Raw genomic sequence first — 72,089 nt, forward strand, 5'->3', positions numbered from 1 at the left:
TGATGGAAGTAATATTTGGTGGCTTCTTTTGATGATGACTTAAGAGTAAAATGTGAAATGAGAGAAATGAATTAAAGGTGAAACTTATAAAAAGAAGGAAAATAGAACTAAAAAATTTGGAAATTTTTCATTCTGGCCAGATCGTGCAGAATAAAAAAGAATGTTTGGGAGAGACTACCCAGGGTATTTTAAAATTACTCTTTGATAAAGAGGTTAGTACAGAAGCAAGATGCTATTTATCAAAATAATGACCTGGAAGGAATTTCAGAGATTACCAGTACTGCCCCTACCATCATGGACCCAGAGTACCGGGGCTTTTAGGGAAGAATGTTTACAGAGGAGGGGCCCAAGGTGCTCTTGAGACTTTGCAGGGCTTATTACCCAGCACTACCACAAGTCTCTGTTCCCTACATTTGGGCACAGCACTCTTTGGTCACCCCAGTATGGTGCAAGCAGGTCACAAGCAACAAAGGCAATGGTTTCAGAGGGCACAAGTGATAAATTTTGGTGGTGTTACCATGGCACCTACTCTATGGGATTACAGAGTATTGAGCTATGGAGGTGTTACTGCCTCCAACTAAATTTCAAATCAGCAAGCCTCAGGGCCCAGGCAGAGAACTGCCACAGTGATGGGACCATGCAGATCCCTACTAGGGTAAGGCCCTGGAACTGAAAAGACTGGTCCTAAACTCCAGGCTGGTAGAACTATGGCATGGGCTATATCCAGCATGGCGGAGGGGCCTGCTGGAGCTTTGGGAACCCAACTCCTGCCATGGCATGTATGGAAGGCAGGACATAGAGTCGAAGGTTAGCCTCAAGCCTCAAGATTCAGTCTTATTTTCCTCGTTTGGTTTTGGACCTAATTAGGAACCATTACCCCTTTCCTCATGTCTATTTCCCCCATTGAAATGAGGGTGTCTATTCTATGCCTGACCCATCATTGCATTTTGGGTAGCATAACTTGATTTTGTAGGTTCATGACTGGAAAACAATTTCCCTCAGTATGCACCAATCCTTGAGTCTTGCCTATATTTTATTTTTTGAGTCCCTGGATTTTAGACTTCCCGGTTGATACTGGAATGAGTTAAGACTTTGAGGATGTTGGGATGTAATGAATGTTATTTGCATTTGAAACGAAACTCCAAAGAATTTGGGGACCCAGGGGTAAAATGCTATGGTTTGAATGTTTGCATTCCCCTAAAATTCAGGTTGAAACTTAATTCCCAGTGCAACAGAGGAGGGGACTTTCAGAGGTGATTCAGACACAAAGGCTCTACCTCACAGATGGGATTAGCAATCTTATCAAAGGGCATTAGGAAGTGAGTTCAGTCCCTATTTATTAATTTTCTGCCCTCTGTTCCTTTGACTGTGTGAGGATACACTGCCTATCCCTTCTGGGAGCTGCAGAAATAAGGCGCCATCTTGGAAGTGGAGCCTGGGCCCTTGCCAGACACCAAACTTGCTGTGACCTTGATCTTGGACTCCAGAATACTGAGAATAAGTTTTTATTGCATATAGATTGCCACATGTGATATTTTGTTACCACAGCACAAATGGACTAAGACAGATACTTAGTTAGGAAAGGAGGGAAAGACACTGAGACCTTAGCTTAAAATGGAACAGTTGTTATCCCTCCTACAAGAGTCATACTTTGAACACATACTATGTGCCAGGTTTGTGTTAACTGTTGTGCTACTGGACCCTGTATAGTGATACATCAGTGGAGGAGTTTGAGGACTTGAAAAAGAATGAGTGCGCTCCATGGTTTCACCTGTTAGGAAGGCCAGCAGGGGATGTGTAGTGAATGTCTTCTATCTTTTGGTCGTTGAGCATATGCTGTCAAGTAATGCCTCTTTCTCACCAGGTAGGACTGTCAATCACAAGCCTCTACTTCCCAGCCCTCCTTCTGAACACTGGGATAAACCCTGGACCCCGAGAGGCTGATCATTTCCTTGGTTCCGAGATGAGTATGTGGCTTCAGTTTGGCAACCAGAGTCTTTCCTGGTACTTTGTTTAAGGGATCAAGAACGTGAAATGTTCTTTCCTGTGGTGTCATTATTTGTAAGGAATAATTCTTTGTAAAAGAATTGCTAGCAGTGAAGTTTGCCACTCACCTGGAGGTGGCCTTTCTTGGACTGAGGAACGAAGGAAAGAATAGCTCAGAGAGGGCAAGAAGAAGACAAAGTCTTGAAAAATTAATTGGACCTCTTGGACTGACTGAGGGTAAAGCCAGGCCAATCCTTGGGCTTCATTTGCTCAAGTTCATTTGAATGAAGCATTTGTCACAAACAAAGCCAGGTTGTCTGGATCCAATTGCAGATCTATAAACTGTACGATCCCAGGAAGAAGTCTCCCTGGGTTCAGCTATAAAATGAGGATATTGATGTTACTACTACTTAAGTTTGATGTAAGGTGAAGGAGGGATCAAAGTCACATGGGAGTTAAGAGAAACTGAGGCAAAAGAGAAACAATTAAGTACAGTATAGTAGAGTCAATGGAGCGGGGGACATGGCTTATGGACATTTTTCTCCCAGTGACTTTTATTTTCTTTGTTAGAAACAAGACTATGTTACCTTCAAATTGTGATGGATAAAGTGGTAAAACCTCAGAAATGTAAGGAGACTGCACTGAGTGGGAACAGGAGAAGAAACTCACTGAGGCTGCGTACTGAGAAGGCACGAGAACCAAGAAGCCCTGGGTGCGGATGGCAGCTTTCACATGGCCGTTCTTTTTCTTTCTTCCCCTACGTTGGCCCTATAGCTTAGGTGTAAGAATAGCAGGGCAGATCATTAGGCTGATCTTGAATATTTTAGAATGTGCACAAGGAATGAACAACAGCTTAAGGGAATTAGAGTTGAAGATATTAGAGAGGAAATGATTAAAACAATGGGCTTCAGAATTCAGGCAACACAGAAGGAAATGACACCTGACTGAGACCCAGTGACCAAGAGAAATGGCAATGTCAAGGTCACCATGACATTGAGTGGAGACATGGTGTAGTGGTAGCAAGTGAATGAAAACTGGAATGATACAAGATAGCAGCCAGAGAGTGGGATTTGGGAGTTCAAATTTCCTGGGTGAAAGACATGTAGGGAAAATCGAGATATTAATTTAAGAAATGAGTAACTGATGCCAAGCATGGTGGCGCACTCCTGTAATTCCAGTGGCTCAGAGGCTGAGGCAGGGGGATCTCGAGTTCAAAGTCAGCCTCCAGCAAAAGTGTGGCACTAAGCAACTCAGTTTCTAAAAAAATACAAAACAGGTCTGAGATGTGACTCAGTGGTCGAGTGCCCCTAAATGCAATCCCCAGTATCAAAAAGCAAAGGAAAGGAAAGGAAAGGAAAGGAAAAAAGAAAGAAAAAGAAAGAAAGAAAGAAAGAAAGAAAGAAAGAAAGAAAGAAAGAAAGAAAGAAGAAAGAAAGGAAGGAAGGAAGGAAGGAGGGAGGGAAGGAAGGAGGGAAGGAGGAACTGAGATAAGAAGACATTGATTCATTGCTTCTAATCTAAATCCACAAATATCAAAAGAGCATTCAATACTGCCAGACAGTCTTCTCCTTTGCCAGAATAAATTTGCTTTTATACTTTTCAAGATGATTATTTGACATCTTTCCTCCTTAAGTCTCTGGCTCCTCCTCTTTTCATCATTCTTAGGTGATGACTCTTCCTCACAATTCAAAAAAGATGCAAATAATCTTTTTTCTTATCACCAAACCCCATATCCTACTTGTAAGCTGATCTTCCCTCCTGTTTTTCCCTCCTGATACAAGAAATGTTCTTGCTTTTCTCTGAGTCAAACCACTTCCTTTAGAGTTCAGGATTCCATCTTTACTGCGTCCCCAAGAACCATACTTTCCTAGTACAGATCATGTCCCATTATCTATTTAATGCAGAGGTTAAGAAAGTAGGCTCTGTAGCCAGGTTGTCTGGATCCAATTGCAGATCTATAAACTGTACAATCCCAGGAAGCAGTCTCCCTGTGGTTCAGCTATAAAATGAGGATACTGATGTTACTACTACTTAAGTTTGATGTAAGGATTAAACAAATGGAAATGAAAATTTTAGACTATACCTAGACTATATGAAGTGTTCAGTAAAGTTAGTAATTATTGTGATTTTAGAAAATAAGTCCCTGTTTCCTACCTGCTTTTCAACAGTGATTATTATTTGCAATGACATTATGACTTGGCTTTTGAAGTCTTCCAAAATCTATCTCCCCCATACCTTTCTGAATTCACTTCCTAATACACCACAATCCTGGTGAAGAGTCTCATTTCAATCCAAATAATTTCATATATATTCATGGAGCACCAAGTCCTATGTTCTAGGAATAAATAAGGCAATGTCCTTGCCCTAAAAAGTTCAGGATGTATCAGGAGAGTCAATTACCTCTGTAACTATAATATAATGACTATCATAATAATGGGATCAACTTGGTGCTCAAATAGCTCTGTGAGCCATTTTCAGGTCCCTGGAGGTTGGGGTTGCACAGCTGGAAAGTGAGGACAGGGTGTGGACAGATGAGCCAATGGGCTATGGGCTCAGCAGGTGTTAAGGTTTAGGGTCTTTAATGTACCCTGAAAAGTTCATGTTAGGCAATACAGAAATGTTCAAAGGTGAAATGATTAGATTATGAGAGCTATATCCTCATCAGTAGATTAATCCATTTCTGGATTAAAAATCTGAAAGAACCATTTGGTGGTAACTGTAGGCAGGTGGGGTTTGGCTGGAGGAGGTGGATCACTGGGCATGTATGTGCCCTTGGATTCTATCTGTCCCTGGATTCTCATATTCTCATTTATATTCATATTCTCATATTAATTCTCTCTCTCTCCCTATCTCTCTCCCTCCCTCCCTCTCTCTCTCCCTCCCTCTCTCTCTCCCTCTCCCTCTCTCTCCTTCCCCACTGCCATAAGCTGAGCAGCTTCCCTCCACAATACCCTTCCACCATGATGTTCTGCCTGGAGTAATGGATTTGACCCACCCTGGACTGAACCTCTGAAATTGTGAGCCCCAAATAAACTTTTCCTCCTCGAAGTTTTTATTGTCAGGTATTTTGATCACAGAAATAAAAAAGTTGACTAACATGCAAGCTAACATCCCTGCTCTTTTACATAGGACTGTTGACGATGAGGAATTCTCTCCTCTGACTTTAGACTCTGGACTTGTTAGAGAAAGAAGTAAAGAACTGACAGACATGAATCAGAATGAGAAGTCCTTTCTCCCTGCTCAAGAATATGCCCTATTAGGAACCTCTTTGGACATAAGAAGGAAAATTAAGAACCATGGTAACTGTTAATGTCACTTTTTTTCCAGAACAGTAGCCCTGATATTATACGAAGCTTGCGAAAAACTTTTTTCATAAGTCAACTATTTCATCATAATTTTTTAAAAAAGTAACAAATGTTGTTCAGAAGCCAAAACCAGATAATGATGACACTTGGATTTCAGTTCTCTATGTACTAACGCATATCCCATTGAATCTGAGTTAACAATTCTCCAAAATTTTCACATTCAAATTCTATTACAGCATTTAAAAAATCACTTATTATTTTAAATATATGAATCATGGGAACCAGCAAATGAATTTTTTAAAAATCCACCCATTCCATCTGGAGGCATTCAAATACTCTACAAAGGAAGCGTTTCCATCCTTCCATAAGTCAAAATAAAAGGAAGCGTTTTCTCAAGAACCTTCGAGTTTCAGCTGTCAGATTACTAGACTTGCTTAGATGGTTCTTGTCATTATGTCCCCACAAATACAAATCACAGTCATCAAAATGAGAAAATATTCTCTCCTATTTAGAAAACAGCAATATCTATTAGCAAAACTCTGAGTTTTGCTGAAACTTGCAAAACAAAACAAGATCAGAAGTGAAACATGAAGCTGTTGTTTCGTTTTACTTTGGGCAACCTGAATTCTCCCAGGGTTCTCTGGCACATGTGAAGTCATTTTGCCCTGATTCAGAAGCTAGTGGGTTCTTCCACAAGCAAAGCAAGCTTTTACTCAAGCATATTCATGCTCTGCAACTTGCGGTTCAAAAAGTTGCTCAAGAATCAAGAACATAGCTCTGTTCTCCATAGTATGCCAGAATACTTAGAGCAGTGTTGTTTACATTGGGGTTTCAGCAAATTCTTAATTTATTGAAAGAATTTGTACAGAGAGGGAGGTGAATGCCCTACTGGGCCAAATCCCCCAACTTATTAACTCATTATATATAAGGAGTAAGCCTGATCTTTTGATATCATTTTAAATTTAGTCTGCAGAGCAACTGATCAGGAATAAAGACAAGCATAGACTCAGTTGTCTGTTATCTCTACTAATAGATAATTAGAAGTAAAGGTTCTGGGATTTGGTGACAGAACATGAAACTTTCTGAGCTTAACTCAGGCAAAGTTATTTAAAGTAAAAGGTCAATATTCCCACATTTACAAGCAAGATGTTTATTGTTTATCTTGATGTTTCCCAGTAATTCTTCTAGGTCGATGCTCTGGTCTCCTTATGGAGGCTCCCTTTTATTTCAGATGCACCCTCATTGATAACTTGGGCCAGACAGCACATGAGGAAATGTCACTGGTGTTGAGTTTTTCTTTCTCTTTTTAGTAACCATAAAGAGTTACTCTCTTTAAGAACAAATTAATTCAAAGGCCTTGGCATTCAACTGTGGCAGCCTGTATTTTTAGAAAGCACTCATCTTGTCTGTGTGTTTATAACATTTATTATTTATCTACAGGATACAACAAGAAATTTAGTTTAAAAGAGGTGGTTGGCCTTTTAAACATGTCTTTATCTTATAAATGTAGATAATTGACTTTTATTAATAGAAAATATTAATACATTAATTTATTAACAATGCGGCTCTTGGACTTCTACTTTTAAAAGATGAAAGGAAATCCAATAGATGTAATGTGTTTCTTTTGTACATGCTTGAATTAAAAATAATTTTCATATTACCTCTCTAGAATACAACTCTCTGTGCATCCTCCACTCCCAAAGAACAATCTTTAACTGTAGCTGTTAAAATAACACATATTAAAAATTGTATATTGTAGCCTATCTCGCCTTCTGGAAATATCCCACATTCTTCCTTGAATGTGTATTCCTTGCTTTACCCCAAAGATATGTCTCTCTCTTGAGATTGCACCCATTTTTTCTTGAATATATATCATCTACCTTCCTAATAAACTTCTCTCTATGCCTTCGGGGAAAAATCTGTACTATAAAATCAAAACCCAAGATTTAAGGAAAAGGATAAAATGAAGGAGGTTTGTTTTTGTTGTTATTAGGACATTTGAAGTATTTATGGTTAAATCTATATAAATGCTAAAAGGGTTCCTTCCCTTAGACTGATAACCAGATAGAAGAATTATGTGCTTCTGTTACTCTATCCTGATGTTCAATTCTGTCTGGGCAGAGTACCCCAAATGGATCTTAGCTTTTTCATTTTAATTCTGACTCTTGCACATCTTTAATAAACTTACTCTTTTCTTCCATTGAAAGTCCTGTAATGGGTTCCACTTGGCTATTTGGAAATGAGGTTAAGAACTGACCCATGGTAAGAGCCCTATTCCTAGGACAATGCACCATCACCATGTTCCAGACTAAGATTTGTAAGTTCAACACTTCCTTATGGTACAGCACTGAAGTGTATAACAAATGTTACCCTGACGGTCAGATAAACTGTATTATTCCTGAGGAGTCTCTCAGATAAATTGATTTTGTAATGAAGCTTCCTGACATTACTTTCATTAAAAAATTTCCTCCAACAAGAGTATTAAATATCATCATATGATGGATAAAAATACTAGTATGACAGTATTTCTTCCACTGTCAAAATTAAAAGAAATTTACCAACAAGCCTAAGATTAAGGGAAGTGAAGGGAGGGGAAGGGGTATGAGGGTAGGAATGACAGCAGACATTATTACCTCATGTACATGTATGACTGTGTGACCGATGTGATCCTGCAATATGTACAACCAGAAAAATGAGAAGTTATATTCCATTTATGGATGATCTATCAAAATGGATAAATGCATTCTACTGTCATGTACAATTAATTAGAACAAATAAAAAATAATTAAAAAAGTAACCGTAAACCAAAGACTCACCAATTTTATAACTGAAGTAGTCAAGAGTTATTTTTCTCAACCATAAGTTTTGCAAAGTAAAAGTGACTCTGAGGCTTTTCAATTGCCAGAGCAAAGCAGCCAAAGCATCTCTTAGGGGATTCATGCAGGGGCTATGGACAGCTTGAAGAGGAGAACGCTGAACAACAGAGGCTCCTAGGCAGGCCACGTTGCAGCTGTCACATTGAAAGTCAACTGAAGTTGAAGGGATTTGAAGATGATGTTAAAAAAAAAATCCCCCTCACGTGACAGTTTTAACAATACTTGCACCAGGCCTGGAGGTGCACGCGCGCCTGTAATCCCAGAGACTCAGGAGGCTAAAACAGGAGGATCACAAGTTCAAGGCCATTTAGCAAGACCCTGTCTCAAAATAAAATTACCAGGGATGAAGCTCGGTGGGAAAGAGCCCAGTACTGAAAAAAAAAAAAAAAAATACTTGCAAGGTTGTCTTTGTTAAACATGATCTCAGAAACTTCTTTAGCTGTCTCTATTCCTATCAATTGCACTGCAAATGCAAAACCTTCTGGGAAGGATTCACCACCCCAAATTCTATTAAGAACATTTGAACTTATGGGAGGAGGTCTCGACATTAAGAGAAGTTTGAAAGAAATTGATTGAAACCCTCATGGATGACAGAAGGTTTCAAGAGGTCAGTGGAGGAAACAACTGCAAACAGGGTGCTAGCAAGAAAATTAGAATTAGAAGCAGAGTCTGAAGATGTGGCTTGCTGCAACCTCATGATAAAACTGCAGTAGACGAGGAGTTGCTTTTTAAAGATGAGCAAATAAAGTCGTTCCTTGACATGGAATCTACTCCTGGTGAAGAGGCTGTGAATGCTATTGCAATAATAACAAAGGATTTCAAGTATTACATAAACTTAGCTGATAAAGCAGCAGTAGGGTTTGAGAAGATTGACTCCAATTTTGCAAGCAGTTCAAATCTATGGGTAAAATGCTACCAAACAGGATCACATGCTCCACAGCAATCTTTCATGAAACAAAGATTCAATGCATGCAGCAAAATTCTTATTGTCTTTTTTTTTTTTTTTTTAAATAAGTTGCCACAGTCAACCCAACTTTCAGCAGCCACCAGCCTGATCAGTCAGCCGCCAACAACATGGGGGCAAGACGTCCACCAGCAAAAAAGTGTGACTTGCTGAAGGTTCAGGTGAGTTAGCATTTTTTTAGCAAGATTTTTAAATTAAGGTTTGTAGTTTTTTTTAGACATAATGCTATTGTACACTGAAGAGATGATAGCATAATGTGAACATAACTTTTATATGCACTGGGATACAAGAAAATTCGTGTGATTTGTTTTGTTGTTATAATTGGCTTCACTGTAGGGATCTGGAACTGAACCTACTATATTTCTGGGGTATGCCTGTATATGTATGTATATCATAATACACAGATTAGTATAGGAATTGGCTCACACAAGAATGGAGGCCAAGAAGTTCCCACAATCTGCCATCTGCAGGATGGAGTATCAGGGGAGTTGGTGCTGTAATTTAGACTAAGTCGGAAGGCTCTAGAACCAAGGGACCTGATACTTTAAGTCCTCGTCTTAGAAGGACCTAGAAGGGCTGATGTCCTAGGGTAAGAGAATATAGATGTCCCAACTCAAACAGGAAAGTAAATTCACTCTTCCTCTGCTTTTTTGTTCTATTGACCCTCAAAAGATTGCATGATGTCCATCCGCACTGGTAATACTGATGTCCTCTAGAAATAGTCCCCACAAGACCCACCTGGAAATAATATTTCATCAGTTATCTGGTCATCCCTTAGCTTAGCCACATTGACGTATAAAATAAACACAGCAAAAACACAAAGTTTTGGCCAAACCCTGTTTATGAGCCTCTTTTTAATTTCTCCATTTTTATTCTTATGCATTAATTGGTTGACGTCTGTGCCATCTAAACATTGGCAACCCCCAGAGACCTCTAGGTGGCTCCATTTCAGGGCAAGAGTCCTTGTAAGGTGGCAGTTTTCTCAAGGAATCACACACCCAGTGATTCTAGCATGCTGGCATTTGTAGGTTGAATTTGGCATCTCAGTTATTGCAAGCTGAACTGTGTCTCCAAAAAAGGAATGTCCCAGTCCTAACCTCTGGTATCTCTGAATGTGACACTTAGAAATAAGGTATTTGTAGAGTAACTGAGATGAGGTCATACTAGGTTCAATGCAGTGAACCAGCTGGTATCCTTAAAAGAAGAGGGAAATTTGGATATGGACACACAGAAGAAAGAGCCATGTGAAGAGAGAGGCAGACGGGAGTGATGTGGCTGTGAGCCATGGGATGCCAAGAACTGCCGGCAACCACCAGAAGCCAGGAGAGAAGCCAGGAAGATGTGCTAGTCAGCTTCTCATTGCCTGAGGAAACACCCACAATAGACAACTTAAAGGAGGAAAGATTTATTTCGACTCATGGTGTCAAGTTTCAGTCCATGGGTGACTGGCTCCATTGCTTTGAGCCTGAGTAAGGCAGAATATCATGGCAGAGGTGTGGTGGAGAAAAACTGCTCTCCTCATGACAGCCAGGAGAGAGAGAGAGAGAGAGAGAGAGAGAGAGAGAGAGAGAGAGAGAGAGAGAGAGACCAGAAACACGATACAGTCCCCAAGGGCACACCCCCAAAGGCCCACTTCTTCCACTAGGTCCCACCTCCCACAGACTCTACCACCTCCCAGTAGTCCATTCAGTTATTGATGGATTAACCCACTAGCGAGGTCAGAGACCTCATGACTCAGTCACTTCCCAAATGCCCTGCCTCTGAGTATTGCTGCTTTGGGGACCAAGACTTAAACTTAACACATGAGCCTTGGAAGACACTTCATATCCAAACCGTAACAGAATTCCTCCCTAGAGCCTTCAGAGGGAACATACCCTATTGATACCTTGATCTTGGACCTCTAGTTTTCAGAACTGTGAAAGAATAATGTCCTATTGCTTTAAGCTATTCGCTGTATAGAATTTTGTTGCAGCAGCCACAGGAAACTAATACACCAGGTCTCACAGAGTTCTCAATGCCTGTCAGGGTAACCCACATAAGATTTTTAGTGGTATCTTCCTTATTGCCCAGTCAGGTTTATGTCAGTATCCAGATCATTTCTGAATGTCAGGCACAGGATTCTAAATCCCTCACAAACCAATAAACAACAGTACCTGTCAAAACTATATTCAAAAGGGTCTGGAATAGACTCAAGTCTAGGAATTGTTTTATAATGGTCTCACCAATGTGAGCCTGGGCTACCGGAATAGCAAATGTTCTCATTTTATCTCTGCAAAAGTTTGTTGCACTTCCTACTGTTTCCCCAAGTGCCCAAATGCCTCAGTAAGTTATTTTCTTCCAACATTTTCTTTACAGAATCAGTCAAGGAAAGAGGAACTGGCTTTCTGGCACAGTCACTACCAAGACTGTTATTCCAATAATGAAAAACTGAACAATATGTTCTGTGTAAGCTGCAATGTAATCTAAAGTTCATTTGTGGTCTCTACTTCCCCGAGTCCATATTATAAAGTCTGTCATTAAGGAAACAAATGAGGATAGCCATGAGCCAACTACACTTGCCAGTCCTTATAACTGTTGGTTTTGTCTTGTAGAATCGACTTTCCTTGGCATCAGTAGTGTTTGAATTGGCAGTGAGTTGCCTTCACGCTCGTGGGCTGCTTTGTCCCTGCTGGTCCTATGATAATCTGTTTTCTTTAAACTTTCTTTGCATTTTGTTCCAGAAATCATCAGAGACACAATGATGCCCACTTGGGAGTTAGAAGTCACCGGACAAAGTCAGCATCTGGCCATTGTCCTCCCTCACCTAGAACCCGGACAGCAGGATGGGGTGCCAGGTAGCGCCTTCTTCAGCATCTTCCACAACCCAGTGAAGATGCTCTGTGCATTTTCAGGTGGTGCCTGAGAGCTGGCCACCAGTCCAGGGCAACATGCTAGCCCAGGGAATTTGTGCCATATGGTCCACCGTGGGCTCCAGGGCTCTCATCCACCTGGTAGTCTGCAGCTCAGTAAACATCCTCTGGTCCTTGCTATGTGCTTCTTCAGACCCCAGAACTGCTCCTTCTTGCTCCAGTCCTTCAAACTGTCAGCCGCAGCACATGTGCCACGGCCCCCAAGAGGACGAGGTCTCCAGCCAGGGCAGCTGCTCCTCCTTGATCCTTGCCTTCTGGACCAGCTGGCCGGCCAGGCTCCCAAAAGGTCTATCCTCAGGTTCATGAAAGGAAGGACCGAGGGGCGAGATGAGGCAGTCCCCTCCAGGATGGGAGCGTGGAGTCCCGCAGGGTCCCACACGGGTCTTGGTCAGGGAAGACCCGTGCATCGGAAAAGCGCCCTCCTGCGCCTGGGCTCCGCGGGTCACCTTTCAGCCCGTGACAGCAGAGATGCTCGGGTAACCTCCTCCTCGGTGCGCCACCGGGAGGCTGCCATGCTCACAGCCTCCAGCCATGGCTCGGGCAGAGCAGGGAGGGCCGGCAGGCGCCCCCACCCCGTCTCCCGGCGCCCCGCACTTGGGACCACAGCAGGGCGCATTCCTTGCCTCCATCCCCCTATCTCCGGGGCCCCAGACCTGGGACCTTTAACCTGCACCCAGACTACGCCCACTGACCTTAAAATGTGCGCCTGTCCTAGTCCGGTTCCAGCCTCCCGCTACACCACTGTCTCCTTCCATCCCAGGTGGGCAGGTTCCAGGAGTCTTCAAAGACCAGCCAGGTGGAAATCCACCAAGACCACACAAATGGGAAGAAGCAAACGCTGCTGATTCAGAGCTCCCCGTGGCAAGGGCCCTGTTGTGTGCATTCGGCAGAACCTCCAAGGCAGGTTGGGGAGAGGAAAGCTTAGTGGGGCAAAGAGGAAGTCTTCAGGTAGGCCAGGTGGCAGGAGGCTGGCATCCTATGAGGTTGCTTTGGGGGAACGTGTCGGGCTTTCTTTTGTTGGTCCTGAGCTGGAAGTGTGTCAGAGACAAGCCTAGGGGAAGCTTGCAGTTATTGATCAAATTTTGATTCTCTGGTCATGGTTCTCTTTTTACGAGGGGACTAGCCAGAATCCCTATGTGTATTTTCTGTCCCCTGTCTCCAATGACCATATACAACTTTCCAGGAGAAACCTGCCAATAGGACTTCTCAGTAGGCTCTAACTTTCCATTTCTGAGAGAAATTCTTCAAGTGGGCAGAGATGGGAATTGGCTGCATGCAACCTGAGCTTGGGACCTTCAGCCATATAATGAAGAAGGGAAACTAAGTTCTTTGATTTTAAACCAACTCCTTCCCCCTCCCCTCCCCCTCCTCCTAGTGTCACCATAGTGCAGCTGGCCATGTGGTCTGTGTATGTATGGCCTATGTATCCATCATTTATTCTAATAATCAGTAGCTTAATGAGTACATACCACATACAAGGACAGAAGGATGAGGTAGAGTCTGGTGGACGTTCTGTGGCCCTAAATTTCATATTAATTCAGATTCTATATTCCCATAACCTCCCAGATTCATTTTTGTCATGGCCATATTCTATTCCTGAATTTTCATCCCAGTGTGGGGAACTAGGCAGTGCCCTGATACCCAGAGTTTTGGGGACATCTTTGCAAAATCTAACATCAATGAGGAATAGTGTTTCTGTCCCCATCTTCTCTCTCCCTGAGTCTAGCTAACTGCAATTGAACAGTCCACTTGGTGATTCATTGGGTGCTATTTAGTTTGTTCCGTCAGCTGTTTATTAATCTGTAGCTTCCTGTTAAGATGCAGGGTGTGCTTTTTAAAGAAACCTTACACAGCATAAGTTTTATTTTGGGACCGGACACACTAGTATACAAAGAGGATCTGTGAGAGTTACGTAGTCCTGCAAGCTATTCTTGCAGCAGAATTTGGTGAGCACCCGCTATGTGCCAGGCACTGTTCAGTGAACTGGGGGCTCGGAAGTGAATGAGACCATCTCACCATGGAGAAAGGTTACATCCACTCAAGGGAAACAAGTGTAATAGTGTGTGGTAAGTGCAACCATAGATGTTCTAGGTATGGCGGAGCACAAGGGAGGAACTGGAGAGTTCAAGGGGAACAGAGGAATGAGGAGGTGGGCATGAAAGAGGCTCTGGAATGCAGTCTAGGCAAGATTCCCAACCGGTGGATGACCTAACAAAGATGTCACATTTTGGCAACAGCCTGGGAAGGTCAGATTGTTCAAGGAAGATCTTGAAGGAAAATCATTTGAAGGTTATTTTAAGAGAATGTTGCCGAGGTTTAGGCAAAATGTGCCAAAGCCTGCTTGGAGCAGAAGCAAGGGGAGAGGGAGAGGATTTGAATTTTACCACAGAAGTGGGGTGTAAGGGAGAAGGAGTTGAATGAAGATTTCTGGTTTGGAGTTGCCTGGTTAATGGTGCTGCCATTAAGTGTCGGGAAGCAAAGAAGGAAAAATAGGTTTGTCGACTGAGGGCAGTGGAGAAAATGGGCTCACTTTTGGATCTGTTGAAGTTGGTGCCTTCTAAACTGTGGGGACATCATTTGGGACCATATGAATGAGGTCGGGACATCATTCAGCCACCTGACATCCAAGTGTGTAGTTTGAGAAGGAAACCTGGACTGGTAACACATATTTGAATGACATTTCACCACTTGGAAATACTATTAAACAGATAAGTTTTCTCTTTAGTGCTTAACAAATAACCAGTGCTTTGAAAGCATGTATAAATTTTTATATTAAAAAATGTTTTTGGAGTAAACAAAATTGCATTCAAGATCTTTTTTTTTTTTTTTTTTGCCTTAATGGTGTCAGTTTTTATGTCAGGTGCTGAGATATCAGGGAAAGAGAGCAATACAAAGGGAATACCATCTACAAATTGACCTTTAGGTGCTAATGTCAATGTTACAGGTGTTACTTGCTTTTCAGTACCAGAGACTTAAAAAAAGACTCTGATAACTATGGAAAACTGTATATAGACCGTTAATCTTGGAATAGTATAAGAGAAGGGTTCTCCCAACAATTCTTACACTAGTTCCCGGGAAACAGGCGCAAATGCAAAAAGATATGTCTTCCCTGACCACACAAAGTGAAATTTTTGAGAATATCTTTAAGTGAAAGTATTCTTTGTGTCCAGGAATCTAGATGAAACCTAACCCCAACTCTAACCTTAATCCAGCCTTAACCCAAACCTAACTCAAACACCAGTACTAACATGGATGCTAACCCCAAACCTAGTACTAAAACTCAATCTCATCTTAAGCTGAAACCTGACCCCACACTAACTGAACACTCAGCACTAATCCTAACTCTGATTTAACCCGTTTTCTTGCCATTAACCATGATTTTACCCCTAGAACTGACATTTTTAAGTGGTAGACCTATTAGGGGAAAATGTTCTTTTGGACTCTAGCATCTAGATAATCAAAACTGATACATGAACTTCAGATTAAATGAGTTATTTATAGGCAGATCTTCATCAATCTTTAACAACGTATCATGGGTAGCACAGACAGCCTAACCTTTCTGATGGAGACAACCAAAGTTTTGTTCCTCTATTTCTGCAGAACATTCTGGCTTCTGATTTCTGACTGGCAAATGTGCCTAAAGAGGGTCATTATAAAAAATCAGTGACTACCTCTGAGAGGCAAGATCCAAATTTGAGAGTATTTTTCATAGACTTCACGGAGTGTATACTAACCTTAGACCCAGTCTTCTAGGACTCCCAAGAGTTTACAACTTTTCCATTCCAGGAGGCCTCACAAGCTTGTCCACCTATAACTAAATCCCAGTGTTACCTCATCCAGACTTTGCCAGCTAGGACTTATCTAGATTAGACTAACTATCACTGTGCACTAACAGTGTGCAGTGTTAGACTCTGTGAGTTACAGAAGTAATAAAAGATACTGTATTACATTCAGAGACTTCATAGCCAAGCTGAGGAAAAATGATTAACATAAGACAGTGAGAGAAGATTATGGACCTGACATAATTCAGTGCTGTTATGTGGAACAGACTGGGTGTTGAAATGATTCAAAGTTATAGACATTGGAGGATATCATGAACACTATTTTCTCTCATTTATACAGCACTTAGCAGCTTACCAAAATGTTGTAACACATATTCAATCATTCCCAGGACCCTGAGAACTGATAGGGCAGGTATTAGTATAATTATGCTTATTTGCATATGCAGAAATCTAGCATGCATATACAACTGTTTGATAAATCCATGGCTCTTAAGAACAATTTTCAAATGGCAGGAAAGACATTCTCAATAACAGTATTTAAAATAGAAAAAAAAAAACCTGGTAAATATCTAAATACTATAAAATGGATGAATTAAACAAATTATGAATATCATGTAGAAATTAAAATTACATTTGAAGAATTTACTTGTTTATAATATAATGTAGGGTGGAAAAAATCATGACACATTACTGTCCAAATATTATTAAAAATAAATATATGAATGGAATAAAGAACTGATTAAGAGTAGTTTTCTCTGGCTGGTGGTAATATGACTTAATTTGTATTATCATTTTTGTACTTTGTACTTTTCTAGAATTTCCAAAGTTTGTACACAATGAGTCTTTACTGCTTTTGTAGTAAGAAAAAAATACCTAGGAAGAAAGAAAATGAGAGAAATTGTAAGTGTTTAAGATTTTCAGATGGGCTATGTCCCTTATAACTATTTCCCAATAATAGCACAAAATGAATAGAGAGACCACATCCTTCTGTTTCCAACTTAGAAAATATCACTGGAGTGGAGTAGATTCTGGAACTCAGAAAAGGGGGTCAGGTGACTTCACAGGAGCAAGAGAATAGAGTTAAAGAAGATAAAAAGCTGCAGTACAAAACTGAGATAATGCCTTCACTGGAAGGAAATCGGAGTACTTGTCGTGAGGTAGTCTGACCTTTGGGAGCTGTTTATCACTCAGATAAATAGAAAACCAAGTCCGGAAGTAGATAAAAATGCAGTTATGTCACAATTGCAAACAACGCCTCAACGCTTCATTGTACAAAGTATTTCATGAGCTTTGCTAACCTTAAGGAGACCTTTGCCAGGATTCCTCTTGGTTTTCCATCAGGGCTGCAAAATGTTTTCAGCAAGTGTGCATTCAGGCATAAATGGAAACCACCCAACCAGTGACATTACGAAACATCTAGGAGTTGAGAATTTTTTATGAATTTATATATAACTAAGCATCATTTGGGGGAGGGGCAATGTGCCCTTGAGGAAAGCAGTAATCGAAAGCTAGTAAAACAGTTATCTTAGAATCTTGATCTTGATCCATAGTAATTCCTGTTTTTGTGCTTGGTGATGAGATGATATAAAACAACAGGACCACTCATTTGGTGGAATATGGAGCAGTGACTGAATCTTCTGCTAAGTGTGTGACCTCACATGACCTTGTACTCTCACTTGCAGAGAAAACCATGGAAACTATCTTTAACAGATAAATTTCTGACAAATGGAGCCTTCCTTTTTATTTATCTTTGATTTTATTTCACATTTACCTGTGAATTGGTGTGGTGTTTCCCACCAAATACATGCTATTCAAAATTCAGAGAACTCTCTTCCAATTTCTTTTTCTCCTCCCTACAATTTGCATTGGCCTTGCCCATGTTTACTGTCCCTCTCCACCATATCACTGGATGAAGCACAGCTCCCAGAAATCCCACAAAATGCCCAGTCTGGGAAGAATCAGGGTGCATTCTCTCTGTCTGGTTCCTAAAGGGTCATCTTGTTTTTAGTCTTTGGATAACATGTGCTAATTTTCTTGCCTGTTCTCAAATTTGTAAACATGATGTAAAAGAAAATAAATGAACATAGTGATTAGTGGAAGAACCTAAATTTCTTATTTCTTTTTTAAAACACATAAATATATATTAATATATACTTATATATATATATATAGATATAGATAGATAGATAGATAGATAGATAGATAGATAGATACTGGGGATTGAACTCAGGGGCACTTAATCACTGAGCCACATCCCCAGCCCTTTTTTGTATTTTATTTAGAGACAGAGTCTCACTGAGTTGCTTAGTGTTTCCCTAAGTGCTGAGTCTAACTTTGAACTTGTGATCCTCCTGCCTCAGCCTCCTGAGCTGCTGGGATTACATTAATTTTCTTATTTCTTGTCTGTGATTCTTGCCTTACTTGCCAAGTAGGCAAAACTGTTTCATACAGTGATGGAGGATTTTTTCCTAATTGTAAGATTTTTTTTGATGTGGGGTGTCAAAATAAAGACGGTAAGATTATCTGCTTACAGAACCATAGAGGAAGCCAGAAATGTTCAGAAAATAAAAATCCATGTGTTGATAAGTAACTTTTTAAAAGACGAAGTTTGTTTGCATCTGTACAGTATCTAGGCGGGAAGGAAGGAAGGGCAGAGAATGATAGCAAAATGAGAATTTATCAACCTAATTTATAGTAATGAAATAATTAGGCCAAGATGGCTTTTCTGCTGCAGCTCTCTTGTCCTGTATTTTAACTTGAATGATTGTCCAAATAAACTGCAAGTTACCCCACGGTATGTAATCAGTGTGACATAAGAGGGCTCCATAAGAGGACACTTTCTCCAACTTCAGCTAACGCGTGCGTTTCCTGCAGTGCGCTTTGGATTAACTGTCAGACTCAAAGAGTCCGGTTACTCTCTGGCTGGTTTTAGAATCATCTCCCTTTCTCTCTCTCTCTGGCTAGCAGAAGTGTCCCTTCCTGCACTTGTATCACTCCTGCGTTGAAAAAAACTTAGTCTCTTGCCAAATACATACAAGCAGAGAACTAACAGGGTTAGCTACTACTAGTTGAAGAAACTTTTAAATCATTTTGCAATCGATACTTCCTACTTTGCCTGATTACATGTGCATTTTACACCTTTTTCTTGACAAGTGAGCCAGGATTATGAGTTTTTCGTCCATGACTTGGCATATAGAGAGAAGGAAGATGAGGAAGAAAACAATTTGAAGATTTTGCAGAGAGAAGGGACTGGGATTTTACTCTGTTGTGGAGTCTGCTGGAATAAACAAAGTCACCAACGCCAGGCAACTTAACTGAATGTGTTTTACATTTTAAGTTTCAGACACAACCTGAAACCCAAAGAGGAACCTCTCCAAGGAACTGGCAGATGCGAGCCTGGTAAGTCACTGCTTCGAATTGAAACTTTCTTCTGAAGCAAAGTACTAGCAGGAATATATTTTAGGAGGAAATGTTTGGGTTCTTAAAATTTCTTTCCTCTCTATATCCATGGTTGTATAAAAAGAAGAATTCTCATATGTTAGGGAAGGTGACTTAGGGTATCTTTCCAGACTGCTTTGTGGCATGTTTTCCTTTGGAGTCTCAGAAAAATATTCTTGGCTTTATCAATCTCAGGTCAATGTGGCATAAAATCTGATGGCCACTGGCATGACATTTGAGGAGTTAGGCAGCCTAGAGTACTGTGAAAGATGAAATATTGTCTGATCAGATACATGGGGAGAGTTCTCATGAACATACACTGAGGAATACTTTCAATTAGAAAATTGAAGTCTGTCTTGATTCAGGAGATCTGGTTTTATTAAAAAGTTGGGATAGAAATTTTGCTTTTTTGCCCTTTATTAATTAATCTCATTAGTGTTCAAGATATGAAATTATAGCAAAAACATTGAGTTGGTGACAAATAAATTATAAAGAAAACGGTACCTAATAAAAAGGTTAGAATAAGATGCCATATATTTCCAAAGAAAAGATGGACATCTGAAAGCAGAGTTAAAAAAAAAAAAACCTTTTCCTTTCCACTTGTTCGTGAAATTTTCCTTTAGCTCTATAATCAAATCCACTCAGCTGGGTTTTGCATGCCTCTTTGCCCTCAAGTGGGTGGGGAATGCCTCAATGTGAAATCACTGCAGCTTGTTAAATGCCAAAAGAGAAACTTCTTAGCCAGACGGATCAGATCACCAATTGCCATGCAGAGCAGTTGCTAACAACAGGAAATGTCACTGTTCCCTTTGAAGACAACTGAAGACCACATCAAGAGCATAAGCTTGTAAATAATTAGGAAAAAAGATTGGAAAATGTGCAACCTCATGTGATACTTTATGTTCCCAAGGAGAACAAATATTACAGTTCATGTCATCAATAATAATGACTAAGTGTTGGCATATTAGAAACTGTGGGGCATGCAGATGCAGTGTCTGCCTATTTCCATGATCACAATGAGATAGCTGAGCAGGATTTAAGATAGGAGTGAGTCTTCAAGGACAAACGTGGGCCTGTGGAGGTCGGGGGAGGAGATGACTCTTATATGTCCCTTTGCCCTCACGGGGTGACTGGGAAATACCTAGATGTGAGATCCTTGCAGTTTATTCAACACCAAAGAGAAATCAGATAACCAGTTGCCATGCAGAGAAGAACCTTGGAAGGGCTGGAAGCACTTGTGTGGATATGAGCTGGACAGATTCTCAGGAAGAATTCTTCCTGTCCTGAGCTGTGATATTTTGCCCCTCTCTGTCCTGAGAATTTCATTTCCCCGAGATGAGGGAAGGAATGGAGCCTCTGCAGCCTCTTCTGGGTGCTTTCTTTATCCCTGAAAAGGAGGAAATGAAATTCCCAGGAAGGAATCTCAGGCCAGATGAAAGAGGGGGGTTTATGGGACTCTCGAGGGTCCATCCTTGGGTGAGTCCAGAGTGCCGGTGAAGTCCCTGTACTTTTATGCAGAATTGTAAAGAATTGCTTCTTGGCATAAATAGAACATGTGAAGGAAAAGCCCTCACACAAGTGGAGGCCAGTCAAGGATTTGAACGAAAGCTGCCTTTGAAGCCAGGGCTCCTGCTGCCCCGCACTTACCCTGTATCTAAGGACATTCACGAAAAGAACAGCCTGATTCAAGACCTCTCTGCATGCTTTGTAGAGAGTGTCTGTGTGTGGAGAGAGAGAGACAGGAGAAAGGACTTCCTGCCCTTTGTAAACAAATACTGGTCAGCAGGGAGATGTAAGAACACTGTAATTGGGTTAGTCTTGCCAGTGCGCCTTGGCCATGGGAGGAACTGAGGCTTGCTGGGAGGGCGGGGGGCCGGGTGTTGGTGAGATGAAAACTCAAGTGGAGAATCAGAATCCAGATCGATAGGATCAGGGTAAAGAAAAGGTGTTTGCAGATTATCTGAGGAGCAAGGCACTGAAAGAAGTTGGTGCTATGAGAGTCAGAAGCTCGTGGGGCAGGCTGAAAGTTAGGAATGGATGGCGATGAATGCTTCTGAATTGGCCCTGCTGGTTGGCACGCTGGGCGAGCTGGGCATGGCCACATGTTGCTAAAGTGCTGCACTAGATCAGCCAATTATTTCCCCAGCCCCAGGGCTATGAGAGCTGTATCTAAAACCTGAAATTATAGGCTGAGAGTGCCTAAGAAATCATCTACCCCAACCCTCTCATACACATGGACAATGAAGCCAGATATTAATTCAAGATTTTATAAATAAAAAGTGGCAGTGCCAGACTGGAACCCCTGGTTAGTTCACCAAGTGGTCATCTTCGCCACTACTCTTTGAGACCTTCATGTCCAAAATCATTGTACCCTCCATTTTTATTTGTTACAAGAAACCTCAGGTCTCTGGTCACCTGTATCTCTTACATATTATCTATTTTCCCCTCTCATCTCAATCTTCCCAAATTCCTGGAATCCATCCATCATGTCCCCTGGAACTCTTAAGACAGAAACAGCTAATTTCCTCATATCTTCAAATTTGTCTTCTGAATTTTCATTTCACTGCCTAACTGACACCTGAATCCCCTCTGCTTCTCCTCAGCTTTCTCATGAAGTGTGTGTGTGTGTGTATGTGTGTGTGTGTGTGTGTGTGTGTGTGGTCTTCTCTTCTTGTTACTCCATGGACACCCTTTCTCCCTTATCCTAAAATCTCCCAGATTGAACCCCATACTATTATGGGATGACTATGAAGTCACCCACTACCTCTCATGCTGAAGTCATCAACTTGGGCCAAATATATTCTAGGACCTGAAATTTCAAGTGCTACCTTGATATCTCTGAGCCTCCCGGGGCCCCCCGGTCCTGACCAGGAGTTCCCTAGCTCTCACTAGATATGCCCTCCACTCAGTAGGAAAGATGCTCCATCCAACAAGTTCCTTTATTAGCCAGACCAGCTGCACACCTGGTCCTCAGCCTTCCGAGTTGTATTTCTCTGCTGACCTGTGAAATTATTCAAGTAAGCCAATCAGATCCTCAGTGAGAACCAGGGGGTCCTCGCCCTCTTACTACAAAGCCCGCGTCTCACGATCTCTTCCAGTTCACTCTGTTCCCCGTGTGACCCCTGTTCTGTGTGGCTGGGAGTGTCCTCCTCCCTTGAGCTGTGAGTACCCATGGCTGATAAACTGCTGCCAACCCCATCTGCCCAGGGTTGACTGTCTTGTCATCTCTTACCATTTAAGCAGCACAGCCCTCCTTTACCAATGGGGTAGACAGGGAGTTACCAGAAAAGTCAAGTCTCCATCTCTAGATCATGTTTGCTCCTGAATCTCTATCATCCTTTTCCCATGTTGATTTTTGTTGATTTCAACATGTTCATATGGAACCTTTGCAACACTCTGGCCTATCAGTTCCTCTCCTCCCATAATCACTCAGTTCCACAGCATGACCAATACTTCCAGACCTCCGTGATCTCTATTCATAAACCCCATTCTCCACCCTCCACCTCCTGTCTTTCCAGTTCGCTCCTTCTTGCACCTTGATTCTGATCATCTTTTGCTACCTCCCCTAACTGGACCTCTGTCCCCTGGATTTTCTCACTACTCTCTGCCCCTTACTTCCTTTCTTCCCTTCTTATTCATTCAACTTCTCTGGCCAATGGTTACAATCACTCTTTTGCATACAGCCTCATCCATACTTACCCATCTCTCTCTTCCTTCTTCTCATCTAGTAAAACCATAAATCTGGTTAAGCCCTACTAGTATTTTACTCTGCTACTGCACCTATACCACTGAGTGGCTCACACACACACACTCATCCCCTCGGTCTCACCTTAAATTCATGACCTTGATCCTCAAGCGGGTCCTTAGAGCTGCCTTGTTGTCATACTGTATTTCCCTAGTCCTTGTCCTCTCCTGTCCTCCTAGAGACCATTCCTGCCTTGTCTCGCTCTTAAAACCTCCAACAGCTTCCTCCTACACTGTCCCTCAGGTGATGGCTTTGTTTTCTACATCACTGGAAACTGAGGCAATCAGAGGAGATCTTCAGAATTCCTTCTACGCTTCTAACCAGACACACGGACCTCTATGCCCTGCCTCGTGAGGCCTCTGTGCTTCCATCCGAGGTCAACACCAGCTGCTGTGGCCCAGATCTCCCACCTACCTCCCATTCAAGGATGTTCTCCCAGCAGTTGTCCCTTCCCCCTAACTTCAGTCTTATTCCCCTTCTCCATGGAATCTTTCCCACAGAGAAACAAATCAGCTTTGCTTCTCCCAATTAAAAGCAATTTTTAATTAGACTTTCATTTTTTTCCTCACCATTTCTCTGCTTTCCCTTGCAAAGAAATTTCTCTTCTCCAATTCTTCTCCTCCCATTTCCTCTGAACCTGCTGCAGTCAGGCTCTGGCTCATACCTCTTCATTAACTGCTCTTGAAAATGTCAGTAATGACCTTGGTGTTACTAAATACAACAATCCATCGAAGTCTTTTTTTCTTGGACAGTTGGTAGCATTTGACCAGCCGATCACTGTCTTCCCTTTGATATGCTTCTTTGCTCACTTTCAATTTTCTGTACTCTTCTGGTTTCTCTCATTGGTATGATCTAGCATCGTGGTTGTGAATAGCAGTTACCTGTTGAAAACTCCCAGATTTTTACATCCACCTGGGAACTTTCCCTTGAACTTGAGATTCTTATATCTAGCTACCTACCTAACATCTCACTTGGGTGTCACATCAGTTTAGGTTCAATCTGAAATGCAGAACCTCTATGAAGCAAAGGGATGTATTATAGGATGGGAATTTACGCAATTGTGGGAGAGGCTGAAGAAAGGTTATTGGCTCAGTGTCTGGTAGAGGGCCTGGGGTCATTGTAGGTCACCTGGACTGGTAACCAGAAGGAAGAGCTGGACCTGAAGAGGAAGAGAGCAACACGAATAGGAACCCGCCATGACAAACTGAACTGGACCTAATGCACTGCCAGCAGCTTCAACATGAAGACCTGCCGAAGGAGCTGGTTGGTTTTGCCAGGGGGCTCACGTACCCCTGCCCTGGGAGTCCACAAAGTCAGAGAGCGATGGGAGCTGGAGGAGCTGCAGCTGGGCCACTATCCCAGGGCAACAGGTGGGCGGGCACCATGGGTCACAATGTGTGCAACCTTGAACAGAGCCTACCTTCATCTTCAGACTGCGATGGCTGCTGCTTCACCTCCACCGTGCATTCATGGCGCAATTTATTCATAGCACAGCTGGTCTAGAATCAAACAAGGAAGAGCATTCTGGGAAACATGGGTCTATCTCAGCTAAACTGGCACTTATCAACGTCAGTGTCTGATGGACATCTCAAACTTAACATGCCCCAAATCCTGCCACTAAATCCTCATCTGCAAATTTTTTTCATTAACATCATCCACGTTGTTCCAGAAACTTCAGGGTCATCCTTGACTTTGCTTTTTCTCTCACATCCCAAATTCAATCCTTCAGGAAGTTCCATGACCTCTGCCTTCGCTAATATCCAAATCTGACCACTTTAAAGGTTTCCCACTTAGATTATTGCTATAACTGCCCAAATGGACCCTCTGCTTCAATATTTGCCCCTCTTCCTGTTTTCAACACAGCACCTAAGGCAGACCACATTCCTCTGCTGCTCAAAACCTGTCAATGACTCCTTGCTTCACTAACAGTAAAAAACCCAATCTTGGTGCCAAGGAGACTTGTTGGGCTATGCCTTCTCAGCCTTTCAAGTTCAGTGTTCCTGATTACCTTAACTGAGTTCGTAGTTTCTGTACTTGACAACACCTGAGAGAAGCTTTAAAGCACAGAAAGGAAGTCGCTTGCCAGAGGACTATCCCATTGTTCCTTGTCTCTGCAACAGAGAGGTCTGAGGGAAGAGAAAACCACTGTTCGCTGGGAGAAGAGCTTCCTCGAAAGTGAGACAGGTGCTAATGATCCTTGGTGATAGTCACAAATCCCAGAGGCAGCATTCTCGGGCAGTGGAAGGCAGAATGAGGAGAGGTTTATTCAGCAAGCATTTCCAGCTGAAATTAGATGATATTGAGCCTTTAAAAAATACTGTATACTTAGCGCTTGGGGTATGATACGGCTTTGTACTCTAGTGACTTGTTTATGTGACTGTCCCCTTAACTAGCCCTACTGCCACTTCCGAGCTGGGACAGGGTACTTTTCCTCTCACCTTCCCATTTAAATTTTACGAACTCTGTGAGGTGAATCTTACTACTTCTTTTGACAGGCCAGGAAACCTTGGCTTAGAGAGAGGGCACGTACTTAGGGTCATTTAACCAGTGAATGTTGGAGCCAGGATTCGGGCCCAAGGTCATGGACTTTCCCAAGCCCACTGTTCCACTAAGGTGTCCAGATGGAACTCCTGGGAGCACAAGGCAGACGCGTGTGGGGCACATACACATTTTGCACACGTGTGGGCATATTCACTGTAGACACGGGGTGCAAAACTCCTTCATCTCTGGTGTCTTTTGTCTCTTTTTTAACCCGATCACAGGGCCCTTGGCCTTACTCCTGGGTACCATGCAGGTCTCTTCTTTCTAAATGTCCTTACCCTTGGCCATCATCACCCTGCCCTTCACTTTCACTTCACTTCCTTCTCACCTGGAAAATGGACATTTTTCACCCTTCCTGCATGGATTCATGGTGAAGATTAAGTAAGAAATGTACTTTTATTGAGTGCTTGGTGTATACCAAACACTATTCCAAGTAAGCAATTGATCCAAGGGATTGCTGTATTTAATCTCACAACTGCTCTATGAGCAGGTATAATTTCTGTCATCGTGGACACTTAAGGAGTGAGGAAGCTGAAAAGAGATGAGGTACCTGTCCTAGGCCATGCAGCTAACAGAGCAAAGAGTCAAACATGGGCCATATGGCTCTGTGGGTCATTATGCCATTTAATGTGTGGGGTATTAACTTTAAAATTAATGATACTCAGAGATAGCCTCAAATATAAGACAATAACAAAGATAACTGCCACTTACTAAATGTCCCCTTGTCCCAAACATTGTGCTTGCTCCCTTGCCCTGGTGCACCAACGACTCCCAGAACCTCATTTATTATGAGGGTTAAGTGACATGAGAAGCGCCCACACGTAATTGAAGACTGACACATACCAGGTCTGGTTTCCACCCAGAGATAACCAGTCTTAATGACTTCATACAGAAACTTCTCTGAGTTTTCTACACAAATAAGTAAACCTGCATTATACTGCATATCCTTTTTTTTTTTTTTTGCACATTTTTCTATGTCAGTCTACAACATGCATTCTCAATGGCTTTGATATTATCCCCACTTTACAAAAACTATTTCTTTAGGATTGAAAAAAAATAGATATTATAATGGTTTGTGGCCCTCCAAAGGGCCATAGTATGTCAACAGAAACATATTTGCAATCTTAAAATTTCATGGGAAAGAGGGGATGGGTGGGAGACACTTAGGAAAAGAGGTCTAAAAAGTCTCCTTAGAGGGCAAAAGTGAAAAAAAAAAAAAAGAACAGTTTGAGAAACATTGATCTACAGCATCATTTTACATAACAAGGACAGTATTCCTTCACATGAACATACCATAATTTATTTAACTGCCATTCTGTCATTGAAAATTGAGGAAGTTTAGCCAGGTGTGGTGGCACATGCCTATAACCTCAGCAACTCGGGAGGCTGAGGCAGGAGGATTGCAAGTTCAAAGCCAGACTCAGCAATTTAGCGAGACCCTAAGTAATTTTAAGGGCTAGGGATGTGGCTCAGTGGTAAAACATCTCTGGGTTCCATCTCCAGTTCCAAAAAAAAAAGGAAATTGAGGAAGTTTCCCATGCTCATCACTATAAACAATGCTGCAGTAAATATACCTAATGTTTTGTGCATCTTTTAAATCATTTCATTAAGAACAACTATCAAAGGAGGAATCGAAGGTCAAAACACATTTCGGGGCTTCTAATATATAGTTTCTACTTTAGGCAGTTTTCAGAGGAATTTCCAATTCAAGTGATACATAAACTAGAGAAGAAAGAAAACATTTCTTCAAATAACTGAGACTCATAAATTCACTTATACAGTAAGATGGTACTTTATTTCCACAATCCCAGAGGGATGGGGACTCGAACCTGGGTCTCCAGCATGAGAGGCAGGCACTCTATGAGATGGGCTATATGGCCTGCACTAAGATGGTACTTTAAAAAGTCACTGCAGATCACCATTTCTCAAGATGCCTTTTGTCTGGAACGTTCTGAACATATTTTCACTTGAAACATTGCTTTGTCAGTCAGAAGAGCTTCCTTCCTCAAGTAACTTGCTGGTAATATGTTGGTGCATTTTTATTATGTAGCAGGAACACTGAGTAAGCCGCACTCAGTATAATTCGAGCCAAGAACTGCTTGATTCTTTCCACCCGCTGTTTCTCAGACTCACTTTTTGTCCTCAGAACCCTGCAAACTCTCAGGGGGATCCATGGCTTTCCCAAGCCCTTTCACAGGGTTGTCAATAACTGTTAGTTTCAAGAAGAGTCTCATTTCAATAACTAAATGTCCAATCCATTGAAAAAAGTCTCCAGCTCACTCAGAGGGGTGGCTTCTCCCTCCTTGAGGCCTGTTTCATGCTGGAAGCTGAGGGTGGGACAGTGGGGGCTTCCTGTTTATAGGGTTCTGGGATTTCGTTTAGATAAATGACTGTCATGGCAGAAGGAGCTTTTACTCACAGTTCCTAGAAATAGGAGGCCTGGCATGCCACTCAGGACCACACGAGGAAACCCCAGTTTGGTCAGAAGGCAGAGGGAACAGAGGGGAAACGTGCACGAGCACCTTCAGTGTGGTTTCCATGGGAATGGGGACAGGTAAACGGGTTTAGGATTGACTAGTTGGAATAGTTTCAGTGGGTTCTGGGGTTTAGGGGCTATCTCTAATTTTTCTGGAACCTGACCCTGGAGTGACTAGGACAGGAAAACAGTAGCCCAGAGTGTCAGAGTGGCATAGAGGAGGTGGAAGGGGTGAGGGCTTTGGACTGGGCCACCTGTGTGTGAAAGGCATTCTCAGGGAAAGTCATTTGCTATCTTTAGGAACCAGCTAACCCTGGAAAGGACAGTATCTCCAGATTCAGCAAGAACACAGATGTCAAAGCGTGGGGGATGGAAAAGGACCTGATTAATGCAGTTCTGTTCTCTGTTCTCTTCTGCGTGACCTCTAGCTACACCCAGAGTACCCCCTGCCCGTATAGAGCTGGGCTGATCCCAGCCAGGAAGTGGCAATAAAACACAGAAAAGCCCCTGATGATCCAGCCCCACGCTCACCTGTGGTGGGTTCTTGCTCAGTGCGTGGGTTCCCACAGCTGGTTCTTCTGGAGGATGGGGCTACTTCAGTGAGTTTTTAAAGATGCGCCTCTGGGGCCCTCCAGCCGAATCCCATTAAAGTGGATGATGACTCTCCCCGTGGCCATTTTCAGCCTCCTCTCTGCCCTGGGCTGCTTTCCAGTCTCTTTCTGCTGAAGTGAGGTAGGAGTGCCCCTGGAATAAGGCCTTAGAGAAGCCCCCCTTTTGTAAATGATCCTGTGTGGCTCTCACCCGTGGGCTGCCCCACTGACCCAGGGAAGAAGCGTGCACCTGTGCCCTGCCATTGGTGGACGCTAGCATCCTTCTCATACTGTTGCTTTTCTGCCTCTTTCTGAGCAGCTGTGCTTGTGCCAGCTTTCCGGGGGGTCTGACTGAAGCTCCTCTCACACCAGGGCAGGAAGGTGTGGCTGGCGGAGGGGAAGCTCAACACCAAGTCACCTCGCTTCCTCTTCATGTTCAATCTTTTCATAAGCCCAGTTGGCTGAAGCTTTCGGCTTTGTAACAAACATTTCCAGATCCTTGCCTAGGTGCCTTGGGAGGGTGACCATATCTGCACTCTACAGTTTCTCAGTCTTGGAGGCAAAACTAGTCACATTTTAATATCTTGTTCAAATTGAACATAAAAACTACTAAAGGAAAGGGGAAAACACCGTTGAACATGATGTGATTTGCAGAGACTCCAAAGGCTTTTGGGGGAAACCACACTGATCATCTAGAAGGTGAGTCAAATACTAATTTTTCATCATCAAATCACATCAGCAGTTATACCTTATTTGCTCAGTAATTTAATACCATATGGATGCTCACAAGTCAGCTTAGATATGTCTTCGGTATCAAAAAGTATATTACCCAATATTTTTATTTCTGGTTAACACTTCAATCAAAGGAAGAGTTTGATGCTATTTCTATTTAATATAATAGAAGTTATTAGAGATTTTATCCAGTAGCTGTGCTTTGACCCTCAGCAATATCAAATAATATAAATTGGGGGGCTGGGATTGTGACTCAGTGGTAGAGCACTTACCTAGCATGCATGAGGCACTGGGTTCAATCCCCAGCACCGCATAAAAATAAATAAGTAAGATAAAGGTATTGTGTTCATCTACAACTAAAAATATTTTTTAAAAATACAAATAGGGAGTTTTAAAGCTTATTTTATGTCCCAACTTGCTTTAGATAAATTTGATTGGCCTATTGGGCTTAATGGGATTTCACTTTTATTCACATGAAATATTCATTGAATAATCTCCATCCAATGGCTTCTTCAATATTTCCATTCAGAGCAAGGCTTACAAAAATCGATGACCTGACAACAGTATTTCCAATTTTATTCCTAGAGTGTGTTTGCTTTGGGTGGTTGTCCTAGTCCTTTTTATATTCCTGTAAATGAATATCTGAGACTGTCATTTATAAGAAAAGAAATTTATTTCTTGTACTTCTGGAGCCTGGGAATCAAGTCATAGCAGTGATACTATCTTCTTATTCATTTGTACTGTCTAGATTAAAAAAAAAAAAACTCACTTAAATTATGGAAACAATTAAAATCTCATTTCACCTGAATAAATTTTAGCTAGTAAATTCAGGCATTTATGTCTCACTGTAGCAAAGTAGAATATAAGGCAGCCAGAGGACTTTAAATTACAGATAATATGTCTATTAACCAATAGACAGCTAGGAATTAGGGTAAGGAGATAATAGAAGGCTTGAGAGCTGAAGCAATAAGCTTTCTGGTTGAACTAGATTGTCCTGCATATATAATGTATATGTCTTAAATAATTTCTGATCTCAAGAAATGGCTCAGTGAGTCCTAAAGTCGGAGACATTAAGCTTGAATCCTAGTTCATTCAGTACCATAACATACCTGGGTGTTCGAGTTTCTTCACATCTAGTTTGGTATCGCCTTATGTTAGTTATGCAAGAGTTAACCTGTCACTTTCCCTTAATAAGTCCTTAGACAAGAATGATGACTGAACTGTGGCAGGTGTGTATTACTTCTTACCTGAAAGTATACACAGTTCACCTGTGTATCCAAGTTTCAAAGCTTCCCTCTTTACCTGGTGGCAGCTTCTCTGTTGGCAACAGAGTTCTCCTTTGGGGCTGTTTGCATATTCAAGCTTTTTGTGATGGCACACGTTTTATACTTACTGTTTTACAAAGGATTGCAGCACTTGCTGGATCAGTGTCTACATGGTAAGCCATTTCCCCATTTCTAATAAAACTCTAGTTTCTTAGAGCATACTATTTTCTGGACTTTGTAGGAAGCAGCCAGAAATTAGTGTATGTTACCCAATATTCTCCTGAGCTTGTTTATTTCCTTGAGCTCTCCATTTAGCTTGGCTCGGTTTTGCTCTTGTCCTGGAGGAAGGTAGAGCCCTGGTAGGGACACAGGGTAGCACTGGAGGGAGCTCTCTGCTTCCCACATTTGAGCAGAGCCTGCAGGTCACGGACACCTGAGGAGAGGTTAAGGCCAGGTCTCTCACTGGCTGGTAGAGCCCAGACTGAAAGTGATCATTTCCTCCAGTGTCCCCTAGGAGCACAACTACCACAACCATGTCCCGTTTCAGATCTAAGGTCCCAATTCCCTACGGCTTTCTTCCAGACAAAAGCAGTGCCCAGTGAAAGTTTCTTCCACCTGAGCATCCCTTCTCATTTAAAAGGGTTGACTTACCAGGAGGCATAGTGGTTAGAGGAAGATGCTTTACATCAGTAGGCGTTTTTGTTTTTCCCTAAGCTCTGGTCACTGGAGGCCATTCCTTGCACTCTCGTGTGAGTTCACTTTGCTCCCATTCCAGTCTCCCTCAGCCATCTCTGCTCTCGGCAGACAGCGTGGCTTCCTGGCTTATTCAGAGAACAAGCTGCGAGGTGTTCTTATGCCTCCCTTTCCCTCTTTTTTCCTCCCCAGGTTAACACATCGTCATTCATTCTTTCCTTCCGCCTGTCTTAGGGAAAATGAATCTAATTTCCCTTGTAAATCACTTTCTCTCACCTTTGCTGGTGAGCTTTCTCCTCTCCACCTTCTCAGGGGATTTCTCTCATCTGTTTCCTACTCCGGCTCTTTCCTTTCTCTGCCTGTGATCATCCGCAGATCTCACCTTGTACAGACCTCTCCTCTCATGTCACCTCCACCAGGTTATTTCCCTGACCCTCCTCTTCGCCAGACTTCTCAGTAGACAGCCTGCTCATTTCTCCTTCACTTCTCAACCCTGTGAAACCTGCTTTCGGTGCCATGGATACAGCACAGCTCACCCATCTCCTAACTGCCAAATCTGGTGTCCTTCTGAAGGGCGTCCCCCTGGACCTCCTCCTTGGCTCTGGAAGCCGCTCCTCTCGTCCTTCTCCTCCCTCCCTCCCCTTTTGCCCTCACCCCTAAGTGTCACCCAGCATTCTCTCCTGGGGTCAGAGTGAGGAGGTAGACCTAGTGGGGAGGGGGCGTGGTCCAACCACATTGTCCCTAGCGGCTTTTGTGGGCGTGGGTCATCCTTTGGTTTCTGTTTTACTTCTTCCATAGGTTACGAAAGAAATTAGAATGTTTCAAAATATCGATACTAAACCCTGGAAATCACCATTTTTGTTTCTTTGGTAAGACGAGGAAGTGATATTTGGTGACAGAGGCCTCCACCATTCTGTCATGTGCTGGCTGTCAGGATGGGTCAGAACACAGGAGGGTTTTTATGAGGACATGTCAAAACCTTTATGTTAACTCAGAATGAAAACCGGAGCTAAGCTGTGCTACACAGAGTCCATGCGCCTCCGTGAGCCCAGGTTCCCAAGAGAGGACAGGGCGGCACATCCCACTGCAGTGAAGGGGAAAATATTTTTGAGGCACAAATACTAGGTCTTTATTTACAAACTTGTGATAATCGTTGCATGTTGCCAGGTGCCTCTATGCCAGATCCTCGAGAAACATCCATGAAATGGCCCCAAGCAGCTTGCCTGGCTCTCCAAGTGTGTTGCCTTACATGCATCTCCAGAGTGAGAGGACTCGTTGCTGCTGCAGATCTGTGAGTGCAGACTGTCGTCACTCACCTACTTCTTGTGTCAGCAAAGTCTTCTTCCTCTTCCCTCTTGCTCATGAGACTATTTTTCTGGAAACCATTAATAACCCCTGGAAAATTGCACTTTCAACTCTCTTCCAAAGAACTAAAGACTGTTGTGCAAATACTGAACCAAAAGGGGAAAACTCTTTGTAAAACAGTTAGGAGGGACTAAAGAGAAGCAGGAAACCGGTCAGGGAAGCTCTGGTAACTCCAGATGCCTCTGTGGCCCCATGATATCCACAAAGAAAGAAGCCTAATAACCTGAGATAGGTAACTGAGAGCTTTAGAGTTTCCAAATTTATTTAATGTTGCACTGATTGCTTGTCTTAGTAAAGTTTATTTCTAGCACTCATTAAAAGCCCAATATACTGTTTTGTGGTTTTTTATTTAACAGGAAGTAAGCAGACTGATTATATCAGACTCCAGTGGTCCTTTGGTTTTCTTTTATGTAGACTTGATTTATGGAGGAATGTGAACACTCTTGACAATTTTCCAAGGGACATTTATTTCAGCCATGCTATTAAATTGTAGAAGAGTTATCTGAAGACTCTTCTACTTTATTTTTATTTTTTGACCTTTATGGATCTAGATTATTTCAAAGGTTTACACGAGCCTGAAACAGTGGCCTGGTTGGGAAGGGGTTGATCATGCTCACCATACTGTATATTGTTTATGCTTTATTCAGTCTCCCAAATATTTCCGTCCCTCTACATCTAAACAAAAGTTTGCTGTTTATTCATTTGTGTTTAGTTTTGCTTCACATTTATTTTTCAAGTCAAAGCACTCACTAATGACTTGGGGAGTCAAGTGGCCCAGTTCCATTAGCGTCATTCAGCCTGAAAGGAAGGAACATCCAGCGTTCAATGTGAACAACCCAGACACAACATCTTCTTCTCAGAATCTAATGTTTCTCCAGGAGTTGAATAGTAAAGAGTTGAGAATCCATTCTTTCAGAATACTGTTTTGACTGAAGTGAACCTGGGATTTATGTTTTAGATGCCCCTGGACACGGCAATTCCAAAATCATCTATCTTACTGACTAGCAGACCAGAGAGCAGACAAATACATGAAATATGGTTATTTCCTTTTACTTAATTTATAATGCTATTGCTGTAATCAGTAGTAAATAATGAGTATGGTTTTATTTCACACTTTGCCTTGTACCAGAATTACCTAGAGAGCATATTAAAATACAGATGACAGGGCCTCACCTCCAGAGTTTGCAACTCCATGGTTCTAGGAAATAATTTGCACTTCTAATAAGACCCCAGGTTACAGTCACTGCTAATACAGAGACCACACTTTGAGAACCTCTGTTCTAATTATAGCACTTCAGTGCGATGCTTATACAAGGTGTTGAAATCAGTTTCTATTTTTACTCTGAATCAAGCAAGGGAAACTGAAAGATTAATGTGGGAATCACAATTTTGATAAAGAGCACATAACTGGGTAAAATTATATTCTTGAAAACCTAGTATCTCCTGTGCCTTCACAAGTATAAAACAGCACATGAAAACTCCTGAGCCTAAGAAGACAGATTACCTTTAGTTCAATGGCATGCTGCCAGGGGGCGCATCTCTCTGGCTTTGCCTTTGCAAATGGTAAGATCTGGGGTCAGGTGTCTATTGTTGAGGTTGGATCCATGACTTTACAAAGCCCGTCTAACCAGAATCCCAATTGCATCTTCAATCTGGATGGTCTCTTTAACATTATCAAATTTGTCTCTCATCCAGCTGAAAGACTAAATCAATACATCTTTCTAGAGCCAAGGCTCGGTCCATTAGGTGTCCTTAAAAATTGTACCTTTGGAATTTAAAGTCAACTAAAAATTCCCTGCATCACTATTCAGAGAAATGGTGCAAGTAACCCGGAATGTTGTGTTTTTCTTTGTTTGGCTTTACTTTTTTTCTTCAGTGTTACGTTTTTATGGGTTTTGAAGCCTATTTAGGGTGTTGGTCTTCTCTTAATATTCTCCACGCAATGTTTCCACTTTTTCTAAAGCAACAAAAGAGGTCAAGGAACTGACCCTAGCACACGCTCAAACGCTATAAAGAGAAAGCAAAGACATTACAGGGCAGCATCACTGTAAAAGACCGTGGGTGTGACCGAGGATGGTCATCCATCAGAACCTGGCACGAGAGTGTAACAGAAGGCAGATGAGCCACAGAGAGCGTGGAACAGGAGCACTTGCCATACAGGGCTGATGAAGAATGATGGGATTGGCTTGAATATTAAATTCCACAACAACACAAGTGCCTCATTTTTTTTCTTTCCAAACATTTGGTATCAGGTAACATGTAGTGTGCATCCAAAGGGCTGTTTAGACTGGGTTAGCAAAGTAACTCCACAGAAACATGGGGAAACAGTCAATAATGCTACATTTGGCTATGACTGCCTCACATTTGCTCTCTCTGACCTCTCTGATCTGGGTGGCTTCTCTTGGATTTCCAAATACGTAGAGGTCACCAACAGCATTAACTTTCAGCATTAACTTCTTATCTTCAGTTTTTGTCTCTTTCTTTTTATCTTCTAACTCTCCCCTTACCAGGCCCTTCCCCTTTTAATATATTAGATGACTGAAAACGAAAGCATTCAAACCTCCCAGGAGGAACAATACTATTATTGCATAGTATGCTTAGAATTGAGCCTAGTCTCAATTATATTTTCCAGATTATTCAGTCCCATTTTTTTTTTCTTTTTTTCCAAGTTTCAAACTGGAGTCTCCTCCAACTTGCTCACCAACTCCCAACTTACTTTATTTTACCCAGCTGTGTGTGCTTAAGATAACCCTTACCACTAGGCTTTCCAAAATATAACTCGGAAGGTAAATGGTCTGCAAACATCACATGCAAAAGCTATTAAGTATACATGATTTTTAATTCTGTCTGTGGTTTTAGGTGGTTAATACTGTGCCCCATATTTTTAGTAGACACTAAATTATTTTTAAATTTTTTTTAGATGTTGATAGACCTTTATTTTTATTCTCTTATTTATATGCAGTCTGAGAATCGAACCCAGTGCCTCACACATGCTAGACAAGTGCTCTACCACTGAACCACAACCCTAGTCCCAGACTATCTCTCTCCCCTACTAATTTAATGAGGCCAAAACTGAGTATGTTTATCCTCATGCTTGTTCTCAACCATTTATATAGCCAACCACATTTATAACAATTTCTTGAGCTTGAAGAAATGATAAATTATTTTTTTTCACAAGCCCCTAAGGCTACAGTTGTAAGCTCAATTCACAATAGCTAGATTGTAGAACCAACTTAGATGTCCTTCAACAGATGAATGGGTAAAGAAACTGTGGTATATATACACAATGGAATATTATTCAGTCATAAAGAAGAATAATATTATGACATTTGCAAATAAATGGATGGAATTGGAGAATATCATGCTAAGTGAAATAAGCCAATCTCAAAAAACCAAAGGCCAAATGTTTTCCCTGATAAGTGGAGGATGATGTCTAATGGGGGTGGGAGGATGGGGAGTGAGAGAAGAATGGAAGAACTTTAGATTATATAGAAGGAAATGAGAGGGAGGGGGTGTATGAAAAATGAGACAGACACCATTACCCTATGTACATGTATGATTACACGAATGGTAATCGTGTACAAGCATAGAAATGAAATGATGTACCCTATTTGTGTGCAATGAATCAAAGTGCAGTCTGTAAAAAAATTTAAAAATTAAGAATTTTAAAAAAACAACCTTTGGGGGTGCTAAGACTAAAGACTAGTAAGCAAATCAAGCTGAAAACAAAGAATGGATTCAAGGTATTAATAAGCTATTAATAAATACTCTATGACCGCTAGCTCATATATATATATATATATATATATATATATATATATATATATGGCTTGATTTCTCTCCCTCTTTCTCCCCCTCCCCACCTCTCTCTCCTTCTTAAGCATTTACATCTAGAACCACATAAACATCCCCTAGCAAATTCAGCTGTGTCCACACAATTTACAGTCTTGTTCTGGTTTGACATCATGCCTAAACAGTGACCCAGGAAGTGATTGCTCAGGACAGAGAGCAGGGGCTGTTCCATCTTGTTTCCAAATAATTCCGAACCAACACTGGGGTGGATGGTTTCTCCTGGGACCCTCCTTGGTGAGGGGCTGTGCAGTGCCCCCCTTCGGTAGTGCTGATTCACATCACATGCTCTCACATGCTGAGGACATACACTTCCATGAAAAGGGGACTCTGAGTCAGGCAGAGTGTCAGACCAAGGCTTTGGAAAGATCCCATAAATCCTGAGAGTTCTCGAAGGTAAGACGGGCATGTGGGAAGAGGTAGCTTAGAGAAAGTGCAGAGGTCTCTGGGACCAGGCTTTGTCAGATCCTGCTGGTTGGACTTGGAAGACACACCAGCCTTTGGGGATGGTGGCTCATGATTTGCATAACTTGGAGTCTCACCTGTCAGAATGAGATGACACTGAGGTAGCACATCAGCATGTGTTTTCCAGTAGAAAGAAAAATGAGGATAAGAGGCCTTGAAGGTTTTTGTTTTTCTATTTTGGGAGGGGAAGCATTTAGGGTCACTCAACAGTCACATGTTGATTGGTTCAAATGCACTTTTCTAATCCAGAAAAAAAATCCAGTGTTCACTAGTGTGATGGGACTTCAAAAAGGGAATTTTAGAAAATATATTGTTTTTCCCCTGGATTTCAGGGTAGGCAGAGACTGAGGGGCAGCCTGGTGGTAGGGGATCAGGGAAAGGGTCAGGTAGTTGAGGAATGCTAAACCCTGCAAAACACTTACATGCTACTTTTATTTACCAGTGATACAGAGTATGATCTGAGAAATAGAAGACAGAGAGCAGATTTTATACCCTCGTGGTTGAGACTGCCACAGATACAGAAGCTACAGTGCCTGGCATCCATGAGACAGTAGCAAAGGACACAGACTCTGGGTGAGCAAAGGGACCCATCCACCTGGGCTGCAAACTTCAGGGGTGCCAAAAGATAAGTGACAGTCTGGCAAGTGTATAATTTATTGAAAGGGGTGGCAAAAACCTCAGTGATCATTATTATTTATCTCTATGCCTGAAGTTTTGGGTCCTTCCTGAAATTGTGTGCCCTGGGCAGGTGCCTCATGCCTCTCAACCTGGTCCCACTCATGGACTTTCTAAATGAACTGAACTAAAGAGCAGAGGAGAAATAATTTACTACGAAGAGGGTTACGGAAAGCAGAGTTCCCAGAGAAGACCAGGGAGGCTGTCCTGAATTGGTTTCTAATTTGTATTGGGAACCTGTAACGTAGACTCAGGTCCAGTGTAAGTCCAGTGTAAGTGGCTCATGGAATCTTTGAAAAAATGAAACAGAAAACTGTTTTTCAAAACATTTTCAAATGTTCAGAAAACATTTTTCAAAATTATAGCTAGGAAAATACACGCTTGCCTTTAATATGGCATGGGGGCTTGAATTGGTGGCCCTGCAAAAGACATGTCGATCTCTTACTCCCCAAGACCTATGAATGCATCCTGTTTTTAAAATTGGTCTTTGCTGAAGTGACGGGGTCAAGGGTCTTGAGATGAGGAGCTCAACCTGTGTTGTCTGGGTGGGACCTAAGTTCAAGCGCCCATGTCAGGGCGAGGACAGAGAATTAGAAGAGGAAAAGACACACAGAGGAGGAGGTGGCAACATGCCTAGGAGGCAGAGCCAGGCATAATGCTGCCACAAGCCAAGGGACACCAACAGAAGGGGTATCCCCTTCTGGAATGTTCTTCCCTGGAGACTCTGGAAGGAGTGCAAATGGCCTCCAGTACTGTGAGCAAATAAATTGCTGCTGTATTAAGCACCAAGCTTGTGGTCATTGGCTATGGCAGCCACGGGAAACCAACACAATATGGCAGTGAACTAATGAACGACAGCATGGGTAGTGAAATTGTAATGCTAGCGATTACTGGAGGCGCGTGGTCATCTGTGTATCAAAAAACCCTGAAGGTGGAACTGAGGCCTGGCCTTAAGCGGGGCAACCATGAAACTTATTGACCAAGTTGGAAGAATTTGAGAACAGAAGCGGCTACCACCAGGGCTCACACCTGGACAACAGGCTGGAACCAGGACCCCCCTGGGTCAGCCATCCTGTTTGATTAATGACCTAAGTTGTTAATTTTCAGCAAGTTAGCGGTCACAGGCAAGTTGGTTATTGGAGCCACAATCTCAGTTTATCAATTACAGGCGTTTAAGGAGCTTGAGTGCAGGTTGCCGCGATTTCAGGTGTTTTTGTGTAAAGGATGAGTTAGAGAAGTGAGGACAGGGTGGCCTCTGAGGACAGGATTTTGTTACCAACATCACCCAGCAGATATGTTCAGAAAAGCAGAGAATCTGACCCCTGGGGAAAAGGAGCTTTGCAGACCTGGAGGACCCGCCAAGCAGGGCTCGCCTTGTTACTGTGGCAACACTGCATGGAGTCAGGAGCCACCCTCCAGTTCCTTCAGGGGTAACATCAAGGGTTCATTTGTGCGTGTTGGTCATAAACAGCAGCATCTGTCTTTCAGTCTAAGTCTCATGGTATTTTGGTTATTAAACATGCCGAAGAGGCTCAGCCCCTGGGTAAGAAATGTAGGACAAAAAAGGAGTATATAAGATCTTTGAATCCACTTAATAAGGTAGAGTTATATCTCCAGGATCATACAGCCCTGTATACCTATGTGTGACATTTCTAAGTAGAGCAATTAGTCTTGTGTTTTGATTTAGAAATTTGAATTCATCTAAACAATGTAACACTTGAAACTTTGGTATGTTTGGTGCTTCTTTGGTTTTAATTGTGTTAAACCTGTAGTAATGCAAAAAAAAAAAAAAAGATTTTTTATATTTCTAAGGTATATCAATGAGCAACAACTAAGATTAAGCAACTCAATTAGAAATATTTCTGTACACCAACAAAGTGCTGGGCACTCTCTTATGTGCTGGGGACACCATGATGTGGGTACATTCTCCCTGTTCCCACTCTCTGCCTCCTGCCCTGTACCCTGGGAGGCTGGCCTCCACCAACAGGTTCCCTGGCCTTCTGGCTTCTGCTTAGGATGGGCCAGGTGATAGAAACTCCCTCCAGGCAGGGCAGCCCTGTCTGTGACTCTAGTGGGTTTCAGTAACTGTTCAGCCTGGGGGTGGTAAATAGGTGGAGGACAGTGGGGGTGGTGTGGGGTGAGCAAAGAGGAAAGGAGGATAGTATATTTCTTTCATTTTCATAAACTGTGCTCACATCTTTGTAAATAGTCCTTTACTAAATTCTCTCCCCACTACTAACTAGGGGTACTAGGACCCTAATGAATGAAGAAAGTATTACACACATACACCACCAAGGAAGCCACTTCTTAGATGCAGAGAGGGATATATCAGGAGTTAACTGCACCAGGGAAATGTGCAGAGATGTGGGAGTCCTCAGGAAAGATCCATGACATCTTCCTTGGAAAGGTGGAGGTGACAAGAGGCAGAGAGTCTCCACCCACAAGGCAGCACTTGGGCTCTTGGGGACGTGGGAAGTGGTGGGCTTTCCTTGCATCCTTTCAGGCCTCAAGACCTGAGGACCCTGGGCAGGTAGGAGAAGATGGTGGCACAGGCTCGGGTAGAGAGGAAGCTCCTGGAGAGCCCATGGCACTGGGGATCCTGCTGTTACTATTTTGGAATAACGTACGTGGTGAAATGGAGCATGGACCTCGGTCGGAAAGCTGGGGTTTCGGTCCTGAAGGTCTCACTACCTGTGTGGACACAGGCAAGTTTCCTAACTGCCCTGTCCGATTCCTTTTGTAGGATTGCCACACGGCTGACAGGAAAGCCGTGTCTGTGAGCACGTCACAGGACTAAGGGCCTGTGGACCTTACAGGTGCAGGTAAAGACGGAGCAAGATGAGTCACGAATCGATAATGACTAAAGCCAGGTGACGGGGCCTTGAGACTTCATTACATGGTTGGCTCTGCTCTTGGGACAAAATACAATTTATTTTGAAACACTTTCAGAAAAATTGCAAAAATCATACAAAGAATACCTGTGTACCCTTCACCCAGGTTCTCCAAGTGTTAGTCACTTGCCCTGCCAGCTTTCTCATCGTGTGCGCGTGTGTGCGCACGCGCGTTATGTTTACTGAGCCATTTGAGAATAAGTTGCAAGGATGACTTTTACCCCTGTGAACGTACATTTCGTACAAATTCATTTTCTTACATACCAATACTACATTTAACAAAAATCAGGAAATAACACTGATATAATATTATCTAATCTACATATTTCCTTCAAATGTCACCAAATGTCTCACTAATTTCCTTTATAGCTAAAGAAAAATACTTTTTTTTTTTTTTCTGTTCCAGGATCCAGTCCAGGAACACACATTGCCTATAGTATTTGTTTAATCTCTTTAGTATCCTTAAATGTGGAATGTTTCCTAAATCTTTCATAGTCTTTTATTACCTCACCTTTAAAAAATTTATAGGGCATTTTTTAATGTCCCTTAATTTAAGTTTTTGTCTAAGGTTTCCTTTCAATTAAATTTAATTAGCAGGACCACAGAAGTGATACATCTTCTCAGTGCATGATATCCAGATTTACACCATATCTGTTTTTCACTTTATTTCATTGTGATACATTTTACTTGATTAAGGTTATTTATCCCAGTGGAGTTCTTTGTTATTAATAAACATCTTGTGAGGAGATAATTTACTTTTTTTTTTTTTTTTTTTTACATTTTTAAGATAAATGGGAAAGACATATCAAGATTTTAGTTTTAGAGAAACTTAAATTTAAATTCAAATGGGAAATCACCTTTATGGATATGAAGCTCAGAAGAAGTACTGTAAGATGGTGTGCTACTGTACAAATGATAGGTGGGGCAGGTTCAAGAGGAAAGAGTAGATAAGGAAGTCAAGGCAGTATTTGCAGAAATTGCTTATAAATTTTGATCGGAATAAACAGTGAATAATGGGATTGGTAGTTGACTGAAAATATAAGGTCAAGTAGGGATTGTTTTATGTTGGGAGATATGAGAATATTATATTATGCTGATTGGAAGGGCCCAGTAGAGATGGGGGAGGTAGCAGGTGACTCAGAGTTGGGATAACCCAAAGAAGGAGTGATCAGAGGGTGGTTGCAGGATACTCTGTACTTGTCACCTGGCTTCGAACCCTCGTTCTGCCTTTTACACTCTGTGTGACTTAGGGAAATAAGTCACTCTTCAAAGACTAAGATTGTTGAGAGGATTGACTTTGATGATATTTATAAAGAACCCAGCACAGCGCCTGCCCACAGTGAGTGTCAAGTTAGTGATTTGAACTCACTATCATTTGATATCTTAGAATTGGTTTTAGCTCATTGAGCTGGATTCTGGGAGTTGCCAGTTCTTTTGTCTGTTTCATTGATGTGGATCTATTGTTTAGCCCATCTTTAGAGTTTTAAATTTCAATAATATTGAATATTTAAAAATAAACACATGCCAGGAGCAATGGTGCATGCCTGTAATCCCAGGGGCTCAGGAGGCTGAGACAGGAGGATCGCAAGTTCAAAGCCAACCTCAGCAACTTAGCAAGACCCTAAGAACTCAGTGAGACCCTGTCTCTAAATAAAAAAGCAAAAAAGGGCTGGGGATGTGGCTCAGTGGTCAAGTGCCTCTGGGTTCAATCCCTGGTACTAAAAAAAATAATTCATTAAATATATAAATATGTTACTAAATTTGACTATTTAAATTATGTTGAGATTCTCTCTTTTTTAGTGTCTTGATCTTTCATATGTTTTCTATTCCCTCTTTTAACTTTTTTAATTATTTAAAGACAGTTACTCTGTAGGCCCCTTCTACTATTGCAGTTGGGTGGAGAGCACACATTTTCCCTTATATTTATATCTCCTGCTTTCCCGTTAGGGGGGTGTGTGGTTTGTGAATTTTTCTGTGAGCTCATCTTCAGAAGTTGTTTGCTTCTGTGGGTGTCCCAGGAGCCTTGGTAGGAAAACATCCCTGAATATTTGTTTTTCAGTTCCCTCTGCTAAATGTTCCATGGATTTTATGGGTCTGGAAACCATTTTTAGGTTAATTGTGCAGCTATGATTCCATAAATTAGGACTCTACACTTACAAGTGGTTCAGGATTGGAGTTTCATTTCTTTTAAGAGGATTTTCCGGTTTGTTTGTTTGAGCTTCATTTTTAAATGGTGTCCTAACCAGAGACATGCTAGTGGTAGAGTTTTTCCAGGAACTTAGCTCTTTCCCAGTTTCATTCCCCTACTTTGCTGAAGCCTAAGACCCACCACAATATTCATTTGGTAGCAATAAAGTCTCAAGTTTGGGGCTCTATATTGAGATCCTACGTCCTCTGGGGCCACCAGAGGCAGCGTGGAAACCTGCCACTCTACCCTAGGCCTGCCTCCTGCTACTGGTCCAATGGCTCTTTCAATTGGCTTTGTGGTTACGATTTATTGCCGTACTTGAGCTGTCTGTGGAAGGGTGGGGGTCTATTTTAGTTTAAATGTCCACGTTGTTGTAACCAGAGCTCTGCCGCTTAGTACAGGTGATATAGAGAGTTAGATACTGTAAAGGGACCCAGCACAGAGAAGTTCCTGAAGAATATGCAAATCATCCTTTTCTCTGGAATTCCTGAATAGGCTGGATCAGGAGATGTGTTCCTGGAATGCATCTCATCAGAGTCCAGGGAGAATTGCTTTTCCTGCATTGTGTCTGGCACAATCTCCTCCATTCATACAGGCAGGTTTTATAAGAAACAACTCTGTGAACCCTCTCTTTGCCTTGACTGTAAGGATAGTGTTGAAGATCACATTATGCTGTTCTGTCAGGCCTACTCCCAAGTAAGGATAGTTCTCATTCTATGGAAACTCTGAGTAACTACTAATGTTCTCCTTGAAAGGACTGTCAGTTGTGGCCAACTTCAAGTAGAAATGTAGAATATGGGATTCTTCCCTGCCCTCCACCCGGCCCTGTGGTACTGGAGATGGAACCCAGGGCTTGGTGCACGTTAGGCAAGTGTTCCACCATTGAGCGACCTCCCCTGCCATGAGTGTGGGGTTCTTGGCATGCATCACTGGATTCTCACCCCATTCTCAACACCATATTATTACATGAAGCTTATGTTTATTTTCTCTTTTAGTCTCATATGTTAAATGTATGTTGCGGGAGCAACATGGGCCGTTGGGTCCAGCCAAAGTCACTTCATGTGTAAAGAAAACAAATGGCTGAAGCCCCACACAGGAAAGAGCTTCTGTCCTTGTGGGAGGAGAGAGGCCTGATGGTGTCAGGCTCCTCAGCAGCCTGTTCATGATTCCTGTCCTTCACCCACAGCCGAATCTAGGAGGTAAAGTAAGACAAAGAAGGACACTCAGAAGGGCAGGTACTAGGCAAACGTATGTCCATCCAGGAAAGGAGATAGGAAAATCTTGGTGTTCTGCTGATAATGAAATTCCACTTCTCTTAGTTTCATCTGTGCCTTTCTCAGTCTTTGGAAAAAAGAAGATGGTGGCTCTCATGTTGTCCAAATCCTGAGGTGCCTTGATAGGAAGAGGGAAAAGCAGCAGTGGAAAGCAGCCAGGTGGACAAGGGTTGATTGCCCTCTCAAAGTGATAATGCCCTGGCCAGGCAGGCAGTCTTCTGCTAGGCATCCCTGGGCCTCTACCAGGCAAAGCACGGTCAAGGTCAGCTTTGGGTATAGCCTGACACCAGAGTCTGACTCATACCTGCCCCTCGGCTGGCTTTTACTCCAGCTGATATTCAGAGCTTGTTCAGTGTTCCCTAAATGCAGGTGAAGAATATCCAGATTCACAACTTATGTGTAAAAGGACTCTATTTCAGCCTGAGCTTTGATGGGGTACTCTAGAAGCCACCTGATGGCTGTCTCCTGAGTTCCAGAGCCACTGGATCCTGAAACACAAGAGAAGGCCAATCTCATGACATGAAACTAAAAGGAAACAGGAAAGAACCTGCCAGTACAGATGGCCAATGGGTCAGAGACTGACAAGTCCCTACACAGAATTAAAGTTAATCGCTCTACAGGACCTGGGACCAAGTGCCACAGAGTGGGAGCTGGGGAGGGACCTCTAGTTCCACAGAACTTCAGGTCACATGTCTGGGAGCTCAGGGAGCATCCCCACTCTGAATGCGATAGCTTCTCTAGCCTTAACATCCCCACAGTTAAAATGACATTGTTGTGTGAAATGGACTCATTCCTTGAAGCCAGAGGGCACAACTGTCCCAGAACCTAAGGGAGGGGCACTTAAAACACAGGTTCCTAGGTCCTGCCTACACTGGCATCCTTTATGGGAGGAGCAGAAACCCTCACCCCCAAGACTCTGGAGCAGTGTCCACACTGCCTGGGACATCTGGGGTTCCAATAAGGCTGTAGCTAGTTGACCCTTAACTGTAATCTAGAGAGTTTTGCAAATGGCGGACAAACTGTGACTTGCTTATCCTGTACCACGGCAGGCATCACTAATGGATCATGATATTTATTTTCCTCAAAACTCTTCTCAACTCCAAGCCCCAAGCAAACACTATTAATAAATCAGAGTAGGATTTCTGGGTGAACTTGACATCCCTGCTCTTGTCTCTTTCTTTCCAGTTTGACATTCTTCATTGTGTACCATCAAAATTAATTAGTTTTCATGGGAAATTTAGCTATTCCACGATAGGGTCGTATTTTAATTAGGGTTATTAGTAATTGAATTCTTTAGGCAACAGTCTTTGTATTTCAAAATTACTAAAGACAAAGTCTGTCCTCCTAATTTAGCACTGGATAAACAAAGACACAGTTTACCACAGAATCAATTATGGCATTTGAAGAAGAGAAATAGTCAACATGTGTCTGGAAGAAGCATAGGCCAGTTACTCATGACACTCGATGATGATATTGTTTTTCGGTTCTGAGTAATGGTGTTACTTTTGTCTCCTTTGGGAGATTTCCATAACCTAATAGAGTTTCACAACAGTTGGCTCTAATTATCTTTGACTTAATTTAATTCATTTGGTTTAATTTAGATTGCTTTGCACCAGGGTATGTTATTAACCCTTATCCTTGCAAATGCACATAGCAATTATTAAGAGGCAGCTCTAACGTTCCCTTTCCAAACTGGGCTAACCATTCTTCTGGGTTGGTATTACATCATCTCCTCTGATGTTTTGATGCTCTTCCCAGAATTATTTCCAAGTTATCCACATTGTGATACATACACTATAAAAACTGTAACATCTTCTACCGGTGAACTTATTTCTGTCACTGTGAACATACAAGGTCTGGTGGGTTCCTGATCTCCACAATTTGTCAACTAGAATTTTGCCTGATAAAATCCTATTTGCATCTTCTTGATTTTTTTGTGCATTCAAAAATGGTTTCTTCCAAAACTCACAGAGAGGATCAGAGAAGATAGGAACTAGGGAGTAAAACAGAGGTAGCCTGGGCTATCAGAAAAAGCCAGGGGAAGGCTTGTGTTCTTTCAGATGCAGCAGACCACCTGGAAGAAAGTGAGATCGCCAGCTCAGTGGTGCACTGTTATCCCAGCAGCTTGGGAGTCTGAGGCAGGAGGATCGTGAGTTCAAGTTCAATCTCAGCAACTTAACGAGGCCCTGAGCAACTCAGCGAGACCCTATCTTTAAATTTAAAAAAAATAATAAATATAAAGGGCTGGTGATGTGGCTCAGTGGCTAAGCACCCTGATTTCAATCCCTGGTTACCCCTCTGCCCTGCCAAAAAATATGAGACAGGCAGAGGATTTGACAACAGGGTTTCTTGAGTCTGATGATGAACACTGCTGAATAAAGGGGTGGCCAGGACTGAGGATGCGGCTCAGCGGTAGAGCGTGTGAGAAGGCCTGGGTTCAACCCCCAGCACTGCAAAAAGGAGAAAAAAAAGAAAAAAAAATGGAGAAAGGAGTGGGGTAGAGGTCAGAGGTGCCCTGTGTAAATAGGAAGCCCAGTGGATAGGCATGGCATGGACGTTGGTACAGGACAGAACGGAGGAGCCTGGGCCATGTCCTGGAAAACTGTCCCAGGGTCAACTTCTGGTAGAGGCTGACTTACTGTGGAAGTAATAAAGCTGACACTTGAGGGCCCTTTATGCCCATGAACCTCTTTCAAGACCCTGGGAAGAGCCTCAGCAATGTGTTCACATGGTCAGATGTTCTTGTAAAATATATGCAAACAAATTTTAAGATATGCACATTTTATAGGTCAAGACCTCTGTCTCTGTCCATCCCCACTTCCCCCATCCTCTTCTCTCATGTCGACTGTGTTCGGAGTGCACACAGGAGTTTGAAGGTCTATGGGGAAGTGAAATTGGAGATATCTTTAGTGGATTTTAGTGGGTTATATTTGTGTAGGTTTAAGTTATTGCTAGCTGTCCCGGTATGGGAGTAGAGTCTAGGACACTGCTGTGTCTCCCATGCCAACTTCCCCTCTTGTGGTCTGAGAGTGCAGGTCTAGAGGTCAATGCTGCAGGATAAGGATGGTGTATCTGGATGGGTGGAGGAGAATCTAGGATTTAACGTGCTGAGACTGAAAATGGTCTGTGAAAAACACTTCCTCCTATCAGACTTGTAAGATGATAGCCAGAGGATTCTATTTTCAATTCACCTGGTCAAAATGCAAGTGTTCTTCGGTCAGGAATAGATACCATAATCCCTCATATAAAACAATGAAAGTCACACACAATCTTTCTTTATCAAAGGAAATCAATGAATGAATTGATCAGACTTACGTGTGCAGGGTACAGACCTATCCCTGAGCTGCAAACAGGGAGCATGTCTCTGTGTCTAGTGACTTCATGCACCTTAACATATTGCTTGTGTCTCCGAATGTATTAATATATCTTCTTCTAACAAAGTCTGGTGGGCCCAGAGGAAACGGTGTAGAAAATAGTCTGCACAAGTGATCCAGTGGTACAGCCACTGAGTTCCATCACTAATCATTTGTCAACCTGGGTAGCAGAACAGCAATCATTACCGTTTAAAGAATGTGTTCCAATGGCTCTTGTGTGTGCCTTTGCTTCAAATTAATTTAGTATATTTCTTCAGATTTATTGTTCATACTAAAACTCAGATGCAAAAAGGAAGAAGTACCCTCCTGGAGCCCAGACTATATACTGAGACTAGCAGAGCGTAAGACTCTCCTGCATTTCACAGCAGAAATTTTTTAAAATAAAGATAATGGAAAAGACATGGAAGAACCTGAAAAGAATTATGAAGGTCAGCATAGTTTTAAAAGAGAAAGAAATATTAAAATGAGTAAAGTAAAACTCAATTTGTACCAACAGTCCACAAGACCATTGGCCGCTTCGTTTTGATGAATTCACTGGTGTATACTATATGGCCTCTTTTATAGTATTTTGTACCACTTACTGAAAATATAATGTTTTCTGCAAAATCATCAGTCCAATAACACTTACAGAAAATCAAACATAATATAGAAGCACATTTTTTAAAGACATTTTAAAAATAGATATTCTGGAAAATTTTTTGAATGATCAGACTATTGTGTGATTCTGACTGGCCTATTCCAAGAGGGCTCCTGCAGGTTGTTTTGTAAGTTGTTTTCAATGGCACAGACCCTACTTAGGTCAGCTGCAGGTTGGCTGAATCTGTTGAGAACCTGCAAAAGTCATAAAGCACAAGAAGGCTGTTTACTTGTAGCATGCATTGATCAAATTCAAATGTCTTGAAGAACAACAAAGTGCAGTATTATTTTGATTCATCAAAGGAGTAGTGTTTAGTGGAAAATTTGCCTTTCCAATGTCACAATGAAAAGTGACTTTCTTCAAATAATAGAAGTTGCAAGAGAATCCTGGAATTAATTTCTAAATTTGATTTATTCTTAAGTAATTAGAAGTTTTTAAATAAAGCAATTTTCTTAGCCAAAACAGTTTATAAAATAGTACCCAAAATAATGGAAAAATGGACACAAAATATTTTATATAATAGAATAAATCAGATACCACTCTATTGTAAATTCTACCTCACATATGACAAATACTTACCAGTTGGCAGTGACTGTGTATTGCTCTCATAAAAGAAAACCCTGTGCATGATTTTCTGCCAATTGAAAACCATCTACCTGTGACTTTATTCAATAAAGCGAAGCAAGTGCCCATCGTCTGACCACACAGTCCTTCTGAAAGGGAATAAGAGGCTGCAGAGCTCTTTTCAGAACACAAATCATCACATTCCCTGATCCCTTCCAAGAAAAAGCTGCTCCTCTAGCTCCACAGGAACAAAAATGTTCCTGCAAATAATCCTGTGGATTTCTGCAATATTTCCACAACAGTTAATATGTTTGCTTTTCAGTTTGATCAAATCCAACAAAAATACAATGTACGCCACATTCAAATGTGCTAAGTAGTTATGTTTAAAACAAGGGAAAAGAAATAGTAGAAATTGATTTGGGATCAATAATAATCTATTTTAACGTTTAAAATCACTTCCTTTTTTTTGCATCAAGTGTGTCCAATGTGTATTTCACACCACAACACATTTCTCTCCAGCCACATTTTAGGTGCCAAATAGTCGCCTGTGGCTAGTGGTTACCATGCAGGACAGTGCAGGTATTGCAGTGTGGAATTTTTATTTTGTTTTGTTTTTGTTTCTGCTTAAATAATTGTTGTTTATTCATTTATTTATGCTTATGCAGTTCCAAGGATGGAACCCAGTGCCTCACACATGCTAAGCAAGCACTCTGCCCCTGAGCCACAACCCAGCTCCTGCAGTGTGTTTTTAACACATTTGCCACCTGGGGTTTTCCTCTGATGGAAGTAGATGCAATGCAGCATTTTGCCCACCTCACAGGTGTGCAAACCTTGTAGCCGCAGTGCCAGACAATAGTGAGCTCACCTCTCTGCAGGGTCAGATCATGCGGCTGCCATCTGGGCTGGAACCTCTCCTAGGTGGCTGGAGGAGCCACACGTGATGGAAATAGAAAAAGTGAGGTCACTCATGCCCCTGGAGGAGAGGTAGGACAGGAGCAGCATCTGGGAGGTCACCAAGGAGAGCTGGTGCCCAGCAGCTGAGTCACATTTTACTCACAAATTGCACATAACCAAGACTTGCAAAGCTATCCAGAAGACACCTGGAGGGAGCTCCTGGGGGAAAGGAGGAGATGCTGAGGAAGCAACTCACTCCATTGAATGCCATTGAATAATGGCGCTCCAGGGCCCACTTGGTGCCTTAGAGAGGTGTGACAATTCACTGAGCCTCAGAACAAGTTGCTGGCCATGGATCTTTATCCTGCGTTTGAAGGTAATTCCAGTAAAGCTCAGCTAGGTGAGCATTCAGTCACATATCACACAGTAAGAAGTGGAATCAATTTGGTGCAGGTCTGTGTGCTTCAAATCTCTGCTCTCCAGACTGGTCCATAACACCCCTTGCCCCAACACCACCAATGGAAAGCCATTCTACCTATGACTTTATTCAGTGAAGTGTAATTTTACTTGGAAATGATATTGTACTTAGGATCTCAGGAATTAAAGACACAAAAATTACTCCACACCAAAATTACCACACCCCCAGTTCTGGCATTGCCTAAAAATCTAGGGTGCTCATTCCCGTCATGCTTCTGATCAAGAGTATCCTGGGAAATAGGAATTATCCACTGCCAGCGAAAAACAAATGCTATTGTAGCTGTGTATGGGCTTTATAAAGAGTCCTCATTTACTCTGCTTTCCAGAAACACCTTCTGTCATGGGGGCAGGAACCACCTACATTGTTCAGTATTTCCAATTTCCCTTTTAACTGGTACAGTTCTTATTTCCTTCAGATATTGAATGGATGGAGTTTATGCCTGCATATTACCCTTTTTCTCTCTGGTAGATGTGCTTATTAAGTAGGAAGAGAGACCAAAAGTTCAGGAAATGAATCTCAGTCTGAATGAGTGGCCTCCAAATAATTGAAAGCTGACTCTCTCCTCCTAAGCTTTTGGTATCTTAGCATTTTCAACATTTTCATTTGAATGTTGATTTTCTTTAAGTATCACATCAATTTATCATTAAAAAAATCATCATTTCCCAACAGCCTTCATTATTATAATAGAGTTTTATTTTCCTTAGCAGGCTACCTGTGTTCTGTTTTACTCACATATTTGCACATAACCAAACAACTCACATTCTATTTTCTTCGCACATCTGATTGAAAAATTAAGTCAGGAGTCTTCAGGTGGCCATTAAGCTAGTATTGACTGGTTCATTATTATCTGCATCACCCGGAGACAGTTACAGACTCTGGGAGGTCATGCTGCTTAGCTCCAGGTCTCTAGTAAATTAGTATCACAGTCAAGAACTGGCCAGGGTCTCACCCCTCAGGTACCTTGCCTCCATTGAGCATGGCTCAATTCCCAGGGCGTGGAGGGAAGGTTAGGCTCACAGACAACTCCAGAGGAGTCCACTGCAGATAATGAGCTTCCCCTGTGCTAATGATGGTGCATGATAAACACTGTCAACATTTATTAAACATTAATAGGCACCAGGTCCCCTGCTAGGTGTTCCTCAATGTGCATCATCCCACGCCATCCTCACGCCACCCTGTGAGGTGACTCTAGTGTTTTCCCCAACTTTCTCCAGAGGAAATGGAGGAGAGAGAGATTAAATTCTAACTAGCAAATGTAGAACTGGGGCTGGCCACAGCTCTGTGATGACAGAGCTATAAGCACTGTGCCCTACCAATGGGAGCCACCAAGTGAACATGCTTCTTAAAATGAACATGTCATGGCATTTGCAGAGAAATGGATGGAATTGGAGAATATCATGCTGAGTGAAATAGCCAATCCCCAAAAAACCAAAGGCCAACTGTTTTCCCTGATAAGTGGATGATGATATATAATGAGGGTGGGGAGTGGGGGGTGAGAGAAGAATGGAGGAACTTTAGATTACATGGAGGGAAATGAGAGGGAGGGGGTATGAAAACTGGTGGAGTGAGACAGACATCATGACCCTATGTACATGTGTGATTACACGAATGGTATGAATCTACATCGTGCACAACCATAGAAATGAAAAGATGTACCCCATTTGTGTACAATGAATCAAAATGCAGTCTGAAAAAATAAAAAAATTAAAATAAAAACAAACACACATTGTAAGTGGCAAACATATCTATTGCTAATCATTACCTATTTTAGGCCAACCTCACCATCTTTAGAGACCTGACCCATGGTAGATTTTCCTCAGAAGATGGTTTTCACACTTGAGTGCTGCTGTTTGAGATTAAATAATCTTGAACAATCAATGTAAAGACTCTGTGTTAACAAGCCCAAGTTTAAATAGTAGCTCCATCACTTACCAGCTATGTCAACCTGGGCATCCTTAACTGTCTAAGCCCTGGTTTTTTCCACTCTTCTGTGAGGATTTTAATAATGTCTACCTCACAGGATATTCATAAAGATTGAATAAAATTATGTTTAGCTTAGCACATAGTAAAACTGCTGTATAATACTTAGCTGTTCTTTTTATTGACGGTTTTGTTGAGCACCTGTTAGGTCACACACTCTTAGTTGTATTCAGTGTTAAAATTTTTTTGTAGGGAGAGAGAGGGTAGCATTTTGTCTGTGGGAAGAAGAGTAGGTGCCGGGTCTTAGAGATGCCTTACATTCTACCATACGTTAGTTGTACATCCCAGAGACCTGTGAACCTAGATGGATGGAATCCACAGAGGGTCTTAGACCACTCCTACACTGTCCCTGTGGCCACACTCTAGCTTCTTAGGCAATGCCTATGCATATCTACATCTGCCATTTTGCTAGAGAAGATATGGCTTGATGTCACTTTTAAGAACCTAATCACGGGGAGGTTCAAGATGGCGGACTAGAGGGCGGCTGCATTTCATGTTGCTCCAGGACTCAAGATTCAAAAGAGGAGATAGTGACTTGGGACCAACTCAAAGCCGCCCGGGGAGTTTCTCCCATAGGGGAGGCGTCCCCGAAGGGGCAGTAGCCCTGGAACGCAGAGAACTTTGTGAAGTACAGTGACTCGGCGGGTCGCCCCTCCCCCGCCGGAGCGGTAAAAACGGACAGCGAAGCGGAGCGAAAAATGGCGGATTGAAGTTTCCAGGACCGCGGGCAGATTCTCTAACCTAAGGAGACTCGTCTGCGAAGGGTGAGGCTCTCAAGCCCAGGAGGGAGGTCCGGGCCCCTGGGAACGTTGCCTGCAAAGGCTGCCCCTGCCCAGGCGGCAAGACACACCTCCCCTGCTGGAGCAGTGAACTCGGAAAGCGGGGATCTTTGCAAGGGAGGTTGTGCGACACACTGCTTGGTTTTGAAGCGATCTGCCAGGGCTCCAGCGGCTGCCAGAGAAAGAGTGGGGCGGCGAGTTGTTTGGATCCAGCAACCGCCTGAGCAACGGGGAGGGGGCTGCCCAGAGGAGGTGGAGGTACGCAGTGAGTGCCTTGGTCTCCAAGCGCCCACACCTGGAGGAAGAGACGAGCGACGGGTCACTGGGGCTTGGAGCATATGTACGAGGCTCCAAGTGACTGCTCAGAGGGCGGGTCGCATAGCCAGGCGATTAGGTGCATACAAGGTCCGGTCCAGGGACCTAGGCACCTTTTCTTGAATGAACTACACAGAGACAAACTGAGGGGCGAAGTGAAGGTTCCAGGACTTCAGGCAGCGTCTCTGAGAAGGGACAACCTAAGGAGACTCGTCTACGAAGGGTGAGGCTCCCAGGCCCAGGAGGTAGGTCTGGGCCCCTGGGAAGGCTGCCCTGCCCAGGCAGTAAGACACATCTACCCTCATTGGAACAGTGAGCTCGGAAAGTGGGAGACCTTGCAGAGGAGGCCGAGCAGCACACCGCTTGGTTTTTTGGTTTTTTGGACCAATCTGCCAGGGCTCCGGGGGCTGCCAGAGAAAGAGTTGGGTGGCGAACTATTTGGATTCAGCAACTGCCTGAACAACGGGGAGGGGGCTGTCCTGAGGAGGTGGAGGTGCGCAGTGAGTGGCTTGGTCTCCAAGCGCCCACACAGAACACCTGCCTGGAGGAAGAGACGAGTGACGGGTCACTGGGGCTTGGAGCATATGTACGAGGCTCCAAGTGACTCTTCAGAGGAGGGGTCGCATAGCCAAGTGATTAGGTGCAAAGCACGGTCTGAGCCGGGGATCTAAGCACCTTTTCTTGAAAGAGCTACACAGAGACCAGCTGAGGGGTGGAGCGAAGGTTCCAGGACTGTGGGCAGCTTCTCTGAGGAGGGGCCACCAAAGGAGACTCGTCTGCGAAGGGCAGGGCTCCCAAGCCCAGGAGGTAGGTCCAGGCCCCTGGAAACGCTGCTTGGGAAGGCTGCCCTGCACAGGCGGTAGTTGTGGACTGAGGAGAACCTCTAGGAGGGGAACGGACTAGTGAGACCTCCCCACCGGGTGGGTCTTCCCCGCAGAGTGAGGTTTTCCCACAAAGACAGTAAAACCAGAGACACAGGCCCAAACAGGCACTGCCTTAGCCCGCAGTCTAGCTCCCCTTTGGATGACCATTGGTCAACAAGTAGAGGCACCTCTGCCCTCTAGCAGGGAATATACCCCACCTGAAGACCACCACCCCTAGAGAGGCAGCTACCTAGGGGAACACCGAAGTATCAACTTCCTCTAAGACTTCAGGCTACTGAAGGATAAGAGGGGATACACTAGCAATCTTCAGGGACATTATAAGTCAATAGAGGAAATCTGCAACATCTCTGCAGTCCACTGATACCTGAACAATATGAGAAAACAAGGGAAGAAAATGCCTCAAACAAATCTGGATGTTATATCAATAAAATCCAATGACGGCATGGCAGAAGAAATGTCAGAAAGGGAGTTCAGAATGTACATAATCAACATGATAAGGGAAGCAAACGATGAAATGAAAGAGCAAATGCAGGCATTGAATGAACGCACCAATAGACAGTTAAAAGAGCAAATACAGGAAGCAAAAGACCATTTCAATAAAGAGTTAGAGATATTGAAAAAAAACCAAACAGAAATCCTTGAAATGAAGGAAACAATAAACCAAATTAAGAACTCCATAGAAAGCACAACCAATAGGATAGAACACCTGGAAGACAGAACCTCAGATATTGAAGACAAAATATTTAACCTCGAAAACAAAGTCGAACAAACAGAGAAGATGGTAAGAAATCATGAACAGAATCTCCAAGAACTATGGGATATCATGAAAAGGCCAAATTTGAGAATTATTGGGATTGAGGAAGGCTTAGAGAAACAAACCAAAGGAATGAACAACCTATTCAATGAGATAATTTCAGAAAATTTCCCAAATCTGAAGAACGAAATGGAAAATCAAGTTCAAGAGGCTTACAGGACTCCAAATACACAAAATTACAACAGACCCACACCAAGGCACATTATAATGAAAATACCTAACATACAAAATAAAGACAGAATCTTAAAGGCTGTGAGAGAAAAGAACCAAATTACATTCAGGGGGAAGCCAATACGGATATCAGCAGATTTTTCAATCCAGACCCTAAAAGCTAGAAGGGCCTGGAATAACATTTTTCAAGCCCTAAAAGAAAATGGATGCCAACCAAGAATCTTATACCCAGCAAAACTTACCTTCAGATTTGACAACGAAATAAAATCCTTCCATGATAAACAAAAGCTAAAAGAATATACAAAAAGAAAGCCAGCATTACAGAACATTCTCAGCAAAATATTCCATGAAGAAGAAATGAAAAACAAAGAAGCAAATCAGCAAAGGGAGGAGATATCCTAAAGGAACTCTCAAATAAAGAGGAACCAAGTCGTGTCAAAAATAAGCAAATAAATGAATAAAATGAGTCAAATGACCGGGAATACAAATCATATCTCAATAATTACCCTGAATATTAACGGCCTGAATTCATCAATCAAAAGACATAGACTGGCAGATTGGATAAAAAAGAAAGATCCAACAATATGTTGCCTGCAAGAGACTCATCTCTTAGAAAGAGATACCCAAAGACTAAAGGTGAAAGGATGGGAAAAAACTTACCATGCACATGGACCCAGCAAAAAAGCTGGGGTATCCATCCTCATTTCAGATAAAGTGGACTTCAAGCCAAAGTTAATCAGAAGGGATAAAGAAGGACATTTCATAATGCTTAAGGGAACCATAAATCAGCAAGACATAACAATCATAAATATCTATGCCCCAAACAGTGGCTCACCCATGTATGTCAAACAAATCCTTCTCAATCTCAGAAACCAAATAGACCACAATACAATAATACTAGGTGATTTTAACACGCCTCTCTCTCCACTGGACAGATCTTCCAAACAAAAATTGAATAAAGAAACCTTAGATCTCAATAACACAATCAATAATTTAGACTTAACAGACATTTATAGAATATACCATCCAACGAAGAGTGAATACACTTTCTTCTCAGCAGCACATGGATCCTTCTCTAAAATAGACCATATATTATGCCACAAAGCTAATGTTAGCAAATACAAGAAGATAGAGACACTTCCTTGTATTTTATCAGACCATAATGGATTGAAACTAGAAATAAATGAAAGAGCAAAAAACAGAAATTACTCCAACACCTGGAGATTAAACAATATGCTATTATATGAGGAATGGATAACAGAAGATATTAGGAAGGAAATTAAAAAATTCTTAGAGGTAAACGAGAACAAAGAAACATCGTATCAAAATCTCTGGGACACTATGAAAGCCGTACTTAGAGGAAGATTTATTTCATGGAGCGCATTTAATAAAAGAAGTAAAACTCAAAAAATAAATGAACTAACACTACAGCTCAAAGCCCTAGAAAAAGAAGAACAGACCAACACCAGAAGTAGTAGAAGACAGGAAATAGTTAAACTCAGAGCTGAAATCAACGAAATTGAAACGAAAGAAACAATACAAAAAATTGACAAAATAAATAGTTGGTTCTTCGAAAAAATAAACAAAATTGATAAACCTTTAGCCACACTAACAAAGAGAAGACGAGAGAAAACCCAAATCACCAAAATTCGGAATGAACAAGGAAGTATCACAACAGACACGACTGAAATACAAAACATAATTAGAAGCTATTTTGAAAATCTATATTCCAACAAAATAGAAAATTTCGAAGATATCAACAAGTTTCTAGAGACCTATGAATTGCCTAAACTAAACGAGGAGGACATGCACAATTTAAATAGACCAATTTCAAGTAATGAAATAGAAGAAGTCATCAAAAGCCTACCAACAAAGAAAAGTCCAGGACCTGATGGTTTCTCAGCCGAGTTCTACAAAACCTTTAAAGAAGAGCTCATTCCAATACTTTTCAAAGTATTCCATGAAATAGAAGAGGAGGGAACCCTCCCAAACTCATTCTACGAAGCCAATATCACCCTGATACCTAAAGCAGACAGAGACACATCGAGGAAAGAAAATTTCAGACCAATTTCCTTAATGAACATCGACGCAAAAATTCTCAACAAAATTTTAGCAAATCGCATACAAAAATGTATTAAAAAGATAGTGCATCATGATCAAGTGGGTTTCATCCCAGGGATGCAAGGTTGGTTCAACATCAGGAAATCAATAAATGTAATTCACCATATCAACAGACTTAAAGTCAAGAACCACATGATTATTTCAATAGATGCAGAAAAAGCATTTGATAAAATACAGCACCCCTTCATGCTCAAAACACTAGAAAAAATAGGGATAGTGGGAACGTTCCTTAACATTGTAAAGGCCATCTATGCTAAGCCCATGGCTAATATTATTCTTAATGGTGAAAAACTGAAAGCATTCCCCCTAAAATCTGGAACAAGGCAGGGATGCCCTCTCTCACCACTCCTATTCAATATCGTCCTTGAAACTCTAGCCAGAGCAATTAGACAGACCAAAGAAATTAAAGGGATACGAATTGGAAAAGAAGAACTCAAACTATCCCTATTTGCTGATGATATGATTATATACTTAGAGGAACCAGGAAATTCCACCAGAAAACTCTTAGAACTCATAAGTGAATTCAGTAAAGTAGCAGGATACAAGATCAATGCTCATAAATCCAATGCATTTTTATACATAAGTGATGAATCTTCAGAAAGAGAAGTTAGGAAAACTACTCCATTCACAATAGCCTCAAAAAAAATAAAATACTTGGGAATCAATCTCACAAAAGAGGTGAAAGACCTCTACAATGAGAACTACAGAACACTAAAGAAAGAAATTAAAGAACACCTTAGAAGATGGAAAGATCTCCCATGTTCCTGGATAGGCAGAATTAATATTGTCAAAATGGCCATACTACCAAAAGTGCTATACAGATTCAATGCAATTCCAATTAAAATCCCAATGATGTACCTTGCAGAAATAGAGCAAGCAATTATGAAATTCATCTGGAAGAATAAGAAACCCAGAATTGCTAAAGCAATCCTTCGCAGGAAAAATGAAGCAGGGGGTATTGCAATACCTGAACTTCAACTTTACTACAAAGCAATAGTAACAAAAACGGCATGGTATTGGTACCAAAATAGACAGGTAGATCAATGGTACAGAATAGAAGACACGGACACAAACCCAAACAAATATAATTTCCTCATACTAGACAAAGGGGCCAAAAATATGCAATGGAGAAAAGATAGCCTCTTCAACAAATGGTGCTGGGAGAATTGGAAATCCATATGCAACAAAATGAAAATAAACCCATATCTCTCACCGTGCACAAAACTAAACTCAAAATGGATTAAGGACCTCGGAATCAGACCAGAGACCCTGCATCTTATAGAAGAAAATGTAGGTCCAGATCTTCAACATGTCGGCTTAGGACCAGACTTTCTCAACAGGACTCCCATAGCACAAGAAATAAAAGTAAGAATCAACAACTGGGATAGATTCAAACTAAAAAGCTTTCTCTCAGCAAAGGAAACTATCAGCAATGTGAAGAAAGAGCCTACAGAGTGGGAGAAAATCTTTGCCAATCATACTTCAGATAGAGCACTAATCTCCAGAATCTATAAAGAACTCAAAAAACTCAACACCAAGACTACAAATAATCCAATCGACAAATGGTCTAAGGAAATGAACAGACACTTCACAGAAGAAGACCTACAAACAATCAACAAACATATGGAAAAATGTTCAACATCTCTAGTAATAAAGAAATGCAAATCAAAACCACCCTAAGATTCCATCTCACCCCAATCAGAATGGCGATTATCAAGAACACAAGCAACAACAGGTGTTGGCGAGGATGTGGGGAAAAAGGTACACTCATACATTGCTGGTGGGGTTGCAAATTAGTGCAACCACTCTGGAAGGCAGTATGGAGATTCCTTAAAAAACTTGGAATGGAACTACCATTTGACCCAGCTATCCCACTCCTTGGCCTATACCCAAAGGACTTAAAATCAGCATACTACAGAGATACAGCCACATCAATGTTCATTGCTGCTCAATTCACCATAGCCAGATTGTGGAACCAACCTAGATGCCCTTCAGTTGATGAATGGATAAAGAAACTGTGGCATATATATACAATGGAATATTACTCAGCCATAAAGAATGATAAAATTATGGCATTTGCAAGCAAATGGACGAAATTGGAGAATATCATGCTAAGTGAGATAAGCCAATCTCAAAAAACCAAAGGAAGAATGATCTCGCTGATAAGTGGATGATGATACATAATGGGGTGTGGGAGGGGTTAGTTTTAGGGTTAGAGTGAGGGTTAGGGAGGGGGGCAAGAATGGGGGAAGGAAGGACTGTATAGAGGGAAAAGAGGGATGGGAGGGGTGGGGGGAAGGGGAAAAAAATAACAGAATGAATCAACCAACATCACCCTATGTAAACGTATGATTACACAAATGGTATGCCTTTACTCTATGTACAAACAGTGAAAGAACATGTATCCCATTTGTTCACAATAAAAAAAAAAAAAAAAAAAAAAAAGAACCTAATCACCCAGCTGGAAAGTGGACACATACCTCACCAAGCACAGTGGCCCACAGAAGATGGGGCTAAGGAAGCTTCTGGAGCTGGGCCCAACTTCAGCAACACCACATTTGAGCTGGGACTTGTAGGATATGGAAGATGGTGCCAAGGACAAAATGCAGTCAGGGCTCTCTGAGCAGAGAGAACAGCATGAGTAATGAAAAGACCAGAGTTCACGTTGGGGAACGGTCTGCGAGTCGGAGTGACTGCAGTTTAGGAGTAGGTTGGGAAGTCAACCTACAGTGGTAGGTTGCACCAGATCGACTGCAGGCTAAGGCATTTGGAGTTCGTCATATTGCTAATGGCTAGCCCCCGATAATTTTGAAACAAGGAAATAGAGGGGTGGGAGGGGTGGGGGGGTAGGGAAAAAATAACAGAATGAATCAAAATCATTACCCTATGTAAATGTATGATTACACAAATGGTATGCCTTTACTCCATGTACAGAGAAACAACATGTATCCCATTTGTTTACAATAAAAATTTTAAAAAAATTTTAATAAAATAAAATAAAACCTAAATATCAAATATAAAGCAAAATCTTTCTTAAAAAAGTAGATATTCACTTTTCCCCTTCCCAAAGTTAATCACATTAAACAGAATAAATACACAAAAAAAAAGAAAAAAAAGGAAATAAGATGATTAAATCTTCATTTCAGAGAGAGAAAAAGATCAGAGTATAGTGCCCGCTAAGAGGGCTTCTCCAATTTTATCACTCAGAATATGCTAGATTATGCTGCAATAAAACCCCAAATCACAAAAGCTTAAAATCTGTTTCTCTCTCACACTACATGTCCCATAGGGCTCAGCGGGGGTTTTGCTCCATCTGTGGCTGTACCTGGTCCCAGGGAACATAGGTCCCTGGTCAGCAAGAGAAGTGAGAACTGGTCAGTAGATTTGACTAACTACAGGAGAGCCAGGACCGTTGGTAAGACCCAGGATATTTGATGAGCCTCGCTCTCTGCCACACCAGTAGATGAATTTAACACCGCCTGAATGGAGCTGTTTTGGAGACCTTGGGAGTGTGGGGTGAGGCCTTGTGGAGCTCAGTCAGGGCAACTGGCTGTGGAGAAGGTGATGATATTTATAAAAGGTGTCCTGCACCTGCCTCTTCCCTTCATCCCATTGCTGCTACAAGGCAAGTGTCAACTCACCTCTGTTGAGATAGTTATGGATAATGACAAAGAAAGCTCCTGCAGATTCTAGGTCTGGCCAGGCGCAGTGGAACGTGCCTATAATTCCAGTGACTTGGGAGGCTGAGACAGGAGGATCACAAGTTCAAAGTCAGCCTCAGCAACTTAGGGAGATTCTGTCACAAAATTAAAAAAAAAAAAAAAAGTTTAGGGTTGAGGATGTAGCTCAGTTGTAAAGTGCCCCTGGGTTCAATTCCCAGTACAAAAAAAAAAAAAAAAAATGCAGGATTCTAGGGCTGGAATGTGGAGATTCAAAGTCACAGCCAGGTGTCAACCTCAACTTTTCAGGAATGTGGGTCCCTCTGTACCCAATTTCCTTTTTTACCTCTCTGTTCTATCTATAGACAAAATAAGCTAGATGACCTTTGGGTGAGAAAGAGAAAAGAAAAAGAGGAGACTGACAGTGGCCAAGCTGTTGTACCTGAATAATCGGTGGCAATGTGTGGTAGTGGTATTCGGAGACAGTAGGACTTTGAATTACCTTTTCCCTCTCCACATACTTCCTGTCTTCTCTTTTGTATTTGCTCATTTTAAAATTCAGTATCATTAGTTTTTATCATTTAAGGGCAATGTGTTTATTTGAAACACAAATCAGAAATTTTACTCTTTACACTGTCAACCTCTGTGACAGAGAGGTTAACACCTGAAGTTTTAATTTCCTTAATTTTTTTACCCTACACAAGTGAAGAACGAAAGATTAGCCAAGAATGCTCTCAATTTCTCTGTGAAACTAATAATAGACACAGTTAAGGAACTTTGAAGCCAGAGTGGGGCCAACTGCTCAGGTGAAGCTGGGAGGAGGGGCTCCGGGTCCTGGGTGGCACCTGGTCTTGGGGTCTATGGGGCACAGAGTCACTTCCCCCAGAATGGGGGCTGAGTGGGGACACAGCAGAACCAGAACAGGGTCACACTTACTTTCCTAGGCGTACATTTCTTCCCATACCTGCAGGGCCAGGCCAACATCTGACTTTTCCAACTATCTCCATCTGTCCATGACTTAATAATTAAAAGTTATTTTTCATTGTTAAAAGTTTTAGTATGAATATGGGCTGCGTGTCCCTCATCTGAAGTGCTTGGGACCAGAAGTGTTCCAAATTTCAGAATGTTTTGACTATTTGAAACACCTTCCTATTCATAATCAGATATCCTGGGATCGGACTCAGACCCAAGCACAAAACTCATTTATGCTTCATACACACCTTTTATACACAGACCTGTCATATGAGGTCAGGTGTGAAATTTTCCTCTGGTGATGTCATGTAGGTGCTCCCAAGTTTGAGATTTGGGAGCTTTTTGAATTTGGGGTGTTTAGATTAGGGATGTTCTATGTATAGTTTAAAAAAAAAATCCTTCATGTAGACAAAGTGGATATTGGCTGTCTAATACCTAGCACTGTGACAGTAGCTAGCAGCGGGCGCAATATTTTCTGAACAGACATAAAGATGGGCATTGAAAGGATGAGAAGTTTGGGGATTTCATGGAACTAATTTTCCTGTCTGAAACTAGCCAGGATGGCATCTTGTGGTTACATCACTGCGAACATTCTTTCCCTCTGCATCACTGGAAAGTTTACTCAAGTGTTCTGACTGTCCAGCTGTTTCTAATCAAGTTAAAGGAAAACTAAAAAACATGCTCTGGACTGAACACAGCCACCGCCCCCCACCACCACCCCGCCCTGCCACACCATTGTTCTGCCGAATCAACCTGGGCTAGGGGAATCTCCTGTCACCTGTTGGCTGTGCATGCATTTCATTTCCATAGAAGGTAACTACTTACCAGGTGATGCCCATGAAACCCATCTCCAGCCCCCTGTCCTCTGTAGGTCTGGGGAGAGGGATCAGTGCCTGGCTGGCTATTTGGTCCCATCTGGCATTTGAAACAGGCCAAATGCGATAACCAAGGCCTCAAATGACATCAGAGGCCCTGAACACCAGCCAAACCATGAGGTAGTTCAGACACCAAAGTTAGAAAAACACTTCTGTAAGGCAAACGGCTGTGTTCTCACTTTTGACTATAGATACAGCACTCCAGGTAAAGTCCGAGCAAAACGGAATCTACAAATAACAGGAAAAAAACATTCACGTCCACAGGAATCAGCAGAAAACAGTGTCACCGGTTAGAGTTTGGACTTCCAAAACAGACCAACTAGGTCCCCTTCCAGCTCCCACTTCCTGGTCGCCTCTGCACAAGTCACTTACTCTCTAAGTACCAGTTTTCCTGTCTGCATAATGAGAAAGGCTCTGACTCAGTGAGCAGGAAACTGAGGGAAGGGAGATGCCCACAGCTGGTGCAGGACAGAGCCGGGGCTCCAGCCCACCTCCATGGACTGGGAACCCAGGTTCTTAACCTCTATGCTAAGGGAACCAGGAGGCAGACATGGGGAAATATGGGTTATTTTCTGAACCGGGATAAGGAAGAACTTTTCATAAGAATAGTATAAGCAAATGAAGAAACCACATGGAAACCATAAAGGAAAATGTGTAGACTGAGCACAGAAAATTTTTAAACTTTTCACATAAATTTAAGCCCTATAACACACTGAGCAAAACATCCACAATGTTGATCAGCTAGTGTTCTAAAATCAAAAAGTCTTTAAAAAGTTTAAAAGATGAACATTCAATAAAAAAGACAAAATACATGTAGACAAAATGAAATGTACAAATGGCCAATAAATGTGTTGGAAAAAATCCTAAATAAGAAAAATCATGCAGAATAGTCCCTAGATTGAGAAAATGTCCACATTCCAAGAGTCCTTCCTTGGTTCCCTTTCCCCTCTGACTCCCAGTTCTCCCTAAGCTAGCATGTGAGACCTTTGGGAATACATCCTCTGTGACCTCCGACCTCCAGTGTCCTTTCTTGCTGCTCTCCTGCACACCCAGTACTCCAGCCCCAGCACAGGGTAGACTCATGACATTTTCAGAGTGAATGTCCCTGGTGTTGAATGTGAGCTACTCTGCCAAATTTGAACCACAGCCCTGTGAGGATCAGTGAGTCAGTTAGCTGGTGAGTGAACCTAGCTGCCTGCTAGGCGTTCCCGATCCAGTGCTGCATGGTTTCCTGTGCATTACTAAGTCATTCTCACCAAGTAATAAGAGCTGTCTTTTTATGCAGAGTGGCCACAAAAGAAAGAAAAAGGTGTAGAGGTGGAAATTAGTCAGAGCAAAGATGTCTTTTATAAGATGTCAAGAAGATATTTTGGATATAAAGGGTGCTGATCTACAGCAGCAATAGCAGATAGAACGTTCTAGTAGGCCTCAGACTTACTCATGCTGCATTGTCCCCCTCTGCATGCTCCTTCCGTCCTTTGCCTCTGTCTTTTTACCACCCCCACCCTCCACCCAGCCTCCTACTCCCCCTCCAAAGCCAAGCCAACTCCAGCAGCACTTCCTCTGAGAAGCCTGCTCTGCGCTTGAGCCCAGCGGGTCACATCATCTCTATGTGCCCCACGCTTGGATACACAAAATGCACTGTGGGGGTTAAGGGCACGACTCCAGAGCCAGGCTGCCTGGGTTCAGTTCCTGCTCTGCCACTTATCATCCTGAGCCTTTTACTTCCCCTCTCCGCATCTCAGTGTCCTCACCTCAAAATGGTGAGGGTCTCAGCACCCAGACCAGGGCAAAAGACAGCGTAGCTAATGAACGACTGGGTCAGGAAGACGGGGGCTGATCCAAAGGAAATAAAATGCCAGTACCTCCAGAGCACGTCCCCTCCTCCAACCTGTTGCCAAGGTCACCTGCCTCCAGGGAATGTTCCTCCCAGCAAGGAGTGCTCAGGATGAGTACTCCCTGCGGCTCCTCTTTTGGGGCAGATATGGAAAATAAGGAGAGGTACCCCCAGGATAGTTCGCTTCCTACATTTTGGCCACCACGTGGGCAGGATGGGGGGAGGGGCATGAGAAGAAAGAAATCGGAAATCTTTAAAAGGGAAAGACACCCCCACTCCCTCAGGCACCAGCTTTAGACCCCCTCCTCTCCAGAGTACTAACTCTCTCTCTCTCTCTCTCTCTCTCTCTCTCTCTTTCTCTCTCTCTTCTATCCTTTAAGTAAAACTTTTTACTTTTGATGGGGCATTTCTTGGCTGTTCAATCTTCAACCCCCAGGAAAAGGACCCATCCTGATTTCCAAGACTTGTACTTCCTGGAGAATCTGCTCTTGCTCTGGGAGAGAAGATCACCAGTCTACCCTAACTTCGCACACTGAATTTGACCCAAAGATTTAAACATCTATTGATGACGCCCAGTCTTTGGGATAATTGCCTATTTTTTCCAACCTTCTGGGGCTTACAGAAAGAAACCCTGGCCTTTCCTTGTGATTCGTCCTTGGTGTGAATTCCTCCAAGTCACTGTCCCTGCCCCTATTCCAGGTGATTCATCCCCAGCTCTGCCTTGGTGATGCTGCCTCTCAACTTAGCATCCCTGACCCTGAGGGCTGTGTGGGAAGCTCAAGAGCACAGACTAAAACCTTTCTCTTCCTGAGCTTGCTGCTCTACCTTCTGGGTTAGGCTCTGACATCCAGGTTGTCACAGGACACTCTGCCAGACTCCATTGGAGGCTGGAGCCCCCAGTGTTTCCAAAATCCATCACATGCAACACTCTCTGTTGACCATGTTGTTCCCACAATCCTTTGGAGTAGAAAGGGAGCCTCCTCCACTCCTTCCTGCTTACTCTGTCGCCTTAGAGGAAACTGTGGTCTGCACAGCCAACCCGGCACTTAATGTGGCTTTCTTCCCTTCACATCGTATCTCAGCAATGCATGGCTTTCAAGCAAGGCTATCTTATAATTGAAATTTTCTACTCTGAATGTCAGCCTCTGAATGCTAATGTCTCCTCTTTCTTGGCGTTCCTTCTGCAACAATTTAAATGCCCTCAAAGCAGATAAAGGAAGAAGGTTAAATACAGTAAACTCCCCCGCACACCCCCACACACAATCTGAAACATCAGCCTGATTGTTTGAGTTTGTCTCCACTTAGCATCAGAGCTCTGTGGGGTCAGGTCTCTGCCTAGATTTGAATGGTGACTCTCACTCACCCAGTGACCTCAGACAAGTTACTTAGCCTGCCTGAGCCTGTTTTTCATGTGTAAAATGCAGATGAGAATATTACCTACTGGGACTGCTTTGAGGGCTAAATGACATGGCAAGGTTTCCGAACAGTGCCTGACACTAGTAAGTACTTAGCGAATGAAATGGTCATTATCATTAGCACACACTTGTCCAAGGTAGTTTGCTCAATAAATGTTAATTGAAAGATCACACAGTGAGGCAGTCATAAAACTTGGGGTCTCCATCAGGCAGCCTGATTATCAGCATAATGTTAGGATTTTGACTGCATTTTTTTTTTTTTAAGAGACCATTTGTAAGCTGAGAACAATACTGCTTATCTATTGCAACTGTATGTCTAACCCTAATGGATAATGGAGACTAAGTCTTCCTTTTAACCAATGCCATGGATTTAAAATATTTAACTCTTCTTCCTAGAGCTACTTTTTAAAACAGTGAGCTAGGAGGAAATGAATCACGATAATAGCATACAGAGATGGAAAGACCTGGCCCTGAGAATCAAAAGATGTGTCTCGCTTATGGTCCTGGGTCATAGGAGCTATGTGACTCTGGGCCAGCTGAGTCACCTTCCTAGTCCTCCTTTCACTGCTACAGGAGGTATCTGAGTTTCTTGCAGCAAATGGTTATACTATTTCTCTGAAGAAAGGAAATATAGCATTGTGACCTAGACTTTCAATGCTGCATTTGCTAATGTGGCCTTTAGTTTGCATGCCATTTACTCCCCTTAGAAAGTGAGGTACTAAGTACTGTCCACCCCAAACCCCTGGGATTATAGGACTCTTGCTTTTATTGGGCATCTTGTACAGGGGGAAAAAAAGTAAAAAGACACAGCACCACCAACAAAAAACATTGAAGTAATCTAAATGGATTTATTTTGAGAACTCCTTATTTTGAAGTCACTGATGAATTTGAAATTCTTTGTGAATAAATCAATAGTAACAGAACTTTAAACACTCTCTGAGAAAGAATTTCCTCCTAAAAATCTTTAAACATTAAGTTCATTTCTGTTTCGCTGTTTACTCATCATGCTGAAGATGGACCTAGTGATACTTCTTCAAAATAGTCCATGTGGTCAAGATTTTAATGCTTTAAGAATCTTGGTCTAATTATTTGACTGTTATATTCAGGATATTTTATAACTATAGATGCTGATGACTACTCTTTAGTGTTATATTCATCAGAGTTTATATTGAATCTACATACTCCATTGGAGTGGATCTAAGAAAAATAATGTTTTGTAGAAAAATTCAAGAATTATCGTTAGTTCCATCTCATTCTCTCTTAACTTTCTCTTAATTACTTTGCACATGTGCTATATTTTCGATGTCTCCAACAAGACTCAAGTTGAAATTGAATACCCATTGTGAGGCATTAAGAAGTGAGATTACTTAAACTTGTTAAGAGTGGATTGGTGCCTTTTTATAAAAACAGCCCTCCCTGGCTAGCTTGCTTAGTCCACCATGTGGACCTGAACTGCCTCAGGACCCAGCAGAGTCATCAAGAAGGACCTCGCCAGATATGGTCCCTTGACCTTGGGCCTCCCAACCTGTAGAACCTTCAGTCTAATAAACCTTTGTTCTAAATTATCCCTTCTGTTAGTTATTGTAACAGAAAACAGGCTAAGATAGCATGTGTATGTTGTCCAATGACTAATCATTGGTTTATTTAACTGTTATTTAAAAATATATTAACAAATTATTCAAATACCATAGGAACATAGTTGTGGGTAAGTAAACCACCAAAATGAAAATAAACATAATGATTCAGGCTTAAGTCAATTACACTGATGAAAAGGATATTCATTTATGAACTTCACTTATGAATTTATTGCATTATTTTTCTTGCATGCAAGTTCTTCATTTCGATGAGATCAGGCACTTTCCGGGTGGTATGGCCAGAGATGCAAGTTCTTCATTTTGTCTAGTAATTTCTCACTTTTCATTGTTTACTTCTACTTCTCCAACTTCATCCCTTATTTTCTATTTTTTCTATTTTTTTGTTTTTTCCATATCATATCTACTGTTGATTGAATGTCTCCATTCAGACTTTAGAGGCAGTTAAATTTCTTTTCTGGGATCTTAATTTTAACATCATCTAATTTTTCATTCTGGTTGTCCTCTTTCTCCTCCATGATGTTGTGGCACTCCTTCCTGACACACCACACTTTTTACAGAATTTCACTGATGGCAATTATTTTCTGAACTCTATATTTAGCAAAATCATGCTTGATAGCAAACTACCAACACTGTAAACTGCCCCAGAATGCAATGCTACCTCAATGAATCTGCCAATAAACCAGGGCTCGTTTGTCCTGAGTTGAGAGCTGGTTCAGCTGAAGTATGCCTGGTTCTCTTCCAAGTGGAAAACCACGCTAGCTTTCTCCTTCCCTGGGAGAAGGCTTTTCCTTCTGAGTGATGCACAGTCCCCAGCCATTCACAACACATGGTGCTTGATCTGAGCCTGCAAGGCTACAGTTCCTTGGCATTAACACCCCTTTGTGTGTTTAAATACAAATTCAGAATCAACCTTTAGGAAGATGAATAAATACCCTCCAATAGACTTTAGTTTTTAAAACTGCTTTTAGGAAAGAAAAGAATTTAAAATTCTAAAGGACTTAATCATTAACCTGTGAGTCTAGAAGTTTCTTGGGGGAAGTAGAATCAGAGTGTAACAGCTGGAAAGGACCTAGAGATCATGGAGGGGCCCCAACATTTTAAAGATGAAGAAATGAGGTTCAGAGGCTAGGAGGACTTGGTGGGGCCTCACTGGGTAGAGATTGGAGGAGGCTGGAGTTCACATCCAGGAGGCAGGAGTCCATACCTAGGCCGTGCTCCCCTGGAGTTAGTTGGAGTTGCCAAATCAGTCTCCAAAAACCACTGCTGTAAAGTGATGTGCTATTACCTTCTGGAGACCTGGTGGCCATTCTCAAATTGGACCGAAAGAAATTGGAGGACATATTTTCTTACTGCTTAGACTTCATTAAAACATACTTATGTAAATGTTAAATTCATACCATCAAAACTCCCTGAATTCTTTCACTATGGATAAGAGTCTTTTCAGTGTATCTGTGATCTGTTTTTAGTATGTTGTGAAAAGGTATATTCAGGTTTCCCATGTTATAAATGTATCTTTTTAAACAAGAAGAAATTTGTGGGTAGAAATGTTTTAATGGAAACATTTGGTAGGAAATTCCACGTTTCCAAGGACTACTTTCAACATAGAAAAGGACAAATGTGTTGATTTTTCTTTTGGGTCTGATGTCTCTGCTTAGGTCTGACTCATAGCACAGAATATGGAAAATTCACAGGCCTGCATTTTAGCAAAGGGAATGAAATAGAACGGTTATCTAAAGAAACAAGACATCTAGGCAGGGAGCCAAGCACCTGGCCTTTAAGATACATAGCTTCATTTGGAAAAGCTTCTCCCTTCCCGTGTGTGTGGTGTGGCTTTTATAGTCACTGAGTTAGGTATACAGAAGTCTAACTGCCTACATTTTCTTTTAATTAAGCCTAAAGTCTACTCTAAACTTCCATTCTTCCTGAATAACTAGAAAAATCGAGTTAGTTCCAAGTGTACCTATCACTGTAAGGATTTTCTGGTCATTTGAGGATTGTCCCTGCCCTTTGTCCTCTGGAAAGGGCGATGCAAATTCTAGAGGCTTGTGCAGCATCAGCCAGGGCAGGGCTGTCCCCTGGAGGGAGAACATCCCACCTGGCCTTGGTGTGGCCCTCTGTGGTGCCCACAGGGGTGAATTGCTCTCCACCTCCCCCTTGGGCTGCAGGATGCCCACCTTTGTCTTTATGTGTTCCCAAATCAGACCACTAACTTTTCTCTAAGTAGGTCGTTCCCATGTTTTTGTCTTGTTTCTGCTCTTTGCAAAGGTGTCCCCCCTCCCACCAATAATCTTGACTCAAAACCTTATTTAGTCTTGGGAAAAAACTATAAGTTCTGGTCACAGCCGACCCTCCTGCCTGCACAGTTGCACTCACGCATGAAGAACCGCTGCTGCCTCTGTGGTCGAGGCTCATGTGACTGTCCAGACCCCGTAGACACTTGTCACTTGAGCCCTAACCTACTGACTCTTACATTCACCTTTTAAGTTGAACTCTTCACAAGGCAAGGCAGAAGAAATATGACTCGGTTTATAATTATTATAAATCAAAGTAACACCAAGATGGAGAATCAAGCGGCTTGTCTCCAAGTCCCCACTGACCGCTAAAATGCTGTGTGACTTAGAGTTCCTTAGCTTCTGTGCCTCCAGTCCTTACCCACATGATGGAAGTGCTCTCTGAGCACTTCCTTCCAAAAGGATTGCCTTCTCGCAAGTGGGCTCAGGTGAAAGAATTCCCTCACATCCTGCAAGTTCTGATGGTGAGAGTTTGCCTTAAGAAAAAAAAAAAATAGTCATTTGTCCACAATTAAGAAAAAAATGCTTGAAAACAATAGGTAATGTATGGGGCCGAAGAGGTTTACACTAGGGTTCAAACTGCAGAATTAAAGCATTATATTAAATTGCCTTCATTTTATTCTATATGATATATACCTGTGTTGATAACTATAGTGTGTTAGAGAGTTTGTGTGTGTTCCTGGTGTATTGCTTTCAGGCCATGTAGAAATGAGTTTTCACCTCCTCAAATATCTGATAATAGGATAAAACATTCAAGAGTGGCTGGGTACGAAGGCACACACTGTTGTCTCAGCACTTGGGAGACTGAGGCAGAGAATCACTGAAGCCCAGGAGTTTGAGACCAGCAGGGCAACATAGGGAGACCCTTTCTCAAAAAAAAAAAAAAAAAAATTCCAGAGTAATATACCCACAAATACATGTTTAAACCCCCCTCCTCCAAGAAACTCTGTGATCCCTCTGAGTCAGAAATAATTTCTGTCTGCCTTAAACCTCTTCTTATACTTTATATCTCATGTCATTCACCCCATAATTTGCATTTTGGTTATTTTTGCCTTTTTTCTGTCTACCTTTAGACTGTAAGGTACCTGAGAACAGACGACATTAAGTCTTGTTTACTAGAGAATAGCCACAGAATTTGAGTACATTAAGGATCAAAGTATGTTTTATGAATGAATAAAATGATGACGACATATCTGTCAAGTTTCGTTACAATCATTTTGTGTTTTTTTAAAAGTCATTCAGTGGACTATTACATACATATGCCTTTCTCCCCTGAACGTCGTGGGCAGCCGTGGGTGTCCTGCTCCACGTGTCTGCGGGTGGGTCTCAGGCTGCAGTAGACACCTCTCTCTCAAGCTCATGATTTCCATCATGGGAGATTATGAGAAGCTTGGTAGAAAATCCCAAAGCTTCTTTAAACTCCCAACTTTGAGGGGTCATTATTTCCCCCATTCCATTAGCCAAAGAAATTCACCCAGGCAAACCCAACTTCACTTCGAAAATACATTCTTGGTGGGTTAGGAGTAGAACAGGCTCAGAGGCAAGAAGTGATATTTGTTCAAAATAATGATAATAATACAGTCACTGCAGAGATAAAGAGGAATATGGGTAGAAAAATTAACAGATCCGCTGGAGTGATTCAGAGCATCAGCAAAGGTACCACAGAGCTAGAAGCTGCCTTCAAACAATCTGCACGGTATTTTTCCAAACTTAGAAATTTTGTACTTGGGAAATTGCACACATGTAACTCTAGATTTTAAAAAAGCATACACAGGTAGAGCAGAATACAGATCATAGCCTAACGTGTAGGGCACCCAGAGAACCAAGAGCAAGCAGCTCCTTTCCATATCAGAGGAACAGAGGTAGCAATCTTAATGGAATGAAGTTATTTAAAAAAAAAAAGTCTTTAACATCATTATTGAGGTATAATTCACACATCATAAAGTGTACAACTTGGTGGTTTTAATGCAGCCACAGAATTGTGCAATTATCACCATAATCTGATTTTAGAACAATTTCATTGTCTCAAAAAGAAACCCTACACCCATTAGCCCCCATTCCATTAACCACCCCTAACCCTAGGCAATCATCAATCTACTTTTTTCCTACAGATTGCCTATTCTGAACATTTCATAGAAGTAAAATTGTACCATATGTGGCTTTTGCAACTTCTTTCCTTCACCCAGTATATATTTTCAAGGCTCGACCATATTATAACATATATTAGCACTTCATACATTTTTATGGCTGAGTAATATTCCATTATATGGATATACCAAATTTTGCTTACCCATTCATCAGTCAATGAACATGTGGGTTTTCTCTTTTTGGTTATTCTGAATAATACTGCCATGAACATTTTCTGTGGACACATGTTTTCCTTTCCCATGTTCCATATAGGAGTGGAATTGCTGGGTCAGATGCC

At 42.1% G+C, this 72,089-nt stretch overlaps 1 long non-coding RNA gene across 1 annotated transcript; it reads left to right on the forward strand.

The window, feature by feature from the left end:
- Positions 1-13,970: 13,970 nt before the first annotated feature.
- On the forward strand, positions 13,971-32,964 carry LOC124981890 (uncharacterized). Its single transcript, XR_007108117.1, has 3 exons — positions 13,971-14,106; positions 19,160-19,221; positions 32,470-32,964. It is a non-coding gene; the product is annotated as an uncharacterized LOC124981890 (long non-coding RNA).
- The last annotated feature ends 39,125 nt before the right edge of the window (positions 32,965-72,089 follow it).

The sequence above is a fragment of the Sciurus carolinensis genome, chromosome 4 (assembly GCF_902686445.1).
Source record: "Sciurus carolinensis chromosome 4, mSciCar1.2, whole genome shotgun sequence".
NCBI classification, from domain to species: domain Eukaryota; kingdom Metazoa; phylum Chordata; class Mammalia; order Rodentia; family Sciuridae; genus Sciurus; species Sciurus carolinensis.